General features: G+C 40.4%; 1 protein-coding gene across 1 annotated transcript; it reads right to left on the bottom strand.

The window, feature by feature from the left end:
- Positions 1-19,754: 19,754 nt before the first annotated feature.
- tsc22d3 (TSC22 domain family, member 3) lies at positions 19,755-53,495 on the bottom strand. The gene is given in 4 exon segments (XM_029441657.1): positions 19,755-21,452; positions 22,028-22,079; positions 52,703-52,830; positions 52,832-53,495. Coding segments are annotated over 4 exon segments (642 nt in total). The 5' UTR covers positions 53,027-53,495; the 3' UTR covers positions 19,755-21,185.
- Between the last annotated feature and the right edge of the window lie 18,594 nt (positions 53,496-72,089).

Genomic DNA, 72,089 nt, shown 5'->3' with positions numbered 1-72,089 from the left:
CTGAAATTATAATAATTACAATCATATCATAATGTTCCACCAGTTCCACCTTTACTGCCAATACATATCAATGTAAAAATGTATGTTAATGTAGAACTACGACGCTTCAATGCAGCATCAGCTCCTTGAGCAACAGGCCATCCAGGCTGCTTAATACGGTTTGTTTTTCTCTCACTTTCTCTGACCTTTTTAACATGCCCGCAGCGTTTCTGCAACAAAATCGTATTTGTTTATGTCTCCAAAGCTAACCCTTTACTTATTCAATGCGTTGCCTTTTTGTTTGTTTATTTGTCTGCTTAGACAAAGCTACATTTCACGCATACTTAGCCGGTGACTCATCCTGACTGACGCAATGGGACATTATCAGACGACTCCCAGTGCCTTGCAGTGATGCGGTCGTACCCACTACGAACAAGAGCCTCCACTGTGGTGTTATCAAGGCACTCCTACATCGGTATAGAGCCCATTTCTGTCAACAAGGATGACATTCTCTGTATGTGCACACTGTGAACACATTTGGTCTGTAGCGTGACAAGTTTGCATCAAATCCCATCAGCGTCTTCGATGGAGGTCACGGCAGAGGGGTTTTCATGAGGATTTTTTCAAACCACGGCAGAGTTGGATGCTGCATCTCAATTATTTTTGACAATTAGTTATATGGTGGATAGTAAAAGAGCTGTAAAGTTGATGAGAAATAACACTTTCACCACAGCTCAGACGAACCCTTTACTGTGCACGTGTTGTACCCAAGATCCATTAAAATGCTTTCTGCCAGTTCAGCAGCTGTTTTCATTGACTAGCTTTATAGGTATATAAGTGGGATGCATGTCAATGTGTTTAGGGCTTTGAAACTTTGAAGTTGTTTGAGTTAAATCCAAAAGGCATGGCGTCATCTTTTAACGTCTGTTGTGTTTCTCTTCCCAACCAACAAAATAAGTTAAATGGAGGTATAAAACTCCCCATGCATTATATGCCATATAAAACCAGAATGTTTCCCCCTTTCATAGTGACATTAGTTATGCATATAAAAAGAGTCCATTAACTGGAGAAGTCTCCCGGACATGCTTTGAAATATGCTGCCATCAAGGTGTTTGTTTAAAAACAATCCTGCTTTCAGTGAAACCAACAGAATACAAATGAGCGTAGAGTTATCAGCATTCATGTACACATGTACACATTTATGCTGCATATGTTCGTGTGTGTACTTGCTTGTGAAGGTTAGGCTGTCTGAGAAAATGAAGTGCTGCACAGGACTCTTAGGCACCATGGGAAAGGTTCACAGTTATTTACAAATGAACTTATTAGCAGTGATAAGCACATGTTGAGCGCCTTACACCGGGGTCTTAGAAAGAGGCAAACTTCGCTCTGATCCATTTTAAAGTTTTTGGATCAGATTATGCACAGAAGGACAGAATATTGGGAAGGAACTCCAATGTGCCAGCGTGTTGGTAGTGTTCCCCAACAACAGTGAAGCTCAAATCCATAACATCTGCTTAACTTAACTATCAAATGAAATAGTCAACATTTGTAATTTACTAAAGATGTACTTGATTCGAAAGTAAAAGTCTCTGGATCACTGAAAGACAACATAGAACATCATTTGTATAATTTGTAGCAACAATATTCAGTATCCATACCCCTTATGTAAGCAATTATTGACAAAGAAAAAAGTTGGCTGCAGAGTAGAAATGTATAAATGAAGGAATACCCAGTGAGTTGGATGATACATAGACATGATATGTTAAACTTTCTGTCATCAGTTAAGAGTCAAGAATAAATAATTGATGCTCTTGGTGGATTATTACAATCGTGGGGGCAATACTGGGCAAGCACCGATTCTTAACCAAACTACAAACACATGTGACCAGAGCAATGTGGTGAAGAACTAATGCAGTGGCAATGGAGGAAAACAAAAAAGAGCAAGTTCTGGAAATATGACGTGAATCCGTTTAATGTATTTGTGCTTTACTGAAGACGTACACTCACCCAGTCCACTCTGCATCGACGCCCTGCATACACATTTAACCTAACGATGGTCAGCAGGAATGTTCCAATGCTCTAAATCTGTGATCCACATGACCTGAAAACAAACCAGTTGAGCCAGAGATTAGTGTAAAGTTAACATGCAACATGTGAATGAATGCAGGTCAGTTCATCCAATTCTCCAGAATGTCACGTGACATAACTTTAAGTGGAAGGGTACATGTTTATCTTGGAATCCTGTTCAGATTCATGCTTTTAAGATGTAACACGTTTACAGCGGCGGTATGTACAGTATGTAACTCACGTGTAACAAATTCTCAGTATCTAAACTCCTGGAAGTCACTGCTTCCAAGCTATGAAATAGGCACATCAAATCACAACGTGTCATTTTTTACACTTGATCTGACAAACAAGGTATAAACCTTCTAATATTTATTCTGTTACCTTTGGGCAGAGCCAGCTGTTTGCCCCTGCTGCCAGAGTGAGAGTGGTGTTAATCTTCTCATCTAACTCTCCCAAAATGTCCAACTATATTATTTAATGGTACTAAAGAATTTCAAATAATCAGTGGAGGGAGAATAAAAGAGATATCACAAAACCCACCATCCCATAGTGCAGAATCTTTTTTCAAATTGTATATGAAGCTGGTCAGAAATAATAACATTGTTGACATATAAGCTACAACCCACATGTAAAAGGGAATTTCGATTTCTTTTCATGTCTTTGAATGTCAGAACTGCCTTCACAAAGAATCCCTGTATCTTCTGAGGAGAGCCGGTATCGCACTCAGAGGCTCCGTCTTCAACAGATGCAGGAAACACCCTGAGCTCTCACTCCTCTGCCTCCGCATTATAAGGGAATTGACCCACTGTTCAGGGGACGACCGGTGCTTTGACAGCTGAGAGGAAATTATTATGAAGAAGGCCGGTGATCTTTCCTGTCCAACTTACAGACCCACATGTCCCTGCGGCAGCAGTAGAGAAAGAGAGAGCATGTTTGTCTTGTCCGTCAGCCAGAATAGCTTTCCCTCAGGAAACTCCTTGAAAACGCACAGTCAGACCTGAATAGTGCTTTGTGAGTCCCACACCGCAGCTCAGACAGCACCAGGAAAAGCCAGAAGGATTTCAAATCTTTCCTCGGTTTATTCTTATCTGAGTGACACTGTGAGAACCTATTGTTAATAGATATCTCAGAGAGCAAGAAATAACAGGAATATCGAGCAATTGAAACATAATCATCTGGCACTGAAGTCTCAGCCATGGGCTTAGTATTCGCCAGAAAGCATCCTGGTTAAAATGTATATATATGTATCACAACACCCACAGTTTCCTCACACTGCAACTGATTTAGAGCACGGGTATTGACTATTGGATTTGCGCTGAGCACATGCACCTCTGAAATCAATTAATCAATTGCATCCGCATACATTTTTTATGTTTGCTCCTGTTTATGACCGCCACTACGAGCAATCCATGCAAAATAAATATTTCCCCAGACATATGGGCCACCAAGACAGAGCGGTGGAACCATTACCATTTTCCTGACCTTGTTTGACTCTGGAGCAGAAAAAAAGCCCTGTCCCTTGGGGAATATTATCAGCCATTGTATTTTTCCATATGTTGTTTTTACTGCACAGCCAGTCATTTCCTCTGCTCCTCTTGACTTTCCTTCGTTCTATTTCTTTCTTCGGCTCAGACCCACAGAAAGTAGAAAGGACTGGACTCTTGCCATATGACGCTTCATACTGTAGTCTGGATTCCATCTGGCGGCTTACCAGTGTTTTCACTGACACTGACACCACCTGTAAATGATAAATAAAAGATCTCACGCACTCAAATGACCCAATGAAAACGTCCTCACTGGTCACTAAATGAATGTGAATGTTTATTTATTTACCTTTTTAAACAACTTTAAATAAGAACCCACACAGATGTCACACAACCTTTAAATGTTCTGGAAAGTTCCCTATACAGCTTTACCTTTGATTTTAACTCATGAAGTCCCTAAGTGACACATACTGAACATCCTGGTGGATCATGGGCCAGGTCATGTGATTTTCTGTTGCCATAACAACATTTCCAAGATGGCCATGTGTCATGAACATGTGACATCATTTAAAAAGATTGCTTTTTGTTGCTAAAGGTAAGATTCAAGCCATTTAAGAATTATAATTCTTATATGAAATTGATATGAAACAAATAAGATCAATATCGTTGTGACATCAATGTCACATCGGGACTTTAACCTTAAACTTTCTCAGAAAATCTAATGTGACACATTAGTCACAATAAGAAATATGATTATGATCTGCTCAGTTCATTTAGCTGATTCAAAGATATTTAGTTAATACATTTTATATTGTTCAATTCAAAGAATATTAAAACAGACAAAGAAGATGTTCTACACTATAACGGTCATATTTCAATGTCATTTCATTTATTTTCTGTAGTATGCATAAGAAGAAGCAATACAGTGTTCAGGATGCACACTGTATGACGCACAAGGTGTGCCATAGTTGATAACACTGATTTGTCAAACAGGCAAGAAAAGGATAAGTGCTGGAAGATCCGTCCATGACTTGATATGTTTCGCAAACAATGCCTAGAGATTACCCCAGAGGAGCACAACTCCATTGATGAGCAAATGGTGTCTTTCAGACGGACTTACAGCCCAATAAGGCTGTATGTCAAGGGCAAGCCCCACCCTTGGGGGATTGAAAATGTGGGGTCGCTGCACTTCCTCTAGAATCCTCTGTGATTTTGTGGTCTATGAAGGTGCCACTGGGAAAAAAAACCTCACTTGGCATGGGAAGTGGCATAGTCAAGCTGTGTGAAACTCTACCATCAAACCAAAACTACAAAGTGTTCGCAGGCAACTTCTTTTCTTCAGCCCCACTGGTGCTCGAGCTTCTTCTGCGACAGATCTCACTGTGTTATGTTCTCCATAATCTTCCCTAAAGGAGAAATGGGTCCGGGTTCTTAAGGGTTAAAAGTTGATTGACTGTTTTAGGGCTGTCAACAAATATTTAAAACGATTTATTTATATTTATTTATTATAAAAGATTTATATATAGTATAAAATCATTTGAATATGAAAATAATATTCGATAGTGGAATCTTCTTTGCACGCATTTAATGCATCACATGATGGGAGTCATTGAAAATTGAAAACCGTTATGATGGCAGAGAACTCGGCCTCAGAGAGACTGACACCCTCGCACTGGGAACAGCATACACCACTAAGACATTAGTTTGAAAATATGGTAACAACTTTGTTCCCCAAAACAATCTTGCTTTACAGTGTGGTTGTGTCTTTAAAGCTGTGTAAGTGTCTGGCGTGGATCAGTCACCTGCAAAAGGTCCTTGATTGACACTCTTTGCTCTTTAGCTGTGAGGTTAGACCAGCAGAACAGTGGAGCGCAGTCTGTGTACATGTGATTGATTACCTCAGCTACATTTGTTGCTACTCTTAGGCTCTATCTATATCATTATGTATTAAGCTGAAAGAATCCGTCAGACATACATTCTGCATGGTTAACAGGGTCTATTACTAGAACTGGGTCCAGTTCATTTATAGAGCACATTCTAAAACAAACATTGACCAAAGTACTTTACAAAGAAATTAAATGAAACACAGGAATCAAATAAACAAATAGACATAAATAACAGAATAAAAGTTAAAGTAATAAAACCATAGAATCTCATAGCACAACAGCATTAATAAGAATAAACGCCATGAAGCACTTTTTCTATTTTATGTAACTATTTCAATATATTTTCTATATGTTCCATCCCTTCATTTAGTTACTGTGAAAGCCGATTAAACTCTGCTGTCAGAATGTTATGAAGGAAAAAAACAACCTGCCCTAAATATAAAATGGCCACTGTCAATGTGGGTTCTTATTTCCTGTCTCGTACTTGGTATAAGAAATGTTCATATTATCACTGTCACTTAAAAAAGATTTTCCTGCAGCACTTAATAAGAAAAACATCTTAATGTACCGCAAAGGATGCCAGAACATTACCGGTATATATCGATCGATGGCTTACAAAACATGATAATCGAAGAAATATTAAGTTAGAGCCATTTATATTGCACTGACCTAAATAATGGTGTCATAAAAGACATTATCGCAGTTATACGTTGTGGATTCAAACAAAGCAAAACACGCAAGACTTAAACATACACATCTAAGCACAGATATATTGTATTTACTGTATGTCCATTGTATGTACACACAAACCCTCTATTTGGGGACTGTTGCGTGTGAAGCTTGTTGAGTCTGCAGGCTAGACAGTCTCTGTCTGCCTTTGAGGTTATGCAACACAGGCTTGGCCTCACCACACGCTAGCTTCTCATTGGCTTCAGGGAACTCATTGATTTGAATTCCCTTCCCCCGAAACGGTTTTCTGTCTGGCCTGCTTTGAATGAATGCCTGCACTGAAAAACAAAACATCTTTCTTAAAGCCTACTTTTTATTATTTTTTTGGCAACTGGACACAAACGCGATCTTAAGCAAAGAAATACTTGCTGTTCCGGGAGGAAGTTAACCTAGTGAACTGGAAGAAGGAAAAAGCTAAAACAACAGATATAACCTCCTCATCGTTTTGTTTTCCGTTGTGTAATAGAATATGGGAGCGTACTGCACTACCAAATATCATGACATATCAAAAATGAAAAAGATGCCCTACATAAGACTCTGAATTCCACTTGTGTCTGCTATGCATACATGGGAAATATATTATTTTTATGTTTGACCACCTTATCCAAGACCAAATATAGAGTGACCAAAGCTAGGCCCTATGAAAATAACATCTCATTATGGTTACAGCTTATAAACAACATGGACCACCAGAGATGAAAAGATCCACACGGGCTATGTCATGGTGCATTTCCCTTGACAAGGCTTCAGGCAAGACTAACACTCTTAGAAAATGTTGTTTTGTGATGCAGACATGATGTCTCCCAGAATCTGTGCAATGGATCCTGAAAGGCATTTAAAATCAGTGCTTTACAGTACGGTTGTACATTTCATCTTCACTTCTATTTCTATTTCTATTTTGCATGGTAAGAAATAGTTGCTGTTCATTAGTGGGGAGGGGAGCCATAGCATTCTCTTTATTGAAAAAATGATATATTTCCAGTTTAAAATGCTTGGACTCTGACACATGTTGCACAAACTCCACACAGTATTTGTTGTGCATTTAGAAGTGTGAGAAAAGCTTTTGTGCCTGCTTGTACTTTGACACCTGCACGCACACTTAGTACATGTTGTATCATGTAATGTTGATTAGTTTTTTTCTCTTTCTACTCAATTCAAAAGCGCAGGTGTTGGATAAGCAAACAGGAACTGCGTGTAGCAGATCACCTCACATGCACTGTGTTTTTATCATTGTGACATATTAGACAAAAACCCCGACAAATCAGTTCTGCTGACGCGTCTTCTTGCAGCCTGTCTGACCTTCTGTCCTTCTGATGTTCAACATGTCAGGATCAATCCATGGCAGTAAACGGCCTAGCCTTGCCCCACATCAGAAAAAAGGTAGCCCAATGAATCAGATAAAAACCTCATCACCTTCCGTGTCTCTCTCGTCCAGGTGAGTCCCCGTCCAAAACAAATGTACTTGATGCCAAACGAAGCTGATAATCTCTGAGGGCAGCGACCTGCCTGGCACCTCCCCCTGTTCAGCTTGCATTTCTTAGAAAAGTTAAAAAAGTACATCATATATTGATTTTGGATAAAGAGTTAGGGTCATCCAATAGATTCTGCTCCATGTTTTTCTCTGTGTGGATCTATTTTCTGATAACTTTGACATCAATTATGTTTCGTGATTTGTCAAAGTTTCTTTAGCTGCATGTTTTTGGTATTAATGTGATGCATATTATTTTTATTACACACATTACGGTCCTTTGTTTTTATTTTAATGTGCAGTATTATAATGGACATATAGGTCAAACATTTGAATTCAACAATAAAAAGCCCAACTAAAGAGGGGTAAATAAATAAAGGAAACATGCGGTGATAGTGCTACCTATCTAAAGGAAGCATCTGTATCCAACATGTTCAGTACATCGAGTTCTGGAACACCGCTGCTGCTAACACACAGGCGGTAGATATCATATATCATATTCTAATACTCAGCTGTCACTTTTATGCCCCCTGGCTAGAATGGTACAATTCATTAGTCTGGCCAAAGGTTTCCACTGTGGGTTTATTTAAGAGGTGACAAGACAAATTAATTATACTTCACACCATGTTATTAAACACTGCATGAGGAGGAGAGAAAGCAAGCGGCTAGAAGGGTTAGGAGGGAGTATGAATGTGCCTGTGTGCGCAGGTTTTTTTTCCTTTTTGTCTGAATGTCTTCGCTCTGCGTGCAGCGTGTGTTGGCTCACGAACCTGTGTTTGTGCATGACTGGCTGTGTGTGTTTACATAATGCTTAGTGTTGGCTCTAAACAGCACATGTCTTCCTTTGGGTATATACAACCTATATATAGAAAGCCAGGTCTGACCAGCCAATGTCCTTTACATTACAACAACTAAGGTCAGCCATATGTCAAACGGTAATCGGTCACAATTACAGCGACTGTGTGTGCAAGGAATAATGATAATTCACGATCAAAGACTTTCAAGTTTTCTCAGAAACACTTTAGAATGGGGAACATATTCTGAGTTAGTTAAAACTTAATTAAGAGTATATGTGAGTATGCCGGCAAGTCGTACTGTTGTTCCTTCAAGGTCAACAGAAATGTACCACATACATTAGTTTAACTTTGTAGTCTGTGAATATCTTCTATATAATTGGACATTATCAGTAGCTACGAATGCTCTGATACATTGCCTTGGATAATTGTTGTGCAATTCCCCATGTGTATCGTATTTGTTTATAGCTTTTTAGGCGATATAAACTATATTTTATACATCAACTTGACTTGAATTTACACTACTTTACATAATCTAATCATTAAAAGTGAGTCTTTTGAAGCTAGATCAAATGCAAACCAAAATAACAGTAGCATATACATCTAAACAGATGATTAGAGCGGAGCAAATCAATTAAAACAGTTTGTTTTTAGAGAGCAAGGCAAACACATTGTGATAAAACTCACAAGAAAAAAACAGTAGCAAACTATTTTAAGTAAAGCATTGCAATAAAATGAGTAAACATGCTGATACTGACACAGTACTTGGTAAACATGCCTGTCTGTGCAAAGAGTTACTGTTAACCTCTGTGCACAATGACTTGACATGGCATCTGAAAAGCACTTGAAACAGGTTGTTCTGAAAGAAGGCTTGTTGTGACAGACAGCCCTGGAGGTATAATTTAACTTGACACAGGAAAGAAAATATTTATGTGTTCTAAAGGTGTGAAAAATGTGCTGTAGGGGATCATGTTACACATTGATGTAACCCTTGCACAAAGCCTGAAAGCATTCATATACATCATGGTCGTGTGTGTCATGTATTCTTCAACAAACACACCTTTTTGTTTTGTTCTCTTTTTCTGCAGACAGTCGTTCCACTTTCATAAGCAGAGTCCTTCATCCTGCCGCAGCTCACATATAGTGGCTGATTATTTCATGCAGTTAGGTTATCAATTACGCATTTTCTTTGTTTTAATTGAACAGGTCTATCAAGCTAACGTCTCGAAGAGGCAGAGCACCTTTGCACCTGCTGGTCTCCCAAGTCCAGGGGGCAAAGGTGCTTGAACGAGTTCCTTTCTCACAATCAAAACTAATGCTCACAGGTGAAGGTCAACTGTTGGTACCATATAGAAAATGAGCTGCATGTTTGTGACCTTTTCTGTATAAACAAGCATTGCATAAGCCTCAGTGTGAGTGCACAAGAGAATGTGCTCCAGCAGAGTTTTGTTCTATGTGTGTGTGTTTGGCTGTGTTTTCTTGGTTGCATGTGTTTGGTTTACATGTGGTTTTGTGTTTGAGTTGAATGCATGTGTAGAAAAGAATGTGCAGTTTATTTTTTAATGTGTGCATCTGTGTGTGAGCGTCGTCCCCCCCCCTCACCCTTTTTCCATACCATAGCAAGGGTGCCGCCTCCCACACAGCGGGGCAGCACGCCTTGAATCGCGGCCAAGTTACTTTTAACCTTTTAATCCGCAACTGTGGCTCCACTGATGCCAAGAATTAGATTACAATGTTCAGCACCTTTTCAAATGCAGTTTGGGAGGGTCAGGGATGACTACTACACCGCCTAAACAGGCAATGATACTAAATGAAGCGAGGTAAATGATGTCATCGGATGAAACACATTGACATTATTGCAGATAACAGAAACATCGTTGCCGATTCTGTGCGTACAAAACACATTCTCCATTCGGTATCCTTTTGCAAAGAATGTGTTTTTTTCCTACAAATGACGCATTGCACTGAAGCTTTAGTGATAGCGAGTCTTCTCCCTCATTGTCGACCCAGTGGCAGGTTTATATGTTGCAAGCGGGGCTGTGTGTATTTAAATTGTCGCAGTATGTACGGTATGTGCTTCTCGCTTGAGGATGAACGTTTGCTCCATATAAACCTGTCAAACCCATCATAGCTATTAGGGCCTCACACTCCCTTCTAGTAACGATTTGTTATCTGTCTGGCTGTCTTTCTATCAAACTGTCAGTCACCTGGAACCGAGCAGCTGGGAATGCTGTTTGCTGATATGCCTCCTCTGCAAATCGACACCTCGTAGCTTCAAAGCTCACTGACACCACTCGATGACAAATGATTTTGAGATTAAAGAGGCTGTGGACATGCACGATTATGAGTGATAAACTACACCGGTAGCATTAGCATGATGCGCATTTATATAAAAGCTCTGAAGCTATTTAATAAATCATTTAGACAGACAGGTATATACATGTTTTTTGTCCATTCCTCATTAACAGTGTGTCTAGTAACTGTGCTACTGTGCTGCATTGTGTACGTGAGCATAAAAAACGTGTGTATATTTGATACCGTTGCACTCGCAAACATTCAAAATGCAGAGGTTGGCACCTTATCAGCTGATATTAATAATGCAATTTGCCTTTGAGCACTCAGGAGGTCGTGCTTAGCAGTAAAATGCCAGTGTAATCGCTCTGAAGTGTTACGTGACACACAGAGTCAAAGAGTGTAATGTGTGTTTTACATGTTCTTTTGCACTCGGGGCTTATAGGTTCAGAATGTGTATTCATGTTTGTGGCTGGCAATAAAACCTATGATGTAGCTAATAAACGCAAAGTGTAAACTGCTCTGCGGAAACACATTCACTTCACATGTTAGAACTCCAATTAGTTCATTGTATTGTGCACATATGTTTTAATCAACTGTGCATTAATACCTCTGCAGAGGAGGTAATGTTTTCAGCTCTGTTTGTTTGTGTGTCAGTGTGATTACGGAAAAAACTACAGGCCCGATTTTCATGAAACTTGGTGGAAGGGTAAAGCATGGGCCAAGGGAGAACCCATTAAATGTTGGAGGGGATCCGAATCACAGGTCGGGTATATGCATTATTTATCTCTTTTGTTAACGTTGCGAGAGAGGGCATTTGTGCTTCATTCATGTGGCGTCGGCATATTCGAGAAAAACGAGTTCCCAACCGGGAAAATTCCCTCGGAAACAGATATCAACGCGGTGTTTAGATGCTCTGAGCAATGAAATACATCTTTATTGTATGTTAGCATGTTGTTTCCGCTTTACGATTTAAAGCTCAAAAATCATAAATCTTAAAGTGAAGTAATCCAGAAAAGATTATTAATTTTCCACTGACACATTTTCCGAAAATACGTATTATCTATAATAATAATAATAATAATAATAATAATAATAATAATAATAATAATCATTTTTATTTGTATAGCACCTTTCATACAAGAATTGCAGCCCAAAGTGCTTCACAGCAAAAACACAGTACAAGATTTATTAAGATCTATATTGAGTTTTATTTTTATATGCAGACTCAACTACTAACACAGCCAGCATTCATTCATTTCATGTTATATCACTGACAGTTCAGTTCAGTCTTTGTCATTTTTTCTCCCCGCAGGAAGGAGCCGCGCTCATGGGACTGAATGCTTAAAATGACATTCAGCAGTGAAAAGCACACGTCTCTGTTCAGGGTAGCTCAAAGGCAAAACAATAAAGGGTAGACATAGACGGGTGTCAAAATGTTCTGCTTCCATGATTGATTATCAATAATAAATGTGAGAGAATGTTTGAAATGTGAATACAAAGGCTAGGCAAGAATTAAAAAAATGTAATTACATCATGCATGTGCGATGTTTTGTTTGTATTAATGAAGAAGAAGAAGAAGAACAGATCAGGCCTACTCTGTATTTAGCAACTGCAATTGCTTTTTTTAAATGTATAAATTGTTCTTGCATGTGTATTCATATATGAATTAGATAAATATGCATGTTTATTGTATTTTAATTTCTTCATATGTAAATTCTGAAGTGTGAAGTGTAAAAAAAAAAGATCATGAATCGCCTGGTCCTTTAAAATAAAGAAAAACTTTAGTTTGAATCGTTAAAGGCATCTGTGGGGAATAACTGTTGCTAGGCAAAAGCAGTATAAATCTAGCTAAAGAAAAACTGGGGTGGGCTGATAAAAATAAAATAAACATTATAATGTAACTGCCAATATGGGAACATAAAGATTTGGCTCACTAGCAAACAATCCTTTCTGGTCCACAATAGCTGCACACAGCTGGGGACAGGTTAAACGGCTGTAAAGTAATCCCTCATAAAGTTCACAACCCTGGAAAACCACAGGAAGGCAATAAAGCATCAGAGAACACGCTGTTCTGCCATCCAAAAGTAGCTCGAAGGAGGCGGTCTTCCAACGTAGAAGCAGGACAGGACAGGTGTAAACTTTGAGAAGGCCTCAGACTCACTATGTTCTGTCAGTTACTCATTGTGCGGTTATATGATTTAATTATACGTGTTCAATTATAGACCCAGTGTTATCTTTGTAGAACGGGGTAAACAGATAGTAATGTAATCTTCTGTGAACTCTATTGTATGAAACTGTATAGCTTTGAGACAATTTTAGTGAATACAAATTAAATTAAATGTGTATAGATATTATGCAGGTAGATATTATTTTAAAACATAATTTTAAAAATATGAAATAAAACTAAAAATGCTTTTTATAATATAATAATTCTCCACTGTTTTACATTGGATAATAATACTAGTAACGACAACAGCAATATTAAAGATAATACAATGGTGAGCATGGATCTGCTTCTGGGTCATTATATAAAGTCCAATGTTGTTTCTGAAGGTGTGTGAGGAGACTCATTGTCGGGCGAGGTTTCGGCATCAGCTGTTTGAAATGCACGTTGCATCGCGTTCACTTTTTGGGTCGTCAACCCGTCCGACAGACAAGCCTGAGTAAAGACAGGAAGTTAGAAAGAGAAATGTTGCTCCATGCTGTGCGTCCTCTGCCATTTTTTTGGAGACTTATTTGCGCAAGATGAGTTGAGAAATTAGTAAGCCCTGGGAAAAGGGAACTTCTTGCTGAGTCTGCCTGTTTGTCTTATCAAAACATTTCCCTATGTGACTTTTTAAGAAATCTATATGGAAACTGTAAACTGCTCACAAGACACTTTCAAACTCAATGAGACCATAAGAACGAAAGCTTACGTGACACAACAGATATTTTTATAACCAACAGGCACAATGTGTGACTGTGATGAAGTAAGTCTCAAATTGCACAATGCTTTATCAGTATTGGTAACTTCTGTCCAGCCACCCCATATACAGTTCGATTGCAAGAATCCAAGAAGAAGTTGTTAAATTGTTTTGATTCTGTATTTAATAAGCGGCTGCCATTTTGACATCTCAAACAAGCTCCTCTATCAGCCCATACGCCCTGTTCATGGCAGACATGTCATAGCAGGAAACACACAGGTGTAATTAATGACATGTTTAACTACTAAATTACATTCAGTTGAGCCAGTTCCACAGCCGCGGTAACGTGCACGGCATCACTGACACATGAACTGGAGCCCTTGTTAGCTGTGTTAGTTACGCCTCTGCTTTTCCTGATGTGAAAAGCTATGGCACGATGTCAAAAGGTCAGTGTTCACTGCTCTATTTCTTTGCCATTTCCTTTGTAGCAACTGTTTCGAGACTGTTACATATGGTTTGTGCGACCAAATGTGATTATTGTTTGATTATTCCTTTTTCACGGATGACATTTTGACTTGTGACAGTGGGAACAGCGCAGGTGTAAAAACATTTCAAATCTATAAATTCCATTTAGCTGCTCCAGTTACAGGTTTCCTGGTATTGTGCATGCAGGCTCGCTGTCACACCGTCATGGCTTACAGGGACACTTGATAAAAAAAAATGTTTTTTAAACATTGTTAATGTTATCAGTAACCCCTGTGCTTTTCCCACTATGACAAGTCAAATTGTGTTCCATGAAAAAGGCCTATTGCATTTCAAAATAACCTCCTTGGCTGAGGTAACGATGATGGACACACTCAAAAAAGCCCTATGTAAGACTTTTTTTTTTTATTAAATATTTGTATTTTATTTTGCAAACTAAAATAATAAAGAGCGAAGAAGAAGAAAAGTGGATATAACGCTTGTAACAGAGAAGCATATTAACCTACTTACATATGTAACCAAATGTTCCATTGAATACATTCATACAAGAGATTCCTCCCTCCATGTATTTTTGGGTAAATGAATATGTTACCAGAGTAAATGTTTAAAGGGCACATCACAGCAGTACTGTGCAGCTACTCTGCTACTTTTGCATGAAATTGTCCGTATGTATTTTCTTGTTTGTGTTTTTCCCCTGCCATGCATGTCACAGCAAAGGAAGGTGTTTCCCCCCTTCTAAATAATCGTAATTATGACAGTCACAGTATAATGTTGTTATCATCATCTGTTTTTCTTATTTTGATATGCGTGCCTTGTCCTGCCATGACTTGCTTCTGTGGCCACTCAGCCAACTCCACCCAACAGCACAAAGAGACTAAACCTGGGTTTGGGAACATTGTGTTGATGTGAAGAAAGCAAACTGTTTCATACTGTACACGATGGAAGCACATTGATGCTGTTATATTATACATTATAAAAGCCTGTCTACCCCAACGGTCATGATCCATGATCACGTCTTATGATCGTTTCACATGTAACATAAAATGTTTTTGTTTGTGTATGAATGGCCCATAGAGAAACCCTCTGTCAGCTGTTTATAGCACACATACATGCCCAAGGTTATCTGGAGTTCCTTTCCTAACCTGTTTACATTAAACCTTAAACTTCCTGCAGCCCACTGACAGCTCTCTTCACATAGGCCAAAACCAGTACAGAGGATGACGGATGTTTACCACACAAAGGGCACAGTCACACAAATAGACCACAATGGAGGAGGGAGAGTTACATAATCCCCCCCCCCCCCCCCCCCCCCCCTTCCTAAAAATATCTTCCAAATAACTGGTGTGGTAGAAAGTAGTATGTTGCAGTTAGCTGTTCCATAAACTCAACACTGTCTTTGTGCGTTTGCAAAGATGTACTGAAGTCTTAGCAGCTGCCCTCATCTTACAGTGTTGCCACACATGTCAACGTCTTTCATTTGTTTCTGTGTTCACTTGCATTCTCATTGCTTGTGTCACATATTAAAGATGTTAAATATAGATCAAGAGACTGTCTCTCCAGAGTTACAGCTGCACAGCGCTGCGGAAACAACATTGTTGCCCCTTCTGTGTGTTTTTAAATTAACTAGATTTCTTGCACGTCTTGGAAAATCTGTCCACACCTCCAGGAGCCATAAAATAATTCAATCTTGCTCAGTTGCTTTTCAAACTTTTTCCTAATTACACTAATCTGTATTTTTAATTTAATCATTTTTATTTACAGAAATTCTCTTTTCAGAATTTTTTGAATCATGAGGACAATCTTGTGATGGTTGACGTCTGTTATGAGGAAGCATAGATTGAGAAATGTACATTTTCAGTATTACACAAGATATTGAACCATCTCCCTTTTGACCCTGCATGTGTCACGTGTTGCTGTGGAGGTCACTCAGCGGGGGCTTTAAATTACGTGCAGGCTCTTGCTGTGCGGTGGTGCCATGAACCGGGGTATCACCGTAAATCCAAAACCAGTGGCTCGTGAACTTTCGTCCTTATGAATAAGATGTCTTGGGCTGGCTGCATTCCTGAAGATGCTTTGATCCGTTGGGATATAAACACAGCCTCCACCATCGACAAGAAAAACAAGAAGTTCTCAAAGGATCACTGACAATAGCCAAGACCCAAAGCAATAAAATTCTAACTGTGCTGTTTTAATTTTGCTGTCTTTAATATCCAGTTCCTCTGAAAACAACCACATCTGATTGGTTATGCATGGTTTTCGCATGATCATGGTAAAATGACACCACAGAATACATTTTAAATTAAGATGTTCCAGTCCAAAATGCAACATTTTATCACAGATTAGCCATCCAGAACAAAAGGATAAACTTAGGAATGCTCATGTTTTGGTTTATCACGAGACAGACGGGGACTAACTAGATCAATATAAGGAAATCAAAACCAACAGCTTGGATTAAGGTTAGGCTCTCCCTCATCCTCAGGTGTAATAAACATTTTCCTTTTAACATCTCGTCTCTAGAAGTATGCTAAACTCACACAGACTGTCTTATGTGTGCTTAAGGTTCTGGTTCAACAGGTTCATCCTCCAGATAGTATTAACAATGATACTGATGTAACATGCAGGCAAGACGTCTCAAACTGTTCAGTCATCAGTTGTGACCTTTTAAATCCAAAACAAATGTATTTTAACAGTTAAAATAAACTAAAGCAGGGAGGCTGTTGCGATCACGATTAGCTCTGCAAAGGTTTGTGCTGTATTGGTTGTTGTTTTTTTTACCAGAGAGAGACAAGACGTTTGGTAAAAACTACGCCGAGCAAGCACTTTTCTATGTCTATCTTTCCGCCAACAACCCACACGCGTCAACCTGACGTCTCTGACCTCATTTCAAATGTTGACAACTTTTGAGGATTATTGTTGGGCCCATCATGTGGACAGAAATAGAATGAAATGTGTCAGAGGACGCACAGCTACATCAGATACACACAGGCTTATGGACAGGATTTGTGTGATTATGCGTGATTCGAGGCATAACCAGCATCTTTCTGTGGTGCGACAACTGTGTCTGTGTGGTGGGACAGTTGTACATGTGAGGAAGTTACAGAGGCCAACACTGTGTCTGATAAACATCACATGGGTGAAGCAGTCATGACCAGGCAGCAATAAATAAATACATCTGGCCACCCTTCATGAACTTGTGTATTGTTGTTTCCCTCCGTCAGAGGTCAATGACTTTAAAGAGGTCACATTGCCCTGTCAGCAGATAAAATAAGTTGTGTCAAGGTATCAATGAAGTCTTGTTTTTATGTTGTAACATGTTGTGACCCTGAAGTAATGAGTAATCCGTTTTCTAATGTGAGAGAGGCAATGATGGCACATTTTTTAATGTATATAACCGTCCGTCATCAACAATTTGCATCTCTTCTGAACTGCTTCTTTTTCAGATTGACTTGGCAGTATAGCACATCGCTCAAATCTGACATTTGTTTCATTCAGCCCTGGCTTCAATGTTGACATGATGAATACGCTGACATTTAGAGGACACACAAGTTGTGTATGTCTCCATGCAAAGGGAGTCAGACCAAATTATTCCCCTGCATGCGATCCCAACCACATTAAGGCAGAGCCCGCTTATACCGGCACAACCCCTGAATTTCCATCTGAAACAGATGTTCTTTTTTTCTTTTTTTCATTGCATAACACTAGTAATCCAACACAAATTCTTCTCCCGGCTGCCTGGTTTCAAACGAGCTCCGATCTAAAGTTAAGCACCTAAGGCTCTTCCCACACTTAATATTTAACTTTACTGAATGTGAAGCGATGTGGAATCGCCGATGCTTCGACTCAGATCTTCTGTCTTTTTGCCTTTTTAGAAAATCCGGCAGAATTCAGAAATGAGTGCATGTCTTTAGTCGTTAATGAATGAATGTGAACACATCCTGCACATCAGCTAGTGAGTCTTTAACCAGGGGTGAGGTCAATGTTTGATTGATGATTTTAAAGAAAGCCGACCCTGTTGAAAATTGGCTTATGTGCCTATATTTAGAACATCTTGGTTTAAAGTGTTGCACCTCATTCATATTGTTTTTCTTCACATCTACATAGATGTGTTGTAATGTGGTAAGAATAGTACAACCAAATTCCGTAGACCTATATGACCTCAAAAACAACTCCACTCTTAGAAGTAACTGCAGGGAATAAATAAACAAAAAGGCGTTGCCAACATGGCAAAGAGACAAATGTGTCCCATTTTCCTGATGGGGCTCCAACATGACAGTTTCAAATGAAAAGCCACATGCACTTGAGTGGTTCTTGAACACACTGTTCCAAAACCACTCCCAAAATAGAATGACAGAACACGTGTGAAAGCAAAATAGTAAATCAAGCCAAAGCCCTAATTGTCTTCAGACTTTTTGTGAGCGTCTCAAGCCTGTGGCTTGTACATGCTAGTTGTGCAGCCAGATCAATTTTTCCACAGTGTTTGAGGATGCATTAGCTATTAGCACAAGCATGGTTAATCAGTACCACTTCCTGCTGTAGCCGACCCTGCAGCCTCTTTTCATTGACATGCACAAGGTGTTCGGCTATCTGGAAGAGAAGAAAGCAAATTATCTTGTGCAAAAGAGCCAATAAACGCCCGTCTCTGTCCTCTTTGCTTCATTAACCAAATGTCCTTCTCAGTCAATACGCTGAACATCCCGCGTGCCACTAATTCAATGCAGAAAGCATTAAAGAGCAGCCATATTGATCACACCCGTTGTTTTGACACAAAACACCGGGAGGGACCAATGAAAGTGAGCAATGGGGAAGACACTGTGTTTACTCTGGTGGGGATTCCAGGTCTGAGCTGAGACTGTTCTCAGCGATAGATGGCCTGGTCTACACACAAGGGGAGCCACAACATATCTAGTTACACACAGGCTGAACTGACTGGCTGCCAATCCGTCTGAAGGGAAACGCTACTCGGACAAACTGTTTTTTCACTTCGGCAGATGCCAAATCGTCTGGTAACCAGCTATTATTGCCTCACTGTCATTAGTGGTCATACTTTTTGTGTGTTTTTCTTAAAAGTCACATTGAGATGAGTCTTTCCTTAGCCTGAGGAGACAACAAGCAAAAATGAAAAGTGCTTTTGTCTGAAGTTAGAGCCTCGTGGCTGCATCAACATTGTATTATGAGAGGTTGTGACGGAATGGCTCCAACTTTAAAAGAGGTTAGTTTCTCGAACGGACAATGTGAGGTTTACTCTGAAATTCAAATGAGAGGGATTTTACGGTGGTTCTCTTATGTTAGCAGCAGATAATTAAATCATCCTGGAGGTGTTGTTGCAGCTTACTCATCAGTCTCCTGACTGGATTTCCAGTCTCTCCATGGCACACAGAATATGTAACATCAAAAATACATCCATAAGGGAAATATAAAATAAAGTATGGTCTGGTGACAGTGGTATTCCCCTAGTAATGCTCCGGGAAGAAACATGTGATTTTTTTCAATGTTAGATAGATCATGATTTTATCTTTCCTGTTAGGAGTCTGTAATGTCCTCATATCAAATCATAAAGCTGGGATCACACACACACACACACACACACACACACACACACACACACACACACTCTCTCTCACTAACTGCGTGGGCACAGTTTAAGAACAAAAGACAGTGCGTCAACATATTGTATTATGTAAACATAAGGTTTATTGCAAATGTGCAGTTGTATCCATACACCATAGTGAACAACTTTTTTGAGGATACTTTACAGCAACAATACCATTATCTTTACAAAACACATACAAACTTTAGTACTAGCTACAAACAAGACTTCTCCCTGTGAAGTTTCACACGAGGTCCTGGTTTGCTCGTCTTCTGTTGTTTGAAAAAAAAAAAAGAAATAAGAAGAAAAAAAAAAAAAAAAAAGGCTAAAAGTCTTTGGTAGCTAGAAAACAACAGAAGAGCTCAGTGTGGAAATGTGTTCCTCTCTTACTAAGGACAGGCACTGTTGTCATGCCATCGTTTTCAAGTTGGCGTCTGAGCAAGAAACTGAACAGATACTGGATGACGCTGCTAAAATCAGGAGTGCATCTGCAGCGACAAATGTTGGTTTCTGCTTGCTCACCATCTCCGCTACGTTTACCTTCGGACGTTTCAACCTTATGTACATTGTAGTTATCCCTTCCTGTGAAGAGCTAGGCGTACATGGTGGGCAGATATGCCTGTCCCCCCCAAAGATTACAAAAAAGAAATCTATACAACGCTCCTATTTTAAAAACGACTGACTTTTGTTCCGAATCACAAACAAAAAACAGAAGATGTAGCAGGATTAATTTCCCCCATAAAAAGCAGCAAACCCCAACTGCAGGCGATACATGATTACATTTTATGAATCATTACAGTATACTCATTAGTCTACTGCAGCGGCCCACCAGCTCTAACAGGCTATACTGCATTAACCTCCACCTCTGTTGCCTTAGCTTATCCTGTTGATTATTCTTGTTATGCTTAAAAGTACACGAACACATGAGCAATACATTGCAGGTACAGGAAGAGTCCCCGTTATGTGGCTGAAATGTGCGGCTGGGAGTCCTTCAAAATTGTATTTTGAGATCGGACAAATCCACATGATGGGGCTCTTCTCCTTGAGACATGGAGGACCATCTCAGATGGGTCTCCTCCCCAACACCTTCCAAGTTAGCACCTGCAGGGCCAGCCCGATCAGCACCTCCTCACACCCCCCTGTCGCTAGAGCAAAGGGTGTTTGTTGGAAAGGTTCGGCTAGGCAGGGAAAGCCCCCCGCCGTCTGAAAGCAAGAGCTCGTCGGTGCCTAGTCGGCCCTCTCTAGCACTTTTGTCAACGCAGAGAGACTACGACAGAGTTGGACGGTATCAGAGAACGGGCCTGACACCGCACAGAGCGTCTTAAGTTCTGTTTTGTGCTTAACAGTGTCAACAGTTCTTTTGTGTCCCATCGTTCGTTTACTGCCCCGATGCTTCACCTTCATTTTGACGAAGGGTTCTCGGCGGTGGCGATTTTTTCACGCCTAGGTTTAAATGGAGGTCCATTACTGTAAAGAAACAGTGGCTCTGCCCGCCCCAAGGCAGAGCCACTTATACAGCAGAGCCAGCACTGTGGTTGCAGGGCAGATGCGGCTGCTGGTCTGGGGTCATCTGGGCGCTCAGATTGTCCAGGGGTAACAGTACGTCTGTCGGGATGCGAGACTGGAACTTCTCCAGCTGCTCTGGACTGGCCAGGTTCTTCAGCAGGTAGTTCTCCCTCTCGAGCTGGTTGTTCTTCTCCGCCAGCTCTTTGATCTGCTCTTTGAGGATCTCCACCTCCTCACGCACCGCGTACATTAGGTGGTTCTTGACAAGATCCTGTCATAATAAAGAAGAAGAGATGGCTCAGTTTAGATATAAAAACAAGAGAAATGTTAAAGTTTGGCTCCACAGCTGATTTCTGCTCCAAAGCAATGATGGGGTTTGCTGTCAGAGGATATCTCATACACCATGTTGTCCATTCACTGGCATAGATCTATTGTGAGATGCAGTATATAGTAGAGTACACATGCTACTTTGAGGCTCAAGGGTGTTTTCAATAATTCTGTGCTGCAAACATGTTATCAGTCTGTTTTGTTTCTACTTTGTCACATGAATAAAGCATATGGTAGCCTGCGCTGCATTCACATACCAGGGAGTTTATAGAGCATTCCTAGAGAGCTGCTTTTGTGCAGAATGCATATGGGGGGGGGGGGGGGGGGGGACAGCATTTTGAGGAGGTCAGTGGGTTATAGCTGCTCTATAGTGTAAAGGTGATGTATGCAACAGTTTCTTTCAGGACAAAATCTAATCTATCAACTGGGATGTGAACACAAAAGGACATGCATGTATTGTGTAGAGCAACCCATTCCAAGTGTCTTTGTCTGCTGTTTGTGTTTGTTATCTTGGCTTACCATTGCCTGTTCAATCTTGTTGTCGATGGCCACAACGCTAGCACCAGAGGCACTGAGGAAGAGAAGAAAAAGAAACTATAAATGAACAGTTCAAAGCCACAAGTGCTTATAACTCATTGCCAACGTAAACGCCAAACTCTTTAAGAAAACAAATAGTGTTGCTTTCAGATTTCGTTGGTCTTTGAGAGGGAAACTGAAAGTGTGAAAAACAGAAAGGAAAACTGCCATCTAAGTTTCTTGTTTGCGAAATATAAACTGCAGGTTAATTGCTTTGAGAGTAAGATCAGGTGATAATGAGCACACAGTGTATGAGGAAGTGGCAGTAAATAGTTGTTCAGAATCTGTTCAAAGTCCAAATCAACAGCAGCAGAGAAAAACATTGCTGTGCAGACAGCATTTTGAAGTCATTCTGTAATTACTAACTACATCAGACATTGCTCTCAAGCGCATTTGTTTTGAACAGTTTTATGAAAATAAAGTAACATAACTTGCAGGTCTGAAGTGACGTTAGAAGGAGAATAGGCTCTGGTTTATAACTTATCAAACGCATTAATAACACACTATTGTACTTCAAACATGTGGCGACTGTGTCGGATATTTACCTGTTGTCAAGTTTGACCGATACTACGTCTCCTCCAAGAAACGAGGAGAAGAACGAGATGGAGAAGTTATGCAACTGGTAGACAGCCACCTCCATGGGTGTTTTACCGAACATCTCCGTGGTCATGTTGAGTACCAGACTCGTTTGGATTACGCTTCTCGCCACGTTTGCAACTGGTTGGTCACCTAACTGTATATCCGGATTTGTTTCGTCTTTAGTATCGATGCACTAACTCTGCTATCTGAGCCTAGTGCTGTGTCGGTGTATGAGCTTCGCCGGTGAAAACAAGCGACTGTCTGATGCTATTTCTGCCACCGGCTGCTATTTAAATGACTTGCCTCCTGACGTCATCTGACGCGAGCATATATTAGTCAAATGCTTTGGCGGGTCAGATTGTATGGTGCCTTTGCGTGCCATAGGAAAAGTTTTTTCTCAGGACCTGGACCGTGATAATTATCAACTTTTTACACAATATAACTCAATGGGGGGATATAAAAGTACGATTGGTCTCGTAGTAATACTCAAGTATTCACGAGGCTGTTTTGTGAGACTTTTACTGTACTACTCAGCGGGGTGTTTTTTTCCTCTGTGTTGATGCTATTATGCAGAATAAAGATTGAAATGTAACACATAAAGCCATAATATATGATGCAACCTACAACATTAGGAACATATAAAATGCATTAACTTCAGGGGAACTGCTGTATTTTGAATAATATGCCTATTATTACTTAGTGCTTACGTTTTATGATATTTTCACTTTAATTGAAATTTTAATTCAGAACATATTTGTCAATTACATTTTGATGAATGTTGACAAGTTTATTTCTATGAGAACACATACTACAGATTATAAATATATATGTAAAGTAGTTCTAGGATATGCTCCCTTAAAGTATTTCATGATCTTTTTTTTCTATTTATGGTTGCTACTCTATGATTATGACAGCCAGAATGATGGATCTCATCAACAATAAATCAAAGAGAAAACAACTCATTGTTAACAGTCAACTAAAACAACCTAACTACAATGGATTTAAGTTCACATAAAGCTTACTATTAGTAAACAAAAGCGATACTTGAAAAAACGAGTTGAATAGGAGCCTTTGAATGCAGCATCACATATGCCCTGCTTCTGAACTTTTCCTCTGCCACATTGGCTTCTGCAGTTTACCCACAGACCGAAATCCATACTCGATGCAACAAACAACATCACAACAACCGCCTGAACAAATGTAATTATATGGTCTGCATAAACACATCACTGGTATGTTGGTAAAATAAAATAAAAACTCGGATATGTCAACAGAAAGGTCGCATGTCGGGAGAATGTGTATCATTTGATGTTCATGTGATTCAATGAATTTACAAGATGTTGTTTTTTAAGTATTAATTATTGGTTCTTTATTTGCCAAGTGTAAACCTTCACAACTTAACATACGTCTGCAAACTCTGTAATGACAACAATAACAGTTTGTTCTCACCACTTTATTGCTGTTTGTTACAGTGACATGCTATGACGGACATCTGCACATGCATAGGTACTTTTCCACCCCTTCTCCCGGTAAATTTCCTCTCAGTATATGTCTGAACTCTATCGGTCTCTAGTGGTAAAGATATAGAATACACCCATAGGAGACAATATTAATAGCAAAGGCTCTGTTCCCAGACACAGTGTTTACCAAGGAATTTTCCGTAGGCCTTTTCCTGCCTCCAGAAATAAATACAAATCCAGTTTGCTTTTCCTGCTTAGACAAAACATATGGAAAATTCTCAAAGGACAATCTAAATTCATTCATTCATTCATTTATGTATTTAATACTGTTCACAAGCCATAGCCCAGCCTACTACTTGTTTGTTTTAGTTTTTATCGCACTGTAGTTCACAAGGATATGTTAGTGTAACACAGATTGTAATGCATGTGTTGTGTGCACCACCACTAATATGTATTATGAATATCCCCTCATTGACGCATCATACAGGAATCAGTCTGGCTCCAAACATGAAGCGCTGTTCTCTTGTGTATGTCCTGGTCTACTTCACACAGTCTTTTGAACTTGCCTCTCACAACATGTGATGCAATTGTACTGAGCATCCTGCAAAGTGTAATAAACAATTTGTGGTAGAAGCCGAGCACAGAGAAAAAACAAACCTGGTGTTATCTGTTATCTTTCTTTTCAGAGGATTTTCCACTGAGTACTGGCAGGTCTATTGAGCAATAGACTTTGTTTTCAGTGAGGCGTCCATTGAGGTTTTAATAGCTTTAATGTAATTGCTCAGCACCTCTCAGCTGTCACTTTTCATTCCCTTTTGCTGTTACAATTATCTGATCCAATACTGATAATAAGCCAGTTAAATTTATATTACACAGCCTCTTTTGCACAGTATTATTTCTTCCAAAGCACCAACAGCATGCATCACATTAACAGCTAGTCAAAATAGTGTTTATGGAAATTCTCTGCTGAGTGGGTCTTATGTCCAACAAAAATAGGCATTACATTTTGTTCATGCATATCCCATGAAATCCACACAATAACACTATGAAAACAGTTTTCCATGCACATTTCCTAAAACGTCACACTGCACAGGAAAATAAAACATGCATTTAAAATGATGAAATAGAGCACTCAACTTTCTGACTGGTCTGCAACGTTTTTAGGCGAAAGATGAATTCTGCTATGTAACAAAATAATTAAAGTGGAAAGGCTGACTTTTGGTAGTCCTAACAAGGCTAAGCAGAAAGCGCATTGACTCGGTATTAGGCCCCATAGTGCCTGTCGTCTCAGATTTCGTGCTGTGACAGTACAGCTGCCAGGTTTAATATCAGGCTCTGCTCTGGCAATGAGTGGCTGGTGAATTACCTTGCCCCGCTGTGATAGTCCCACTTAGGAGAAGGGAGTCACACCGATTGCCTGTGGCTCTGCTGAGATGCACAGATAAAAACTACAGACAGTGGGGCGCCTTCCTGCAAGGTTCAAGTAAAATATACCTAATGAGCCACATGCCCGTACGATGATGACAGTGTAAACTAGGATACTCATAACCTCCCGGCTTTGTCTGCTTTATTCACAGTTTAATAACTGCTCCAACAAAAATCTTAACAATTGAAAGAAATAAAGCCCTTCATATTTCTGTGGAACTCTCACTGCCTGACCATGTTTGGCACGGGCCAAATCCAGTGAGTCACTCGATGGGCCACGGTTTCCAGTCCCGGTGCAAGAGCCAACCGCGTTATATAAAACTGTGATTCATCTGCCCCATTGGCTGAAGAAGAATGAGGCTGAGACATGCCGCCAATGTCCCAGCTTTTGTTATGAGGAGAATTTGTTTGGTTTTGACGCACCCAATTCGAGATGAACACAATACAGCCCAATGAGAAGCACTGTCTGTCAAATCCACAGAGAAAGAAAACAAAAAAAAGATTAGTTTGAGATCAGTTATTGGTCAAAAGGATGCCCGTCTTTTCTTTTTTTTACCGCGTGTGTCCCATCTGCACTCTCGCAATTTGGAATGCACGGCGCGTATGAGAGCGTGGACTGAGAACACGCAGCCCTGCCATAGGCTGCAGCCAGAGGCCGTCTCAGAGGAAGCTGTCAGTGAGGGCAACATGAGTGGTTACAGCCAATGAATACTGAACACTACACATACACGAAGACACCCAGAGGCACTCGTTATTATCACATCACCTATGAGTCTCCTGAGCCGTAAATCGAGCCGCATGGCCTTGGACTTGCTCCTGAGGTTTTTCAATAAATTTTAACAGGCTGTCAATTTCTGCCCTTGGATTGCGTATAATATACCTTCACATAATAGGTGTATCAAACATGCAGTGCATGCAGAAGATGACGACAGCACTGACATTATTATCCAAAGGCTGCTACAGGTATCACTCTCTGCCTGCCTTCTACGCTGCTGTCAACAGTTATTAGAAATTCAAAAGATGCCAACAACATGCTCATCAAGGTTATTTCAGAGAAATGAATCAATTGAATTTCAAACACAGCAGAGAAGATGTTGCAGCTTCATTTCCTGCTCTGTCTTGTTCTCTATTTGGTAAGATTGAACATGATGAAAAGCACTACCATGCATGTGAATTGTAATCCAAGTCATTTCATGACAAATACTTCCTCCACAACTCTACATCATTCAGACACTGACACACTGCCGTTGCCATCCATCTTCTCCTGAACTGTGTTTAATGTGCGCATCTGTCACTGACACACATCACTGTCATGCCAGATATCCTCTCGTGCACAAGACAAACTGTCTGACTATCCTCCTCTGCCCTCCACTTACCGCCGATCTGGCCTCTTGAACAGACTCGGTGAGTAAGGTGGCGAGTAGCTCATAGCTCTCTCAGGATAGCTGAAGTGCTGGTAGTGGCAGCAGAATCTGTGCGGCGGTTCGGCCAGGCGGAGGGCGCACACCGTCCGCGGAGAGGGTGGCATAGCCCCAATGGGTGCAAATAGAGTGGGATGCGTCTGAGAGTGTCCCATCCTGGCTTCCAAATGAAGGGGCTCGAACAGCGCAGAGCCCTTTGACTGTTTGCTCACTCATCTGCTGTTGTTTGTTCTCAGCATCTGTGTTCTCGAAGCACAAAGAGACGATTGAGTACTGGCGATACCTCTGGATATGCAGCCATAACTCTGAGTGCCATGCTCTGACTGGCACTCGTGTGATGCGTCTCCAATCCAGTGGAACACAATGACCCGGAGTCACAATGAAAATGACAGTTTCCTGTAAAGGCGCCAATTGTTTCATCTCTACATTGCTGGAGTGTCTGTTTCAGGCAGATACAGCAACATATCTTTCTCAAAGTCTCCGTGAACAATCAGCATGCCTATGTCCTTACCTCATTCAATCAGCTGTAATGTGTGTATTAAAACACATAGTTGGGCCTTTGTTCCATGTTGTGAAACTAACTTGTTCTTCATACCTTATCTTACACTTACACCAGATCTTCAAGGACACTAAAGGCAGCCAAATAAGATCAAACATCATAGTGTTTCTCACTTATATGGTTACTTATATGGAATGATTGATGCCCTTCACTACAGAGCACTTGTCACACCACTGCTCTGAATATGTGTGTACAATCAAGGCAGATGAATTAGTTAAGTGGTATTTTATGTAACTCTTTTAAACTCTTGATTAAGTGGGTTTGTCAGTTTCAGTAAGCCTCCTTTGTCATGAGAGGCGTAATTAAACGTGTAATATTTAGAGAGCTATTGTTGCTGGTAAAGGTGTAACAGTGAGCGTAAGCCACCCTCGCCCTGATTCATTGCAAACTGCTTCCAAGTTTGACAGTTTTGCGTAAACGTGTCGCTTCTCGTGGAAGGTTTTAACATCTGATATTGTATACGGATTGTGATGCACATTTACAGTCGTGTAAAACCAGTTTCTGCGTGTCGTCAAAGGGTTGTAACATTTACATAGTGGCATTTATCACTAGATAGGATTTAATGTGATATCTTCTGCCATTAATGTATACATTCAGAAGACAAAATTATTATGAACTAAATGTCAAATCAACTATAAGGAGCTTCAAAAATGTGATTTTAAGTGTACCTCTAAGAATAAAAATATTAATTAAAGACAATTAGATTAATAGAAATGTATAGGTAAATAGTGTAGAATGTTTTGTCGGGTGAATATTACCACACTAAGTCAACAAAATGTCATTTATATTTTCTTTTCACCTTTTGTCATCAACTTTGTCATTCAAACTCAGGTGCATGTTTTACAAATATAATATGGAAAGACATTTATTTTTCTGTATCTTTAGATTAGCCAAATGTATACTGTATGTTTCTTTACAGATATTGCAAACTACAGGGAACTCCTTGTTTTTCTTTTTCTGCTACACAAGAGGTGACATGTCATTATGTTCTCACACATATGACCAATACTGTCTGTACAAACATGGGAAGGCACATACACACACATCCAGGAGTGACTGACAAGGCCATTAATTTCCCTGAATCTCTGAAAAAAGTAAGCACATGATGAAGGGTATGAAGAGAAAAATAACTGTCATACAATTTCATGAGGGCAGTGATGTCATACATCCTGTAAAACCAGGTAAAACCAGGCCTGATTATATACTAGGCTTGAAAAGTAAAAAAAACAATGATGTCACGATCTCAGCATTACTATTATTCTGAGCTTCCGTGTTAGACATTTTCGCTAAAAGTTGGTTACAGGTGCCTAAGGACCAATTATTTAATAGGCTGTACTTAGCTACAGAAAGGTTTCAATTATGATTTTCATTGTAAGAAAACAGAAACATTTCTTCCCCGGTACTGTATATGCCTTAAGGCAGCTGTGATAAAAACTCAGAGGACGCCACAAGCAGGTGTGTGTGTGTGTGTGTGTGTGTGTACGTGTTAGGCATTTGTGACGAACCGCATTTAACTCATTAGTCCCTTGATAGAGGATGCCCTTTGCTAGGTATTTGTATCTGCCTGGGTGACATGCCAAACGTTGTACATTACCACAAAGAAGACGAGGCAGGTACTTCTCCTCACTTGCCTTGATTGAGACAACACAAATGGCCACTTTAATATTGAATTTCTACTTAATTTCCATTCATACAAAGTGATATATATTAATTTACAGTAGCCTTCATTGATATCAATAACAGTTTACAGCAGGACAAGTACTGTAGCTAATGGTGATGTGTGCAGTGTGTTGCATTTAACAAGCTTGGGGAGCATCTGGCACCAGACTGTAATTCAGCAGAAGTCAGACAGCTTCAGGCGATAATGTAAAGATTTACCTTATAACGAGGAGAATGTCTTGGCTAAATTTACTGTGAAAATACTGAAATAGAGCCAAGACCCAGAGCAGTCTGTTAGGGGAATATCGGAGTATGGTGAACCCCTGTCAGGCCACATCCATCCCCCAACCCCACACCCCCCCTAAAAGGAAATAACAGTATGTTCCAGCCAATAGGATTCCCATCTGTGTTTCAGTGCAAACATGTGTACACATCAAAAATTGTCTGCTCTGGTTGTTAAGGGATTAGAGTCTCCGGATGTAGTTAAGTGATCTCACTAATGGCTCTGTGGATCCTCTTCAAAAGGTCAAAGGTCGTGGACGCAATTGACCATGCAGTGTTAAATAGCAGTGGATTTTTTATTAGCTATGTCAAAGCCCTTTGACTATAAGGGTCACCTAGTTTACCACAAACTTCTATGAGAAAGCTAATTTGCTAATTATTTTTTTTCTGTCTGTTGTAATTAGATACACATCACTACAATCTATTTAAGATTCTAATCTAAAATGTGTATGTGTGTGTGTGTGTGTGTGTGTGTGTATTACAGTAAAAAAAACAAAAAAAAAACAGGGTAAAGCTTGCTGTGTTTACTTACATACAAAGCATGAGTAGTGATACTCAAAAGACTGGATCCAGAACACACTGTGTGGCAATGGCTGCCACTTTGCATGGCACCGGTGATAAATACACTGTTGGCTGCATCATGTCCCAGAACAAAAGGTTACAGAGTTCAGTGCCATCTGTCCATATTCATCTGCCTATGTTCCTTTAGTGTACTGTATACTTCAGCTGTCGTACATGGTGTGGTTGTGTGTATCTATGTCCAATCTGAGTTCTCTCAGCCACAGAATGCTGACATCCTTCTGGGGTACATACTGCCACAAAATCCATCACAAGACTGTCATTGCACTGAGAAATGGAAATCTACCGTATGTGCTATGAAGCTGACTGATACATGAATCAAAGCAGTGGGTTCACGGGTTTAACTTTTATAGCAAACTGTGGCAACTGTTGACATACAATGTGCTATAATTTTCAAAGCAATTACCAGAAATATGTTTTTTTTTCAACTGTACGTTCATCATGAGCAAAAAAAGGATGTCACTGAGAAGGTTGGCAGTATATGTGCTGTACGTAAATATATCTGCCAAGTGAATGCTTAGCATCGTTATATGGCAGCATCTGTGCTATAAGTGAAGTGATAGCTGGGCACCTTTATAGCCCTAACACTTAATGGCTTTACAGGAAGAAAAAAAAACAGTGAACAGATTGCATGACTTTTTTTCAAGTGGGCAAATGACAGAGAAAATATATGAAGACGTATGAAAAAAAAGACTTTTAGTGGGAAACAACAGGATGAGGGATGACAAGAAGTAACAGTATCTTCATGGCAAGTAATAATAATACATTTTAGTGCTTTATTCATCGTGAAAAAGACGAATAAAATCACCTGCAGATGAAAGAAGCAGGTGTTACATTTTTCTTCTTCTGGAAAGTATCCTTCACTGTAATGTTACCACCTTCTTCTGGCTTTCAATCCTTTCCTCCCTCTCAACCTCTCCCCCTTTTCTGCCTCCCCACTTCCCCACTTTTTTGCAGTCATGTGCCGGGTTGTGCTTGCAGCTGTGTGACCTGAGTCACCAGCAACTGGGACAACAGTGGAGGGAGATGGGCCCTCAATGAGCCGTGTCCTGATGTGTGTTTGTTTGCTTGCTTGTGTTTTTGTTTGCCCGTGTGTATGTCGATGCGTGCGGTTTGCAACACACTCGCATACGTGCTCATGCACGTCTGGCCTTGTCAGCACAATCTGGATTTAACTGGATGACAGGCACCCTGCTAACTATCGCTGTCAGTGTCATCTAAACACCGAATCGTTCCCACAGACTCCAGCAGGCTCCTCCGCTGAGCATTAAAGCTAATCCTTTGTCACCTGCGAGCTGACGATGGAGCAACGACTAATTTCCCACGGATAATTTGAGACAAGTCATTGGCGGTCATTGCTGAAGGAAAGTGAATTAGCAGCTTATACGGCTAGACCAATGAACATTAAATATTCTAATGTGACAAGATATTAAAAATAAAGAAATACTGTACAGATATGTCAACTAAATTATACTAGTAGAAGTACAAATTATACATTCCAAAAATAATAAATGAAATAGAAAAAAAACCCAAGAATTAACTTTATTTATTTAATATTTTTTGTTTTGTCGTACATTTCCGAAAACATTTTGTTACTTATTTTCATTTTGTGCCATCTGTGCTTCAGAATCACTCCAAGTCTTTTAATGAATCATGCTAATGTAACATTGTCAACTACCATTTGAAGTAGTTCTAAAAGAAAACATCAAATACTGTGATTGTTATGATTTTAAAGCTACGTATGTCTGCGTTTCAACCAAGTTACTCATATTAGCCCGAGGAAGTTTCATCAGCCTGCTTTCCACTGATCTCTGCACGCCAAAGAAATGGTATTATTCTCCTTCAACAAGACCAAAGGAATGACTCCGATCACAATTCAATCAGCTTTCCTATTGCCACACAGCATGCTGTGTCTCAAGCAAGAGCGCTGTATATCTAAACTGCGATGATGGAATAACAATTGATCTACAGGTGAGATGTATGGCAACTTCAATTATAAAAACCAGACTGTAGTGTACAGAAACTTGGGAGGTTGAGACCTCATAATGCCCTAACATTTATATGATATCTTAATTAAATAATAGACTGTACGCAGGAATAGGAAAATGAATAGAAACAGGACATGGGCCGCTTCTCACTGGTACTGAATGTACTTTCCAGGCCTCGGACGTTCACTCCAGGGATCATCCCCTCCCCGTGTTGATTGCCACAGACACAGTATCTGTGCAGTCGGACATCAAGCTATGCTGCGTTCATATGTAAATGTGCACATAAATTCAGCTAAGCTATACTGTTGTAGTAAAATCAATCACAGGCCACTTTTTTACTTTCTCTCAAAGGGAGAACCTGATATATATTAAAGTGCAGCTGTGAAGTTGTGAAACAGGGAGCTCATGTATATTCAGCATCTCATATAATTCTCCCTTCCAAATAGCATCACAAATTAAAAGCATTCAACTGGAGTCTGAGAAACCACAGGGGGGGGAGATAGGTCTGTGCTGTCCCACAGAGGTACAGTTTGGTTCACATGCAAACAGAGAGGAGGGCTGAAGATCGAGAGAACACGGTGTACGCAATGTTTCCTCAGCCTGCCTGCGTGGTGAAGATCCCCTACCGTCAGAGGACAGGCCGAGGAAGACGAGGACGGGGCCAGATGTGCCGGCCCCATTCTACTGCGTCTTAAAAGGAAATATGTTGGAGTTTATTAGAAGAAAGCTTCAAGAAACGTTAATGAGAAAGTGAAATTAAGGCAGCCACATCTCCTTCAGGAGAGAAACTCAAATGTAAACCCAGATGTCGGCCACCCGCGTGAAGGCTGTAAAACAAATATGTTCGCGCTGTAAACACACATATTACATCATCATTCTCAATGCTCAGTTCTGGAACGTTAATGAGGACATATTAGTGTTAATCACAATGCACTTTAAAAAGAAAAGGTAATAAGCCTTGAAAATGTGAGAGTCTGTTTTGTTAGAACCCTGATGAAGTCATAATCAAGTATTTAAAGTATTAAACTGTTGAATAATGTAATAACATCACATTACATTATATTATATCACCAGGTGTATATGTTAAACAATGTTTTGTGTTATTAATGTTCAAGTATTGTTACATTATGTTTCTTATGAAGCAGTAATAACTGGTTAATGTAATAACATTACATTTACATGTATGTATGCATGTATGTATTTATGTATGTATGTATGTATATATTTATGTATGTATGTATGCATGTATTGTATGTATGTATGTTTGTATATATGCATGTACTGCATGTATGTATGTATGTATGTATGTATGTATGTATGTATGTATGTATGTATGTATGTTTGTAAATATGTATGTATGTATGTATGTATGTATGTATGTATGTATGTATGTTTGTAAATATGTATGTATGTATGTATGTATGTATGTATGTATGTATGTATGTATGTTTGTAAATATGTATGTATGCATGTATGTATGTATGCATGTATGCATGTTTGTATGTATGTTTGTAAATATGTATGTATGCATGTATGTATGTATGCATTTATGTATGTATGTATGTATGTATGTATGTATGTATGTATGCATGTACTGTATGTACTGTATGTACTGTATGCATGTATGTGCATGTATGAATGTATGTGCGTGTATGTGTACTCATGTGTATGTATGTATGTATGTATGTATGTATGTATGTATGTATGTATGTATGTATGTATGTATGTATGTATGTATGTATGTATGTATGCATGTATGTACACATACTAATTTATAAAGGATTAATCCAAGTGATCAAAGTAGATCTTTTTTTTCTACCTCCAGCTGCCAGATTGAGTCTTTTCATGTATAATATTAAGTGAAATAATTCAATCTTCTCGTTCTTGACATGTGGACATCAGTATCATTTATCTTCAGTGATGTATTATACTGCATGGTTGTCCTTTCCTCACACTGATCTTTAATGGTTTGTTCCCACATCTGCCCTGCATCAACAGTGTATAGGCTACTATATGCGTGCCTGAAAAAAACATCTGTAATTGATGATATGCAGTTACAAAACAAACTATAGCGCCAAATGGTATGTACCAGTACATGTGTCACTGCATGGACAGTTTATTTCCCGTCACTCCTTTCTGATGTGCAGTTGAACTGTGTAGAGTGCATTATAATTAAGTTTTATAGCGTGTACTAAATATACACATACATTTTAATTGATTTGGTTAATGTGGCTGTAGCTATTTAAAAAGCAGAAAGCTAACATGGGTCAACAGTCACAGTTATGTCTGATCACCATTCAAGTTCTCCCCGCATTTTGAAGCCGATTAAAAATTCTCCAGACCTCAAATATCCAACTCTTGTTTTGCTTATGGCTGACATCAGTTCAAGCAGGAATAATAGTGTAACACAAGGGTCCTATTTAAGGGTGTGACTCAGCCAGGGGAAGGATCAGCATCAAACGCTGTTGCGTGATCCAAATAAACTGGGAACATAGTGACAACCAGCACTATGCTGTGCTGAGCTGGGAGGTTGTTTGGGAGTTTACAGGAACCCCAGCCTATCCTGCCTTCAAAAAGCCAAACAGCCTGCCCCTCACACAAAGACGCAAGTCTTATGAGCTTCACTGATTGGTCATTTGAGTTTTTCTTTTGTTTTTTTTGGTCACACTCCATTTGTTGACGTGCAGCAGGATCAAGGAGAATGGGGGGGGGGGGGGGGGAGAAATGGGAACCTAAGACATTGTCAGAAGTCAGAAAATCTGACAAATGCATTTTTGAAGTGACATCTTACCTCGCATAGAAAACAAAATGAATATGAATAAAATACATATATAAGCTTCCACAGTATCAGAACACATTGCATTCACTGAGATTGGAGATGTCACTTCTATCAGTGTGGTTTTCAGGTTGCTTTGAGAGTTACTGTGACAAAACAGCTTGTCTGTTTCTAATGGGATTCTCCTTGAAAACACTTCTCAGCAGCAGCAGCTCATTGAGCATGCTGTTTTATAATGAATGCACATTTTTTAACTAAGCAAGTACGTTATGCTGTAGCTGCTGAATGTGCATGTGTGCACTAACACTAATGCTGTCACTTCTTTGCAATTTGTGTAAACAGAGCAGTTTTAAATAATTTGCTAAATTGCTGTGAGATTTGCTTGTGTAACTGGGAGGGATTGCCATTGAGAATACATTTAAATCCAGCATTAAATCTCCTAAATTTGATTTCCACAATATTTGAGGATTGTGCAGCAGATGATTGGCTGACGACAAAGTTAAGGTTCAAGCTCTCCTCCGAGAAACAAACAGGAAATACTTCGACTTGAATTGACTCTTGAACTTGGAGTCGGTCAGAGTACACAAGACAAATTGTCTTTTTTAGATGTCATTTTCCCTGGTCTCGAAGCTGCACAGAAGAGTGAGTAAACACTATCCGCCATCCCAGTCATTGTATAAAGGCTTGGGTAAACAATGTCGGCTAAATTGGCCTCCATCCAACGTGTACCCAAGAGGTCCAAAGTTCACTTATGAAACCACAGAACACTGTTTTGCACGCACACAGATACACAGTCACTCTCCCATGCAAGTAAAGGTGTGCATTCAAGCATGGACGCTATCAACACTGAGATTCATATCCAAATATGCTTGCAAAAAAGACAAACATGCACCAAGACACGTAGATACATACACAGAAATGGACATTTGATATGCACACTAATTTGAGGTCACTGAGGTGTGAAGACAAAGCAACCACACACAAATGCATACAAACAAAGCACGCACAAATACTACACACTGTGTTTTTCTGTCTCTGTCTGGACGTGTAGATTTACAGCGTTTGGCAGGCGGACGCATTCTTAAGGCAGTGAAATAGAGAGATTCTTTACCAGCTTGACACTTTAGAAAGAAACATTCTTGGAGGTGTAAGGATTTACACTGCTAGAAGCTGAGATTGAGGAAAAATGGCAAAATCAATTCTGAAAATGTCGTTTTCTGGGATCAATCAAAACAGCCCTTTTCAAAAAGTGCACATTAAATGAACAGGAAGAACATAATGGCTATGCTTGAGATTGTTTTGGAATGGAAGATGAGGGTGACGTAAAAGCTCTAATCAGATCTGGCTTAATGGCAAGGAGAAGTGCGCAAGAGCCCTTTTTTTTTTTTTTTCTTTTGGAGATGGACAGATTTGCCCTCGTAAGCAGTGTTTGGGCGCCGGTAAGATGTCACCTCATCTCCATACTCAAATCACAGAGTTCAGGCATTGAGGGAGAAACGAGTACAAAGCATTCAAATGTTTTTGCTTGGAAAGCAATTAAAACTACCCAGTGAATATATTAAAAAGAGGAAGAGACCGGGAGAGGTCATTGAGGTCGTGCACTCAGGCACTGAACTCTGGAGCAGTGTACTGTTACAGGTTATTCTGGCTTCAACCCTGCAATAACACGAGAGCTCGCTGCAGCGCATTATATAACTGGAGAAATGTGCCAGTCTTTGTTGTTTCAGACATATTACACACAAGAGCAGGTATGTGCCAGTGTGTCTGTCAGAGACAGTTACAGCTAGATGTTAATAAATTATCTGCCTGCAATTAAACCGTCATGAAGGAATCCAGCATTCAGTCAATCCAACTGTGTTGTAACAATGTATTCAAAGTATGTGGCATAATTAAATTTATATTGTCCCATTTCTGATGAGCCCCGTCATATAAACAAGGCACAGTTCTTCAAACTTACAGTGTATCGACACTCTATAGATTCTCATAAAGATAACTTTAAAGTAATTCAAAGTAAGCTTCTGGCCTTCTTTGTTATAACAAGTACACACCTGTGTATCCTAAATGAAACAAATGTCCGTTAAGCTATACGAGCTATTTTGAGGAACTATTTCAGGATTTGCAGAACTGAAACAAAATCGGGTATTTCACAGACTCCCACAAACAACTCCTGACCTACACACACACACACACACACACACACACACACACACACACACACACACACACACACACACACACACACACACACACACTGAGTTCATGCACACAGTCATTATCTTCCTTTTCCAGCCTATGTGACTGATTGTCTTCTTTACACCAGTTTAATGACTGTGGTTGTTTCTTAGTGAGACTGTAATTATAGCCCAACCGCAAAAGGAAGTAGCACGGTGTGGCGCCTGCAAGGTAACTGCCAACCTTCACAACATAGACAACCCTAAACAAATCATAATAGTAATAGCAACAGTATGTGCGCCTTGAGTTTTTAAAGATTGTTTATTGGAATGGAAAACTATCTGAGTGTATCTTGCTAATGAGTGGATGATTTGGCCGTGTCACTTTTGTATCTTGCCTGCCACCTTGTGCACAGTCGTTTGTCCTGCTGTCTGCGTCATCAGACTCGGTTGTTTGGGTTCTCTCCCTCCTTCGTTCTTCTTCTCTGTCAGCGCTGCACGCCTCCTCCTCTAACAGTTATTGTTATTCTTGTCTTTTCACATAATCTCTGAGTAGTAAATACTATCTGACTGCCATGCTTCAGGACAGGCAATTATCCCGTCTCTGACCTGTCTCATCATAAAGTTGTTGTCTGGTACATGCTTCGCTATTTTTGGCCCAGATGTTGTTGTTGTCCCATGCCTGTTCACCTGACAGGGGCAAGTGTGTGCCAATATGTAACTGAGAACCGCATTTGGATGCAAGGTTGGATGGGGTCTCGGTGAAACAACAGCAGCCTTATGCACGATGAATTTAGATTCTTGTGTGTACTCTGCTAGCGAACCCTGCCTGAGCTCCAGAGAGAGAGAGAGAGAGAGAGAGAGAGAGAGAGAGAGAGAGAGAGAGAGAGAGAGAGAGAGAGAGCACACATCGGAGCTGTCTGATCATGCCCTTCCATCCTGTTATTTAAAAAATAAAACAAAACATTTAAGAACGGAACATCGTCTGTCAGATAATAGGCAGTCACACACACCAACTTGTAGGTGTTTTGTTATCTAGACTGCTTAGAAGAAACTGCAGAAGATGGGATTTTGGGTGACAGAACCAATGTATAATCACATATACATATATGTGTGTGAATGTCCCTTTATTATATGTAATGTACATCACATAAATGACCTGTCTTCAGACAGATTAAACACTTCTTGACACGCCCAAGGCAGTCAAGGAAGTGCTGCAAGATATGCATATTTCATGAAGACACAACACACCACATTTCAAGGGAATATTTCCTCCATTTGGCTAAACGGACACTGTAGGTATGATTGTGCGACTGCAGAATATTACCGAAAAGGTGTCTTGTTATTTTGCTTTATGCAATCTCTCAGCTCATCTATCAAAGCTGTCTGGCTGAAATGAAAAACAACAGTCAGACACGGAAATTAGTACAATAACAAGAATCCGCCGTATCGCATTTCCTCAGTTCACCAGATACTGTGTGTCTGCGCCCTGCAGCCTTAGGACAGCCCCTTGCTTTGTATCAAAGACTGAGCAGAGAGCTACCAAACACCAAAACAGGAAAATGCAAAAATGAGGAAGAGAAAAGGAGAGGAGGAGAAAAGGGGAGGGAGGATAAGGCTTTCACAGCTGCTGTGAGGCAGTGTTTCCTCTGATAGGAGGATTTGGCTGTACTCCCAGTTCTTTAGGTAAACTGTCAAAAACATGGTTACCTTGAGATATGAAAGGGGGGGGGGGGAGCATGCTGGTGTATTGCAAAAGAGAAAGAGCGATGGAGTGTTGATATGGCATATACATAAATGCTAAGATTACTCACTTTGGGCTTTAAAAGTTTTACCCAACAGTGTATTTGACCTGCTGCTCTGGTGGGTTAGGAAAATGCTGCCGCACAACACATGATGTGGTGAAACCTCAGAGATACACCGTTAAACTGTTAAAACACTCATTTTGAAGGTACAACATTTTGTTTGAGAGCAGCAATGCAAAGGATACCAAGGAAACTATTATTATATTGCACTGTAACCACAGTAAATATGAGTAATAGTGAGGTATCCAACACCTGTGTTTAAAAGATGACACATCTTAGAGCTTGCTCAGTGGGATGTGGTGCAGGAGTAACGTGTTAGCCTCTTATCATGTGGTCGAGATGATAAACTCAAAGTCTTCAATCTGTCCCAGTGCACGTCTCATTGTGTTTGTGACAGCAGGTGCCGTTGACTGTTTTAGACTATAACTACGGGGCGTTTTAACAATGACTTTATGCTATTGTTGTGAACATTACAGCCTTGGTGGAAACCTGTTTTAAACATGAATCCGTATTTTTAACAAACAAGGAAAAAGAAATGTGAAGATGTGATTTAACCAAGATGCTCAGGCCTCGACTTAAGAACGGACGAGTTTGGAACCTCATCCACAGGAAGACTTTTAAAAAGGAAAATATAACAATCATGGCAGCTACAAAATGAACAATTCAAGATACCTCCAATAGCATTTTGCAAATCTAAAAATGTGGATTCCCAAAAGAAACTACACAACCTTCTCGCTGTGTGTCTCCCATCCAAGTTGAACCATTGCTTTTGTTTCCATCTGTTTCAATACAATGCAAATGCCAGTTAAGATGCCAACATTAGAGGGCAAATGAGAGACTCACCAACAGACAAGCCCCAGGAGAAGCTCTAAGCAATGCTGTTATCAATGGCCTAGATATTACTGCACTCCCGGGGACAAGCACTGCCTTGTCTGAATCTGATATCTAATTCTAGAAAGCACATTTGAATATCAATAGGAGGAAGTATTCTGCTTGTCTTCCAGTTTATTGTATTCTTTTATATCCGCCCCTTGCTGGCTGCCATAGAAAAACCGCTGGGGACTTTGTTTCTTTTATCAGGGTGTTTCTCTGAATTTCCCACTGATATGAGCTACAATAGCATCCTTTCCCTCTGGAGGGAAATGGGCCTATGAACAAATGGAGCCAGAAATACAGCAAAACACTCACTCAGACCACTAAATGGATCAGATAACGACACGTTCTTTCCGATTCAAAGTGATGATTCTACTGATAAAATCCTGGAAAAAGCAATGGAAGGATTGCCTGTGTTTCGCCAACATTTCCACACTGTTGTGTCTGTCTGTTTGTTATGTAACCTCTGGTGAGAACAGGACTCTGCCTTGGAATCAGGAGGAGCTCTCAGCCATGACAGTAGACATGGATTAGTCATGGTTGGAGTGTCGGAACATTTACCTATTGACCGCTACAACCCAAACACGCCCCTCACCACCCATATGTTAACTGGATTTACCCTCAGGCACTTGCGTGCAAGACGGCATGGGAATTCTGATCCATCCATGTGGCATCATATACTATGATACCGGTGTCTTAGTCACTGTTTGTTTTATAAATGTAAGAACGTGTTTTTTAAATTGAAAACTAAGCCGTAAACCAGCCCATAAACTGGCTTTATGTAGATTGTTATGTGATTCTTGACTTCCTTGCGTGCAGTTCAGCCAGTTTCATCAGATGCATACAATGAATCACCAAATCCACCTTGTGCTAAATAAGCTACAGCAGTTGTTTTAACTTAGCATTCTGGCCCAACAATACTTGGACAACATTGAAAGGTAAAATACAAGTTATGTAACAACATTATCCTGTTTTCCTCCAACGCATCGTGACCGGGCATCTGGGAGAATCCTATTGTAGAGCAACGCTTAAATTATGCTAAACAAGCCCGAGGGTGATGCATCGGTTGAAGCATTAGGGTCAAGTAGAGAGTGTAGAACTGACAGTTGGAAAGAAGGAGAGAAAAGAGTCATGCACCTCGCATATGAATTGGATTTCCTGCAGATAAGAGTTCAAACGTAAACCGCTCCTTAAAGCATTAAAAAGAAAAACACTTCTTAAAGGTAGTATCCTTTTGCCTGCTAGGAATTCTTTGCTCTTGACTTGTTGAGGGTGACCTGAGCACTGAGCTGTAACATTTTAGGTAAAGAACACTGTCAGATTTTCTTACTTAAATCAAGCTATTCCACTGTAAAAGACACCCCTATGCAAGAAAACCTCTTGACCCCAGCTGATCGTCGGCTCACAAGTACTGAAAGGTTGTGACCTCGAGTGTTATATAAATTCCCCTATTTTCTCTCTTTCTGCCAGTGCAGGCTCCACTTTCCCTTATATGACACCTTCTATGCACGCTAGGAATAAATAGGCCTTTGTGTGCATTGCAGGCCCCTGAAAGACTTGTGTCAGGGATGTGGATGGCAGCCTGGATGGAATTTGTGTGTGTGTGTGTGTGGGTGTGTGTGTGTGTGTGTGTGTGTGTGTGTGTGTGTGTGTGTGTGTGTGTGTGTGTGTGTGTGTGTGTGTGAGGGAGAGACAGTTGGGAGGAATACATGAAAAAAGGGAGGGAAAGAGAGTTTCAGAGTTCGTCAACATTCCTCCCAGAGCCCCACACTTTCTTGGCATTGGCCTCGCCGGTTCCTGAGCACCAGCATCTATTACTTTACTGCAGAAGCATCTACATGCTTTCAGAGAGCCGCTGTTTAGCCTAATCGCCCGAAAGTGTAAACACCACAGCATGCAAACATAATGATGATCTGTGACTCATTCCTCTCCATGACACCATACTGGAAGGAATGCACAACGAGGTCATTTAATGTCACCGGGGCTAATTGCTCCTCATGACGGCACAGTAAGATGGCAGGGGATTGAGGCATAATGCCCCATCAGATACGACCGACCCGGGCCGCTCCATGGTACGACTGCCTCTTTTCAAAACACAGTGACACAGAGACAGAAGGGAGCTCTTGGACAGGATGCATCTTGTTATTTTCACTCATTTGACTTTGCTAGTCCCTCTCTCTTTTTCTCTCTGCTGGGGAACGGGAAGAAAAAAAAATCACTGAAACTTGGCACATGCGTTTATTATTCTCCTTTCTCTCTCGCGGTCTCATGTCTGCCAGAAAGGCATCCACAGAGGGAAAAGGAGATTGGCAGAACAGCTCCACCTTTTTAGTCTGCCACTGGGAGCAAACCGGTCCTCAGTCCGGCTAGCCTCTCCCTGTTTTCTGTTGAAGTCATAGGGAGAAGAACTGATATGATTTTAAGAACCAACATTGTGCGCAATACACTGTTGATATAAACGTCTCTATTTTCTTTTGCATGGTCTGTGACTCACCGTGATAACTGCATTGTCATCACAGAAAGTCGGTACTTTTTGGAGGTTTGCACTGAATCATGTTTCTTTCTTTTCCTCTTTTTCTTTCTTGGTTTATTTTGTTCTCTTTCACGGAGTACCTCTCCAGTCGAGCAGGGACACTTGAAGCCAATGAGAGTTTGGAAATTTGGACGCAGCAGTAACAAACAGGAAACCATAGTTATTACTCTAAAGTCAGAGTTTGATTATGGTTCGTGGGGATTTGCCAGTCATCTGGCCTTTTCTGGAGCAAGTATACTGCAAACTGTAATTCATAGTGGCAGTTATATTACCTTTAATGTCTGCCAAGGTCTGCCTCTGCACCCAGAGAAAAACAAATGTTTTCTTGATTTTGCAAGTTGATTGCATACTTGGGTTCATCTGATGAAGCAAACTCATTGCACCAAGGCGTGAGCAGGTTGCCTAAGCTGTTCTCCACTCAGTTTCCCAGCTAGACAGCTGTGTTCCACTTGTTTATTTCTTCTGAAATGTCTAATGTTGTGCAAAAGTCATATTTTAATTATGCAATTATAGATGACAGTACAGCGCAGGAGTTCCCAGGCATGGAAGAGGAAGGGGGTGTTGAGGTGACACATCTTACAAAATGAGGTTAACACTTTAATTGAACTAAATGTTGAAGCACCACTCAGGTACTGTACGTTAAATTAAGGATATGATTGTGTGATGGGAATCAGATGTCAGACACTCCAGTAGGAATCCAATTACAAATTAGATAATTGTTTAATGGGCTTTTTAATGTTCCTTAATACCAAACTCATCATGCCCATTGTATGACGGGAGAGTCGTGTTTGGGAAACTTAAATTACACTTACTCTCTGTGTTCTTTAATGAACACAGAAGTAAAATCAGAAAAGAAAAACACAGTATGTTGGCAAACCGCAGATTTCCAATCACTTCAAAAATAGAACATGTGGTTGGTCCTAGTGCTGTAACCTTTTCTGTTTTCTGAAACAGAAGCGCTGAGAAATAATTGTTTTTTCTTTCCAAAAGACTCTAGGAGCACTTCTCAGTAATGGGCTGTGGCAGCACTGTTGCTAAAGTATGTCTATAGCTGTGTGCCCTGCAGGGGGACAGACATTGTAAGAGTGTTTGTGTATGTTTGTGTGTGTGTATTCATGGATATTTGATAAGGCTCTACACATGTGTGTGTGCTCTGAGCTGAGAAAAGATGAGGTTTTATGTCCATTTATGTTTTTATGTGTGTGTGTGTTTGTGTGTGTGTGTGTGTGTGTGTGTGTGTGTGTGTGTGTGTGTGTGTGTGTGTGTGTGTGTGTGTGTGTGTGTGCACGGACCCAGGGTACATATTGTACGCAACCTGCGTGTGAATAGTGCCAGGGGAGAATAAGATAGGCTAATGATAGGCCTGGCTCAGGCTCGCTCCACAAAAGCACTGTCTGGCTGCATTGTGTAGCAGACTATTGTGGGAAGAAAAGAAGAAAAAAACATACTCAGTGTAGGACAACAGCACTTGGGATTATGAAACAGGCATCCAGAGAGAAACAGATGGAATAAGCATCAGAATGAATCTGAAATGAAGTCCCGGTATGCCAGTCCTTTTAAGGGAAGTTGCAAAGAAGTGAAATTTGTCGTTGAGTTTTTATACCCAAATCTTTCAAAGTCAGTCAAGCTTTTAGATATTCCGCCGGCTGAATGATTTCTTTCCCATGGATCTGGAGAAGGACACAGTAAACTCATGAAAAACTTATTTATTTTACTGTACCTCACCTCAGCCAAACTTTTACTTGGCCCTTAGTAGCAGGGTGGGTTACCGCATTCTCACTCATCATGCAGAGTAAGGAAAAGTCAGAGTGGGAATCCCAAACCTTCCCCAATGAAAATAGCACAGAATGAACATTTTACTGCCAGCAGCTTGTACCGCTCAGCCTGGGTGGTATGAAGAGTGCCAGTCTAATAACTCTATCTCTTCTCATTCCCTGCATCTAGTCCATGAACTCCTGCATACTGGAGACAAAACACACAGTTTCCTGACTATAGGCGGAGGTTGTCGTGTGCGAGCTGCAGTCTGATGAAAAGACGAACCAGAGCGCACTAACCCCTGGTGTTATGCAAGCTGTGTTACTGTCTAATGCCAATTTAATGAGTGTAATTATAACATATTGACTGTTTGACACTATTACTCACTGTCAAATACAGGGCTGTGTTTGCGTGAGAGTGTGTGATGGCAAGTGTTGACAGGCTGCCTTATTATCTAAGTAGGCGCCATAGCCATGGTCCAAACAGATAAGGCCACTAGCACAAGCCACGGACACTCCAACCCGCCCTCTTCTCTCAGACTTCTAATAGTCCAACGGCTCTCAACTACAAGAAGTGAGATGGAGAGATGGATAAAGAAAGAAGAAGAAACGGAGAGACAGGGAGGAACAGACGAGGATAAGAAGAGAGGTAGAGATATGCAGCAAATAAAAAAAGAGGGAAGAACAAAGAGCGTTGCACAAACACGAAACAGGAAAGAAGAAAGGGTTCCTATGTATGGGTGGTACTGCTTCTTTCTTTTGATGTATTTTTGGAATCAGTTTTTGAAGAATGCTTCTTTCTTTTCGTTTTTCTGAAATGTTGCCCTATTCCATTTATTTGGTCTTCTCACTTATGTTTCAGGAATTCTCCACCACTTGTTTCCGTCATGGATATGTGGCGAAGCTGAGACTAAAGGGCTTCAGTACAAATCACACACACATTATTTTGGTAGCACAAATAACCCAGTATTTCACACTTGGATGTTGGATATATATGATTTAGAACAGCAACATGATAACAACATTAAGCAATCGTAAAATGACTCTTTCATTTCACTTTCATTTATTTAGTTAGTTTGACTGCCAAATAAAGTAGTTTTTCAAGAACCATTAGATGTCTTTATTTAGTGTACTTTATGAAAGCAGATACATAAGTAGATTCTTTGTCTTATGTCTCTTTTTCATGAATGTATTGACTTTTTTCAAAATCTTGTGAGCTTGTGACAAATACGTTTAGAAGATTCGTGGGAGTGAATCCCCTCTGAAAGACAGTCTGTTTGTGATGATTTGACACGGATGGCAAACTTGATGTGTTACTTATAGATTTGTAATCCACCTCTGGTACATACTGTATCTCCACGCTCTGTCGCACAGGACAAAGGAGCTTAGCTGGATTCTGCTGTGGTGACGTGTCAACAGCAGCATAATACTGTGGGTCACCCTTATGTACTGTATACTGTAGGTGTGTGTGTGTGTGTGTGTGTGTGTGTGTGTGTGTGTGTGTGTGTGTGTGTGTGTGTGTGTGTGCGTTTGCGTTTGCGTTGCCAAGGAGTGTGTTTTATGTCTTCCAGACAGACGGATGGATGAGTCATTCCTGACCCTTGCAGCTGTCACTGAGGACAGGATAGGATCATTAAAAAGATTACAGGGCTTATTTATACATTTAAAAAAGGTATTTGTTATCAAGGTCATCATCATGTCTTTCAAAACAATCCTTAAAGAATAATGCCGACAATATTTGTTATTGTCAACAACTCCGAATCCAACGATCCATTTGTCCAGTTTTTAATATGTTCAAACTTCCACAACTTGTCTTTGCTGTCAGCCTCACGCACATTTGTTTCAAATCAGAACACACATTTATAAAAAACAGGTCATGTATATACAGTTATATTTTTTTAGAAAGGCTAAATCATTTCTTAAAAGAGATGGGCACTATCGTTTTTAGCAATAATGTTCTCAAACAAGAGTAAACTGTGTATTTTTAGCATTAGGAATGTGTGTGTGATCAAAATAAACCACAGTGCCCATGTTCATTGTAATGAAGGAACATATCACCCAAGAGTTGTTGGACAAAAATGGCACACAGGACAAGCTCTGTCAGGTAAGTAGGATCCGCTCATTATTGCTTTAGTGTTTTTCATGGGATTTGTTGACTAGAAGAAACATATTGAATATTGCGTGACCTTTAAGTTAAGGGCATACAGTACGACATACGTATACAACATTATTTAGATGGAGAGAAACTTTTGCAGGGATCATTAACATAAAGGTGCACAGAAAGAGATACTGCAATCTGATTAGCATGTTATGTTTATCGTGCTGCTAGGGGCAACTGAACAAGGAACCACGGTGGTGTTGGTAAAGACGGGGCCGGCACAGGGGAGGTTACGTCAACTTATGGTCGGCTACAGGGTGTGTCGCTGGAGTTCTGAGTTGACGCACACTGATCTCTGTCTGCTGAAGTGGAGGGCGTGTGTTTGGGAGGAAAATCTAATCATGACCAACTGTGGGCATTCACCAACAACATAATCATCCACTTTATAGACAGAAGACAGTGTCTAGTTCAGCAGTGGAGCACTGGATAGTACTCACAAACACAAATACATACATACACAAACGATTCAACAGTGGTTCCAGGCATCTACTGGCACGGCACCAAGGGCAGCCTATTCACACAGTCGCAACACAACAAGGCAGTAACTCAAGAGGTCCATTAAAAAGCCATTATTGTACATCCCTCTTTAAATTGCTCTCTCAGTGATAAAAATCAAGCATGGGGCTAATGCGTGGTGCAAACACACTAAATACATACCAACGCGTGTTACAAAATCTAATAGTTTCCAATATTGTGAATCAATCTCGTCCTCCATGAATGTCTCTTCTCAACACAGACATGGTCAAAGCCTGTGTTTGAGGAAAGCCATTAAAAACAACTGTAAAGCAAACACTTCTTATGGCTTTTTACTTCCTGCCACCAGTAAAGAATCACTTCCTTTAGCTATAGAAACAAAAAAAGGTTGTGACTTTTACCGCAGTCGTCTGCAGTCCACCTATATATTAGAGTTCCACCTACTGTCAACAGCACACTATTTTTAGCAAGTCCTGTCTGTGTTTTGTCTTTGCACCGGCCTCCTGTTTGTCTACCCCTGACTCTCTCTCTCTCTCTCTCTCTCTCTCTCTCTCTAGCTATCTCTCCCTGTAGCTCTCCCTTTCTCTCGCCTGACATTGCTCAGATTTCTCCTGTGTGGCCTTTGTTTGTTAGGGATTGCCTCCTAAGACTTCCAGGAGGCCATGAATCTGTTTTTCCAACCCGACATCCTTCCCTTTGCCTTCTTGCGACTAATCCCTGTTTTTTGTTTACATCCGTGCCTCATGCAACCCCATGAAGTTAGGTAACTCTTTTCAAACTTCTTGTGGACACTTTGTTTTTCCTTCTTACCAAGTTACACTGTTTGGTTTTGTTACAAAAAAAGAAGAAGCTCGGATCAAAAACAGTGTAATTGGATTGAGATTCTGTCATCAGAAAGGATGTTTTTTGAAACTCAGCACATTCATCCTCCCTCATAATGTATTGTGTTCTATCTATGCAGGACATTACGCCACACTGCTCTTGCTTTGTAGCAGTAGGAGGGATGTGAAATTAGAATTTCAACTCTGGTGCAGTTTTACTCTCGTCCCTACGCCTTTTACAGCTGGTAGCGTCTTATGATAATTCATAAGCAACGGTGCTGTAATTGTACTGAATGTATGCTCTGGAGATGTTTTTCATTATATAGCATTTGTCTGCCAAATGGGGCCGATTTATATCTGCAGAACTGGCCTAAAAACACTGGAAGGGGGTGTAAGCAGATGCCATTTACTTATAATAATAAGTTGTTTGTTCTGGCACCGGTTTCTCCACTCTGATACTGGGTGCACTATGATCCTTGCGACTTCCCCAAAAGTGTTTATCACTTTTGTAACGAGTCTTCTATGCAAATGGTTTGCCCTTAAAGACTGAGCTGGCAGAACTGCCTACATCCAGCTCTACTTTGACTGACGGTAGATCGTTTTGCAGGTGTTACCTGCATGTAAATGAATTCAACAGGTCATATCCAAGATAAAGAAGGTATTCACTTCTTACCCAATTGTATTCTAGAGGATTGAGGCACTGTCATGTACCATAACTAAAATATGAAACCGACTTATAGCACAATGATGCAGACGGAGATGGAACTTTTTCTGGGTTACAAAAGTTTATCCAGTAGTTTCCAGTAGTTATGTGTTTTTCCTTTGGGGATCGTTCATAAGACATATTTATGGATTCCTGGATACACATGGCAAAGTAGCTTTCCATAACCTACACAGTGGATCACTAAATGTAGGTTGTGGACTTCTTGCAAAGCTATTTCGTGGTTTATATTTTGATCACAGAGTGGAGCTCTAAAGCGCAGCTGGACCTCGTCTCCACTGAGTGTTTGGTCATGTTCAGTAGTCAACTGGACCGAAGCCAGAGTCCTAAGTGAGAGCCTGTAAAAAGGCCTCGGCTAGTAGGGCAACAAAGTGTTAGAAGGTTAAATATTTGTGTCATAGCAGCAAATCAAACTCAGTCACATGTTGTAACTTCTCTGTCAGAATCCTTTTACTGCCATTTTGTGTACAACTTATCCTACAGAGCACAACCTTGGAGTCTGTGAACATAAAGTGAACCTCACCCTCCATCCTGAAAGTCATTTGATCCCTACACGTCTTGCCTTCACTTGCCTCGCAGCTTCTTGTCATTTTAAACACTTTACCGTCAAACTTTTTTAACTGGTTTTCAAAGCTTTTTCTTTTTTTTGCAGCTATGGGCTACAGCCTGGGACATAGAAGTATGAATCAGTGCACTACTAAAAACAACAGCTTCTGTCTTCAAAGATGCAATAGATAGATCATTGTTGTCTTGTGTATAAACATGGAGGGGATCTCTGGGTGGTGTCATGTGGTCACGTTAGTTGCTGCTGCAGAAAACAACTCTTCCATGAAGTCTTTGACACTTAATGAGATCTTTTGTGCTACCGCAAAGTTTTTTACTATCTTTATTTTGACTTAATGTACTGACTGACTGACTGGTCACAGTCCTGTGGTAAACATTGGTATCATCGCTCTAGGCTCTTCACCCCTCTTCACCCTGAAGATGGTGTAATGGTGTTTAGTGGCTGCTAAGTACTGACTGACTGGCTCGGGTGAAGGAGTGCCATTCTCATTTCATCCAAGTGTAGCTATAGCTAAGCCTCAAATTAAATCAACACACACACACACACATACACACACACACACACACACACACACACACACACACACACACACACACACACACACTCAGGGCTCCATGGCTCTGCCTCAAACATCAAACAAGACTTATGAGTTCAAATTCTCCTCTCAGCACATTTATGTAACCCTTGAATCATTTACATGACAAGTATAATGGCTGCTGCATCTTACTGATATTCAAAATTCAAAAAGATGTCCTTGTATGCTTCCTTCAGGCTACGCGGAACATTTCATTCTGTTAACATGTTGTAATCGAGAAGGATGGCCGCTCGGAAGATTGACCACCCAGGCTGAGGTCGCATGTATAAACCTCAGCCAGGCTCAAGCCGGGGCCTTCCCGAAGCGAGTTCTTGAAAAATGTATGAACTTCTGCAAAACCTCCAGCTTAGCAAGGCAGCTTTTTTCTTTTTTTTTAAACTGACGGGATTAGACTGTGAGTACATGTGTGAATGAATGAGTGCGTTTGTGTTTCGCCGTGAATAACTGTAAAGGGTACACATTTGAAATCAATGGTTAATCCTGCGTGGAAGCCTATCCACCAAAGCCACATGATCCGTGTCTGCGATTCCCTTCTGAGAAGAGAAGGTTCAGGAACAAAGTGTTCTGGTCTAAAGGCTGTTTGTCAGACAAACAGTTATTAAGCTGGCACAGACAGATGCACCATCACACTGGCCAATAGCGCAAGTAAACACATTGCCTCTGGGCCAAAAATGTTGGAAAATATTGGCACTTATAACCCGTTTTTTCTGTCCTGTATACAATTCTGCACTTCAACTGTAAAAAAAAATGAATGTTCTAATAAGCTGCACAACCGTGAAAGTGTAAACTCTTTGGTTAGTGAATAAATGCATGAAGTCGCAATAGTATAGCTGTGTCATTATGACCGAGTAGCAGAGCAGGAAAAAAAACTCTTGTGTAACACTTCTATTAACAAAGCCCGGCCAGCAGGCCTGATTCGAGCTAAGGCACTGTAAACACTGAAATGCAGCAAACAATAACTCAACGGAGCATATCTGAGTATAAATTCACGTCTTGAGAACATGTTCAAAGTATTGTCCCGAAATAAAAAAACTTTTTGTTTGAGAAGCCGTATTTGTTCACTGATATCGTTAGAAAAAGGAGTACCGGCTGGAGCTAGAGCTGCAGTCCCAATCCAAAGTTTCTTCACCCCTTGTTTTTCATCCTCAGTATCCTAATGACACACCCTCGCTATCCTAAACACAACAAGAACAGACTGTTCCTTGGTGATTCAGTATTTAAACAGCTGTTATATAATGTATTGAACATTTAAGTTAGTGGCCTATTTATAGCCTATGCAGTATGTGATGTCTTTTTCAGGCAGAGGTATACTGTATACTGTAGTCAGGTATTAAAAACAATTACTTTTTTTAATCTGCCTGAGAGTTTGGAACTGATAAGCCTTTACAGCCAAAAGCTACAAAATGAAGTTAAATCTAGTTAAGGTCTAATCATCGCTGCCATCAGCCCCATCGATGCTGTGCACAGTAAATGCTTTTACCTCCATTGTACGGTCTGTACACATGCAGTATCAATCATCACCTCACGAGATAAGAACATTCTGTATCACATAGAAAAGTTAAGCCAGGTTAAAATTTAACTTTTGGGATATTCTGTGGAAGCTTGGCTGCTGGAGAAATTAGATAACGTACTGATAATGCTTCTCAGCCAGAGAACATTGCTGATATGATAACATCTGAAAATAAACTGAATCCATGATTATAAATATCATTGCCATGTTCATTACAGGCACATCTTATCAGGATACACATTATCACAGATATTTTATCCGACTAAATATGGAAATAAATCTGGTTTTTCCTGATATGGTGTAATTAATGGCACTCAATAAAAGGATTATATTTTTTAGAAGGATTCACAGAAGTTGAATAGTTGTATATATGCTGCCTTTTTAAATTAAAAAACTTGAATTAATGCAATTCAATGTGCACTTTTTTTTTTTTTACATGAAGCTTTTTCCACTAACATTTGGTTCTAAAACCAAAACAGATATAAAATGTTTCAAATGAAATGTTAATGACTTGGAACAGCAGCATCAAGAGTCAGATATAAAAGTCTGTCTGTACATTTGAATACACAGTGACTTTAAGATAACAGCCTTTAGACAAACGTGGTAAGAGTGAGGGCAAAGGTTCATTTTGAAATCTAGATTCCTTCTGTACACCGTCATAAACAAAAAAGAAAACCCCTCTTTTATTGCTTGCTTATCAGAATAACGTGATCACACAACATACATGTGTGACATAATGTCCTTTAACACATATCTCTGTTTTACTGGCACAAACGACAACAACTTCAGAGTATATGACATTCAAAGGTGGCTCTTACGATCTTACGAACAGGTTTGTATGTACGGTAGTATTTGCTGCTGTACGTACAGTAACTTCTGGCTCGGGGGTCACAAGTTCAGAACTAGAAAGACGGTAAGTGTTAGTTTGAGGCTGAAGTCATCGAACAGAAGCTGTCGTGAACTTTGTAGCAGAACATACTCTTCCTCACAAACGGTGTGAGGTGACCTGCCAAACACTGTTTTATAAACACTGCTTGGCAGCAACAGAGAAGGTCTCAAGTCAGTTTTAATTAACCTCAAGCAATAAAAGATTATTTTTTAATTGAATCAATATGACAGCAGATTGCTTAATGATAACCTTGTTTTTTGTTTTTGAATTTTAAAGATTGTGTTTATCTAAGTTCTCTGGATGTTTCTTCTCTTTAGTAGAAGAACATTTATTTCTCAGAGTTCAAATATATCTTACAAATATTAACGATTGTAAAATTGAATTTGAGTGTTATTACTGTACAGCTCATGCTCATATCTTTGTCAGTGTCTTGTTGTGTAACATATCAAGTGTGCTGCATGAAAGACATGGACTGTGTTCATGTAAACAGACACTGTGAGCTGCATAAATATTTGGACTTTCTTGTATGTTTTGAATCCATCTTCCGCTTGCTTTCGAAAACTTTTGAGAAAGACAATCACTTGCAACCTGATAATCTACATTTAAATCTCAATTGTTGGCTCTACAAGTTCCTGTAAAGTAATAAATAATGTTCTGTCACAGAGTCTTATCTGAAACTCATATCTGCAACACATTTAAACTGAACGCCCTCGTCCTGTCCTGCTACTTAATCCATGACTGTAAACACTTATGTCAGCATTTTTAGAAGAAGTGATGATCCAAGAATCCTGATTAGCCGCCGTTAGCCATCTGCTACACGATTCTTAAGCATCACTCATATTGTGATTTGATACATGCAGATCCAGACGTAAAAAAATGTGGACATTGTACTGGGTGTCCCGAAGAGGGGTGAAGAAAAACTTTCAGTTCAAGTTTAAATTTGATGTCCTAAAGCCTTTATATTCAGTCGTAACCCCTTATCAGATAAGTGTGTGCCTGTCACATAATCAAACAAACATACCTGTGAAAGAAGAGCAGTATAGACAGCATGGTCTGGTCAATGTTGCTGTTGCAGATTCCCTCATTGAGCAGGAAGCAGGGATCCCTGACCACAGATTCCAAGGAGTCCTGCCTCATGATGTTGTTCAGCCTTGTCCGTGTTCAGGTTCTGGTACATGAGCTGGTTGCGGAGCTGGCGAAAGTGACTGACACTGGGGCTGGTGGGGCTTGCTGGCAGGCCCTGATTCGAAGTGTTGGCCATAGATTCATCGTAACCATTGGCCAGGTCCAGGCAGCAACTGCAACAGTCCAGGCCGATGGGCGAACGGTAGTCATCCTCTGACATCTCGGATGACAGGTAGAGGAAAAGGAGGCCCAGGCGAAGAACGGCAGGTGCAGGAATCTCAGTAAGAGGATAACAGAGACTGATGTGTATGAATGAAAGACAAAGTAAAAGAAAAACGATCAGCTCAGAGAGACGGACAGGCAGCCTAAACTGGTCTAGTGTAGTCTTCACTCCAGGACCAGGAGGGGTAAATGGCAGGTTGGGTTCTTCTCTGAGAAATGCAGTCAAGCTGGGCCACTCTGCCTGATTTTATCCCTGAGTTTCTCCTCCTGTGGCTCTGCTGCGTTTAGCCTTTTGTTCGGGGCCGACGCTGCTGCAATGTGTTGCTACTGTGGCAGGCAAAAAAAGTGAACGCCCCACACACACACACACACACATACACACTCACGCCGATTCAGCAGGAGTGCGCTTGAAAGCAAAACCCAGAAGCTGCTTATCACTTTTTTTCCCTGCACTTTTTTTTTTCTTTGGTTGCTGTGCCTAGAGACAGAGGGAGGGAGCGAATAGAGAGGGAGGGAAGGGAGGGAGGCAGAGAGGGTGGGGAAACCCCTGTGATTGGTAAAAAAGTATTGCTGGTTACACACACTGGGCCCTCCTCTTTTCTTTTTCAGCTTAGCCGTGCACAAAATACACAGAGAGGGAGGGAAGCTTCAGAGCATGCTTGAAACATGTGCCGCTTGCTCCACCCTGCCATGCTGACAGCACAAGGAGTGGCTGAGGGAGGGAGGATGCAGGAACACACAGAGAGACACAATAACATAACATAACTGTCTCGATTATTTGTGAAAATGTGTGATGGGAGTTGCCAGCATGGCATTTTCAATGCTTCTGAAGTTAAGGGAAATGAATTATTGGTAGAGCTTGTGTGCTCTTATCTACTTTACCTGCTTCTCTTTTGAATTAGTTTTTCGTATATTACTAACATATTTAATTATGCGATTAAATATAGTTCAAGATTGCTCAGGAATGGACTGTGAGCAAGTCCGAATATTTATAAAAGATTATCCTTTAAATAACCCAATTTTTAGTGGCACATTGGGTGGCACTACCACCTTACGGCAAGAAGGTCATGGGTTCAACTCCACCAACCGGCAGGGGCCTTTCTGTGTATGTGGCCTTGCATCTTCTCGCTGTGTCTGCTTGGGTTTCCTCCCGGTGCTCTGGTTAGGTCAATTGTAAACCCTAAATTGTAGGAGTTGATGTGGTTGTTATGTGTTAGCCCTGTGATGGACTGTTGACCTGTCCTGGGTGTACCTTTCTCTCTCTCTCTCCTAATGTGAGCAAGAATGAGCTCCAGTCCCCTGCAACCCCGCACATGTTTAGATCCTAAGTTAATGGATGTCAATCAGTATTAAACGGCAATGCTTGTTGTTTAATGCTTTTTGTTTTACAATAATGTGTTTTTTTTAACCAAGTAAAGTTTATGTAATAATAAATATGTTATTTATAATGCATTAGTGTCACATTTGTTTCAGTGTGTGTGTGTGTGTGTGTGTGTGTGTGTGTGTGTGTGTGTGTGTGTGTGTGTGTGTGTGTGTGTGTGTGTGTGTGTGTGTGTGTGAGGGAGAGGGAGAGAGAGACTGACTGTTTGCTCTCTACTTGCATGGTAAACATAAACATTATCTTATCAGGCCTGTGTTTGTTTACGATTTTGTCAATTTCCATATCTGTTCCCAAACGGTTTTGGATTGGCTAAGAGCGTGCTGTGCTCTTGTCCTACAGACGAGTGTTTCACAAGCCCTGGTAAATATCAGGACAATGTCATTACAGCCCTACAGACGGCTCCGGGAGGAATGCACTGCTGAGCCCCTGACCTCGGCCGCTGACCAACAAGTGCATTGCCTGCTGTCTACAGATGGCCAGTCATGCACGAACTAAACAACAAGATAATTACAAATACCATGTCTTACACTGAGGCATGCTGCTGTTTCTGCTGCAGTAAAAAATGTCACACCGCACATTGTTGGGTAGCAGTGGGATCAATTAAGCAGAGAAAATGACTGACTATTGCTTTATTGAGTGTGTAATGATGTCCTCGGGCAGCGGGGCTGCTACAGTTTGGTTGGTAGAAGGACGGGAGTGAGGTTTGTCTTGGGTAGAGGCTGCCCTCTAGTGGGGATTTAGTAGTATAGTCATTGCTGTAGAAGTTGAGAGGAACCCCATTCTGAGAGCATTATAAGGCAAACACTACTAAAAGAACATTAGAAATGAAAACTAACTATTGGTCCAGCTCACAATCTAAACATTTTTCTACAAAAACACATGTTATCCTAACTGACCTTGGTCCTATACATCCTTGAATTCATAACATAACTGTTAGAATGTCGTATTAGCAACACATCAGTTTCCGACAGCTTGCTAGACAACTCTCAACAACTCTCAAATCAATAATGACAAAAATAATAAAAAAGAAAACCTATAATGGTCCAACAAGAGCATTTGGGTCATAAATAAAAGTTTCTTGACAAAAGACTAAATGCAACCATGTTAAATGGCAACTGCTGTGGAACTGTGCCAGTTGCTGGTAGCAACAGAACACTTAACCGAAACCGACTGCCAGTGGCAGGACAGTCGCGGTAGTGGCTGAGGGATCTGAGGACACGTCAACATTACTAGGACGGAGTCCAGTGCTGCAGCACAAGTGAGACAGCTTATCACACAGGCTGTAAATACATTCTTAATTTAAACATATTATCTCGGCACCAGTTATATGATATTGAAACCAAAGGTCAGTGCTCCTGCGAGAAAAGACTGTGTGAGTGCAAAACTGTGGCAAGTTGAATTTGAATAAATTAATAGGTGTTTTCAAAATACATTGCAGAAAATAACTCAATTGTTTGCCTTAATTTTGTCTTTGAAATAAGTATGGTAACATGTGAAATTCTTCCTGGAAACACAATCACCTCTGAGTGCTGGGTTGCTTTCACAGTGACAATGTCGCTGTTTTTACTATTTCTTTGCAATTAAATGTGTGAGTAGAATAATAGAATTGCATATATGAATGATGAATAAAGCTACCCTGATTGTGAACAAAAATAACTCTTTAAAGGGCAACTTGCACTGCCCTCTATTTGAGCTGTAACTCTGTTGGCAGACCCAATCAGTACAATGTCACTACAGGTGTTTGGACTCAAACACCTATAGTGACATTACTGATATTTAATATATAACGGTGAACATATACACCAGAATTTCAATTCATTTATACTCTGGTATCATAAATATGAACAGCTGTAACGTTACACATGCACTTGTTATGATTACATTACTTATGATCAAAAACTAGAGAGTCAACAACTTTGCTAATACAGCCAAACATCAAGCAAGGGCAACAACACAAGACATAGAAATCCAGCTAATATTGCTAACCCTGTTCCGTTAACCTACCCGTCCGCCCACCGGCTCCGGCGCTGGCACTGTTTGCCGCTCTCTGCCAGCATTCCCCCCCTGCTAGCTGACGGCAGCTACAGTTAGCAGCAGTTAGCAGCAGTTAGCAGCAGTTAGCAGCAGTTAGCAGCAGTTAGCAGCAGTTAGCAGCAGTTAGCAGCAGTTAGCAGCAGTTAGCAGCAGTTAGCAGCAGTTAGCAGCAGTTAGCAGCAGTTAGCGGTTAGCATTACATTAGAAAAAAGAAGGCACAGAGGCACCATTCTCCCTATTAAAAGTCAGTGTAGCATCAAAATGATTTTGAGGGTGGCATTTTAAGGTAGCATATTTACATAATGTGGCTTTAAATAAATGATTTGTTATGTTTTTGTTCAGGGCTGAACGTGCCCCTGCTTTAACATCACTGTTTGGGGTCAGTGTTGCCAACTCCTCAGTCAGGAAAGTAGCTATTCAAATACAATAATATACTTGTGCTGAGTGGCAGTCTCTGCCTTACAAAAGGGGCACACATCCCCAGACAACCAAAAAGAAACATTACATACATAATACATTACAGGTGCACATGTGTGCGGTGCATATGGATGCGTCAACTATTTAGCAACCTGACTGCCTGTGGACAGAAGCTGTTACTGAGACGGTTGGTGTGTGATTTGATGCTCAAGGTGCAAAATGCTTGAAAATGTCACACTATAGAGAACTGTGTTACAGCATCATTTCAACCCTGTGTGGATTTTAATTTAAAAATGGATTTCATAAACACATATTCAGATTCAAACCTATTGGCGGCTGTAAATGTGTAATACATATTGATGTTGTGAGATGTTTTTGGTCTCCAGAAATACAGACTGCACTGAGCTAAATGATGTGGACAGTCTTTATAAATTATTAATTTGAGGAGAATTGCGTTTAACTCACAGACTCCCACAGCTGTCTAAACTAGGTCAGTGAAACTAGGATAGTGGAAGCTCATTGCTATCAGTAGCACATTCATAACATCTGTGCAAATAACACTGATAAGTCAGGGCACGAGACTCATGACCACATTTTGCTCTTGTAGTAGCTCTTGAAATTTGCAGGCAAACAAGTAATAAGGGCCATGTGTTGTTGATGCTGTAATAATAATAAGTTATTCATACAATTGAATGATAATTCTGAGCAAAAATATAATAATAATATATATAATATAATATATATAATGCTATTTATTTTTTTCAATAGCATGAATGCAGTCACAAATGTATTCTTACTGAAGCTTAAAGATCCAATGTGTAAGATATGGCAGAATTTAACAATTAAAACAATGAACTAACATTATCAACAGAATGTAAAGAGGTAACAGTGTTGACGTTTACGTCCAAGATGTCTATGTATTGTGTCGCAGAGATATCTACTGAAATTAGCAGTCTAACTGACCTGCTCCGTCCAGCATGTAATACCATTTGTTCCTCTAGAGGCGATAGTGAGTCAGGGCTTGTCAATATTACAGCCATGATCCCTGCACATTTTGATCCACCATGTGCTGTCCTCATACAGGAGCACCTTCAGCAACAGACTTATACCACCAAGATGCACTACAGGACGCCACAGGAAGTCCTTTCTCCCTGTGGCTATAAGACTTTGCAACGCATCCAACTCAGGTTGTGAGAGGGACAGAGGAGACGCAGTGACCTGAGGTCCCCTCTCTCTCTCTCTCTCTCTCTCTCTCTCTCTCTCTCTCCTTCCCTCTTCATGCTTAGTTTGATTTGGTATGTTTTATGTTGTCATTTTGCCAAATAGGCTACTACACGTTAACCTTCTTAATTTTAACTGTTGCACAACAATCTCCCTCTGGATAAATAAAGTTATATCTATCCATCCACCAGTGGCGGGCCGTGCATTTCCCACCTAGGCCTTCAGTGATGTCCTACACAGTCCTACCTGAATTATTCCACCTCTTAATACCATCATTATGACGCCATGGCTATAGAAACTATACATTTAGACAGAAACACAGTATAACCATCACCCTAACAACAGAGTTATATTAATATTCCCGAAACATTTAGTTGTAAATAGCAGGCATTCCCAGCAGTACAATGTGCAGTGCCTCTCGGAGGCTGTGAGCCGAGGGTATCGCTCGTAGTTAGTGATTTGAAAGTGGCGGACAAACCCTTTTCCCAGCTGTGATAGGCTCGCTAGCGTCGGGGTTGGCCGTTCTCTTCTCACGATGTCTAGCTTTTCTTGAAAAGTTCGTCTTGAAAATGGCGTTGTAATTATATCTGCGACCAAATCGATCTCTTCTCCTCCTTCAGCCATTGTGGGTTGAAAAAAAACAGCTTGTAGAAATCTACACAAACTAGCTTGTTCAAGGTTGCTAGCTCTGCATAGCTCTGCCTCTCAATAGTGCGTATCCAATCAAAAGATGTGCACGTGCTGACGTTATCGTACGCCTGCTAGCTGGCCCTGGTGTCGCCAACTCGAAATCTGATTGGTTAACGCCACAGTTTTGTCTCCGTTCATTTTAAGCGACAGGCGCCCGCACTGTTGATTCTGAAGGCCTAAGGGCAGATCTCTTGGACCATGGCAACACATTATGGCTGAAATATGATTGGATAAAAGCTCTAACATAAAGGCCAGCCCTCCAAATCTCGATCTGAGGCTGGAAGCAGCGCAACCAAGAGGAAAGCTATGAAATGAAGAGAATAGACTATGGGGAATAATTTAATACATATTTGTGGAAAAAATGTATCAAAATTACATTTATATTTAGGCCAGCAGAGAAGGCCTTGCTGGCCCTGACGGCCCACCACTGCCATCCACCCACTTATCTATCTATCTATATTTCGTTTTGGTCTAATCCAAAGTGGCAGAAACGAGACTCGAACCCCCGCCTCTTCCTCAACGTACGCAGGAGGCTGCTTCGCCGGGAGTAGAGTGTGTGAGTGTGTTCCCTGGATCGTCAAACTTTCTGTTGCTGCCAGTACACAGGTTAGACCCAGCGCTCCTTATCAGCCCGCTGTTACTCGCCGGCCGTCTCCGAGCCCCCTGAGCAGCTGCACGCTCCCCTCCCGGGAAGCAGTACTGTGTTGGCGCCGAGGACAAAACAAAAACACGATTTGTCGCCCGGACCCAAGCCAACATACAAACTATCCAAATGTTACACGGACCGTACAGCCCCCAGTGCCACAGTAAACACAGATATCTAAACCCCACGTGCAGATTATAAAATAGCAGAGATATTCTGGTCTAATGCAGGAGTGAAGAAATACACAGTAAATATATCAACACTAGAAGAGAGAGATGTATAGCTGTAGAATACAAGACACAATATAAAGAATACACTATCATACTCTAAAACTTAGAATACAACAAATATGACAAACTACTACAACTAAAATATAAACAGGTTAACATACTCTAGTTGTTTTTAATAACTGATGGTTTTAATGATTGTATTGACCCAGTAGTAGAGGTGAAATACTGTCCCCTATTTATTAGAAGCAGGTGGCTCAGAAATACGCATTGCACCTTTAACTAAAGCACAATGAAGGATAACATGGAAATAGAGTCAGTAGAGAGTTTGTTATCAGACTTGCATTCTTTAAACCAGGGGTCACCAACCTTTTTGATACTGAGAGCTACTTCAAGGGTACTGAATAATACTTGTTTGACACAAACTTCCTGAATAACATAGTTGCACGGTTCACCTTTAATGATAATATTATCATTAATACTAATAATCATAATAAATATTAATATACAGTATGTGAAGAGACTGTCTGATCACATGTTAATGTTAATTATTCCTCACATTGATTATTAACAATGATTTATGGTAGGAAACATTATTTATTTATGTTCTCAATCTATTTCAACATTTGAAAGTAAGAGTTATCACATCTCTGATATTTTTGTAAATATCTTTATTGACAGTTTTGTATGAATGAGCACATTTGTAGCATTTTGTTCAAAATCACACCAGTTATATTTTAATACAAAGTATCACTTCTGTAAAAACATTTAGGAAATCATTAACTGTCACATCTTCAAATCATATCCTGTTTGTACAAACACTAACTTTGTAAGGAGAGAGTGGAAGCTTTCTTCTCTTTGAACAGTGTTTTCAATAACATCATTGCACCTTTCAAGACCTCTCCGTCCGAAAAGGCTTTCTTGTACTTTATTTAAAAAATGTGCTGCCTTTAACTCTCGGCTGGTTCTGCCCGCAGTGCTGCAGCTGGGGAGTTAGCATGGTAGCTTTGTGACACGTACCGAAGTGTCTCCACATTGTGCCGCTTTGCCGTCGCCCCGCATATGAGACATACACACTTTTCTTTCACTGTTGTAAAAAAGACTTCTTCCTCCCAATCATTGTTTGTTTTCTTTCGCTTTTCTGCCATGTTTAGCGTAAAAAAACGCACCTAGGGCCCCACCGTAGCTGCTCCCGCTAGCTTGTCTCAGCGAGAAGGGAAATGGAGATTTAACTTGCGTCCTACAGGGTCAGAGTTCATATATACATAAAACATTTTTGTTTTTAAAATTCTATATTCAATATTGTCAAATATTCAAATAGTCAAGTGTTTTAAAATAAAGAATAATTTCAAGTGTTAATGATTTTTTTTTAAACAGCAAAAAATTAAATATTTTTTCGACGGAGCTCTGTGGTGACTAGTGCTATTTTTAGAACATGCTCTGCGGGCGACTCACTAGTCCCTGCGGGCGACCAAGTGCCCGCGGGCACCGCGTTGGCTACCCCTGCTTTAAATCAATCAATCAAGATGAATTACTTTGCTAAATTATTTTAGTTTCAGTGCATATTCACCTATATATTAAAAATATACCTATATATTTATTCTTGAAAATATTTCTGTGCGTTCCTTTGAGCCTTTAAACATTGAAAAAAGGCTAATATGACATTTAATCACAAGGTTTTTATTAAAAATGGTACTCTTAAGAAAAACAACAGCATTATTTGTACAAACAACATTTGGAAACCTAACTCATATCCTGTAGTTCATTTTGGAGTGCACTGAAAATGACTTATTTGGGTATTTACTGTAAGTCTGAGTATTTGTTATGCTAAAGTCGTTTTACACTGCCATGCCAAACTTCAGGATGTTGTTTCCTCTGCTTAAAGTAGTTACAGGAACCTTATTGAGCTGTGCCAGAGTGCTTAGTTTGAAAACACAACCTGAGTCTGTATGGGTTGGCTCAGGTTGTCTCAGGTCTCAGCCTGCAGCAATGGGACAAAGTTGTTTTTGGTTAAATTCCCCGTGCCTGGTAACTTATGAGAAGTGGAATTATCGATGGCTTGTTTATTGTAATTAGTTTGATAGGCTGCCAGTTATAAAGTCTGGCATCAGTTTGAGTCAAAGCAAATCTGATCCATCCCTATAACCTAAGCTGAATATGATGGATTTCTCTTTATTCTTTGCTTCTAATTATTTGTTTCTGCTTGTGCTCCTGTAGGTGCTGTAAGAACATTTTAAGGAATATTAATGTGGGCATTTGTACAGACTTGTTTTTAAAACCCTTCCCAGGCATTAGAACTGCTGTCTTTCAGATGACAAGACATATAACATTCTCATTTCTAAGTAAGGAACGGAAGTTTCAGGGTACACAAGCGTTCTAGTTTAGGTGATAGGAATGTAAGGGACGACATGAAGGCGATTCTCATTATAGTGAGATTTGCAAAGAAAGTAACGGTATTGTCTGCTGACTTGGGGCAGAAAATAGCTGCAATGTGTAAGGCCCATTATGTCGTGCTGAGAGAAACCTGCTCCTTTACATTATATGACAGCGGGGATTGAAATTCTCACACATTGTTGTGAGGCATACCCAACATGGCTGTGTGAACCAATCACATCCATCTGTCACTGAGAGAAAGGTTAAAAAGAGAAGTTGTGTGAGAGAAACAGGTGGGAATCTCTTGCCAGTGCTAACTGGGTCATCTGCCCCAGAGTCTATCTAAAAAAACACCTCTATATCCTGGACTAGGTCGTTCACTTTCCTCATCCAAACTCATGCAGTACTGCAAAATAGAAAGAAGATGTTTCCAAACATATTCATAAAAAAATGTCTTATATAGCGGGATATAAGATATTTTAGTTGTCTGTGCAAGATACAGGTATCAAGACAATGTTCCAAAACAAGTGCACTTCAAACAAAGAATATTTACATTTCTACGTTTACTTTGGTGGCCCAGTCAGGTGTACAGAACAGAGTATCCAGAAAATACATACAGTATGTCAGTGGTTCCCAAACTGTTTATGCAGGGCCCCCCTTTTGTAGATGAGAATATGGTTGAGCCCCCCCTGGGAGCCCTGTCACAAACTTGTCCATGTTATGCTAGCAGGGCTCATGCTTGCAATAGCTCTGCGCTCCCCCTAGGCGGCCCGCCACCCACTTTGGGAACCACTGCAGTATATAATGAACTTTGATTTGGCTGTATTAGTGTTATCTTATCACATTCACATAAGAAATAAACTGATGTGATCACCTTTATCAATTCAGCTGTAAATTAAATATGACTGTACATCACTCTCCAACGTGTCTAACATGACTCTTATACTGCCCCTCGTTGGCAAGCCATTGAAACAACATTAATGATCTCTGTGGGGAGAAATGAATGCACTGTCTGTGAGTTATGTAAGTCAGACTGTCACACTTTAAAAACGTTTGTTTTGTTGAAACTGTGGACATAAACATAAATACATATAGGTCCGTCCTGTGAAGAATAGGGGCATGGCAACACGGGCATCGTTGTACAAATGGACAGAGCAGATTATGCAATATCTGTCAGTACGTATATCAGTACATGCATGCACACTGCAAGAAAAATATACACAGTCAAACCTTCTGTTGCTGGGTCTGTATATGGCATTCAGGAAGATAATAATGGGATAAAGATCCAGTTTCAGTGGATTTTGAGTAATGCCAATGTACTGCCACTAGAGGTCAGTGTAAGCATACAGAAGATCCTTACACCTCGACATCACTTGCGGAGCTACACACAGAGCTACAGCTTCATGAGAGGCTGCAGAGGCTGCCTACTAATCTGTATGTGTATGTGTGTGAACACAGTGTTAGGGTGAAAGCCCCCTTTCGTATTGTCTATAACGCATGCTGTTGTGTTTGCGTGTGTCGGTGTAAGGGTTGTTTGCGGTGCTGCAGCTTGATATACAGCTAATGTTGCTACTACATGTCCCATTGTCAGGGCAGAAAACAATGTGTGCCCCTCATCATGCTCAACTAACCTTAGCATTTATTTTTTGCAACAACAATTTTGTTATTTCTTTGTGCAATTTAAGGATTGTAAATGATGAAGATGCACTGCAAAATAAGAACAGAAAAGAAAGGCTTTCATAGCACTCTGAAATATGTCATTTATGTAATTATTTTACAATTGTCTTCAAACAAGCCTAACAGATGAAAGCCATTATGCATTCATGGCCAGCATTGATTTGACAGACGCTGTCATGCTGATGAAATGAATCCAAACAAGCGCAAAATGTTCTCAACATGATATAAATATTTGATATACATTTCTATTAGCAGCTTTAAAAACTGTTTGTAGTATAAACATCTACATCAAAATAATTTCTGGGTGTTTCAATAAAACAAAAGTACTTATTATTATTATTATCAACACAGTTAACATTCGTTTTTCTTCAGGTACATGTTGGTGTTCTGCAGATGAGTATAAAGCCATTCCTTCACACCCTGGCTATCATAGTGCATCACTTCTTCACTGCTGCTTTCTCCCATGTGCATTTGAGCCTCTTCCTCAGGCTGTGATTGGCCCAGAAATCGGGGCCAGACAGGCTCAAATCCTCCAATTGGTTGCCGAGATATGGCACATAATCTTAAGCTTCTCTCGCCCTTCTGAGGATTAAATTTGCAGTCCATCTTTAAGAAGTGTTCCCCACTGGTTAGGCTTGGATTGTGGAAAAGTAAAAGCACATACTCTCTACAGGCAATCTCTCATCACAGGAACATACAGCGCCAAACCCAAGTGGTGAGCATTAGTTGGCTGTGAAGGAGATTCAGGCCATGAGTTAAACCAGGGAAGTAATTACCGTTGTCAGGAAACTGCGGTCTGAACTCTCTTCCCGCTGACTGTCAAAGGCTCGCTCTCACGCACTCCCATACCATCTCTCTCGCTATTCAACCTTAATTCCATGCTTTCACTCTCTCCCATTAACATATCTTCCGCTCTGTCTCAGTCTGTCTTCCTGACTAAGGAAACCTGTATTTACTCAGAGTCAGTACGTACCATTATCAGCCCTGAGCTTTGTTTCAGCTTGCTTTCTATCAGAACATAGCCTTTTATTCATCAGCGGTAAGACCTCCAAACATTTAGGACAGTGATTTGTTACTAAATTCAGAGGAACTTCCTCAGAGGACGTTAAGCTTTATCTGCTGCTGCTTCCTAATAAGACCTAAAGTGATTAAAGTTATACTGCACATCCTTTCGATGATGCTTCTTCACAGATTTAGAAAAAAGCCTTTCTGCTTCTCTCAGTCACAGATGCTGGAGGATATGCTCAGGTTAAATATAGCCTTTGGACCAAATATGTGCAGGAGGTATGTATTGAAAGTGATTTATTGCAGTGAATGAAGCATGATCTCCATTAATCCATAATGTAGATGTGGAAAGAATTTATATTTTCAGACCCAAGCATCATTAAAATATGCAAAAACACGATCTTTGAGAAGCCAAAAGAATACATAACCTGATCGCAATTCTGGCACAGAAAAGAAGATACGGAAATATTTAAGTGTTTCCACTTACGATTAACTCGTCCCTGCAGCCAGTGTTTGAAGTGCTGCTACTTTGATTTTTCTCTGCTTGATCTCTTCTCTACGTTTGTCTCCAGCTTGTTTGAAGTTCAAAGAAATTTGTGCTGATGTATTCTTAACTGAAGCATTTAGATATTGCTTCTAACAATCTTTGAGAGAAGGCATTTCTTTCATGAGAAACATTCAAACTAAGTAGGATTTTGGGTTGCAGCCTACGTAATGGTAATTGCTAATGTGCTTGACAAAAAAAGGATGTTTTTCTAACGCGGATATTTTTGTTTGGAAACTATAAAAAGGCTCGAAAATATTCAAAACATTGCAACATATGTGGGATGAGAGAAATTAACGTAGATTAATCATGCTGCTGATACTGAATTTATAATGCCGTGAGCTGTACACAATCCAAGCTGCTCTCACCTTATCCCTATAAATAGCATTCCTTTAAACTGCCTGTAATTCCAATTATGAAAGTTTCATTAATATGCATGATTGTACGGCTTTAGGCATTTCTGAAAATAAAATCGGAGGAGTTGATTAATGTGAAAACGGTTTAACCACATTCAAAATCGACATGTGCACATCATCACGCAGCTGTGCCTCTGCTGCCACAATGGTCATGTGCAGGAACATAGCATGAAATGGAACATAATGTGAATAGCCATCAATAGAGTATTGATTATCTTTAATAGAGGCAAAATAAATGAAACAGCCACAGCTAAAAGCATGCAACGAACGATCTGCCGCATTTGAAATTTGTCTGATCATGCAGCGTTTAGAGCAGGGGTGTCAAACATGCGGCCCGGTGGCCAAAGCCAGCCCGCCAGAGGGTCCAATCCGGCCCGCGACTTTGCAAAGTGTAAAAATGAGTTGTTTTGATCATAAAGTAAAATACTGTTCCAGATACCTGTGACAAAATGTTTTGTGCCTTTGTAGATACACTGATCAGTAAGTTGTAATGCACATATGTAAATGATAAACTGAGACATACTATTGTAAGACATTTCAGGTTGTTCATAATGTTTTGTAAAAAGATAAAAATTTGAACATTTTCAGAATGTACTTGTACTTTTTTGCACTAAAACGAAGGGAAACATTTGGAGTTGTCGTTATTTATAGGTTATTATGCTCTGATTTTACTGGTCTGGCCCACTTGAGATCAAAGTGTGCTGTTTGTGGCCCCTGAACTAAAATGAGTTTGACACCGCTGCTTTAGAGAGTTCAGCTCTAAAGCACAGGTCAGGTATTTCAGACCTCGCATCTAATCTACTTTAGCGTCTCCTGCTTACCCATGCATCCGCACGCACCAGACATACAGCCACAGACACGCACAGATAACATTCAAATTCAAAGCATCCTCTGAAACATAGTCGTGGACATGCATTATGTATACTTGTATTATTCTTGCCTATGAATTGAATCATGTGACAATAGCAAACATTAGGCCCTGATGTTTTGTGTGCTGGCAGAAAAACACCCACTCACAGCAAACAATATCTATGAGTTAAGCACAAATCCACTCACACTCACTTATGTATGACTGCGTTTAAAGTGGCAACGACAGGAGCACTCTCCCTGATTGACCAGCCTTATTGGCCTGTGTTTTAAAGAGGAGGCTTCCACTGCTCACTGTCCTCCATGTGGATCAGCATTGATTGGCCTTCTCTGGCTTTTAAAGTCCACCTCCTCTCGGTTGATTACGGCCCTTTACTAGAGCATTTAGAAACAATGGATATGTTTATTTACAACTTTCCAAATTTCATTTGTTTTCCACGCGAGTGTTGAAGGAGATGTGACTAAAAACATATTTTAAAAACAGTCTGGACGGGGTGACACGGCCCCTGAAAGCTACGGTGCGCTGACAGTTTCCTGACTGATTGATGCAGCTGATGAATGCTTTCTGTTTGCTCCTGAGGCTAGTTGTAGCACTCAGCACTTGTTTGGCCAGTCAGAGAGGATGTGTGTCCTCAGTGGCAGGTTGAGGGCAAACACGCCAGCAATTCCATGTCAGCTGCACAGTCGAAAACCAAGTTCACTCTTACTTTTTAGGTCATTAAGATGCTGACACATGTACATTTAATAGTAGCCTAATTAAGTCATGAAGTATTTGGTGCAACTACAAAGCCCCCCCCACCTCCCCAGTTGAAATACTAGGGTTAGCAGCTATATGTACTTGGCCACATTCTCTGACATAGTAATACTCGAGCAATTAAGACGAGGTTGTTTCCATTCTTACAGAAAGATTTCGCCTCTGGAGTAAATCCCACAAGCCCACAACTAAAATGAAACAATCTGCACTAGGCAGCAGAGTTGTATCCTGCGTGACAGGATTTGAAAAAATAATGCCGGGAGAGCAGAGCGCCGCAGCTACCGTGCCCTGTCACTCACTGTTAATGAATTCCCATCGGTTGTTCGGTAGAGAGGTTCTTATCTTCTTTGTACAAACACCATTAGACCAAGCACACAGCCAACAGCAGGTGGCCTGAGGTCCATCCACTTGTACTCTCACACTGCATTTTCAAAGGGAGTCTTCGCACAAGCAGGTTTTCACATACAAGGTGTGTAATGGTGCAAACATTACACACAGTAGGAGAAATAGAAAATAAGAGCAAATACAGAAATATTACTAAAAAGAAAACTTCTATAAAATACAAATTAATATAAATATAGAAGAAACAAATGTACAGAATGTAATAAAAATGGTGTAATAATAATTAAAGGTGAAGGAGCTGTGCAATAGTGGTCATAGCAGAAATGTGCAAAATTAATTGTCAGGTCATCGAAAACGAAGCTGCCTGCCTGGGGCTGTTTTCTAATAGAGACTATGTTTGGTATAATTTCCCTGCATTTTAAACGGTATTAGGAGGACAGAATTTATTGTACGTTGTACTTTGAATACTCCTGTTTCCTTGGGTCTCCCTTGAGTCTGATTGCCAAAATGATTGGCTTATCTAATCAAATCCTTCCCCGGATGATTCACATCAATTTGTAATTCAGTAAGTGAATTTGGAGAAGAAATATTGTGCAGGAAAGACCAGCCGAGCTGCTGCTCTTTGGAGTGATCTGTTTTGCGCAGTTGGTTTCAGTGTCTCAAGTGAAAGAAACACACTTTGATTTATGTCTTCATGCATCAAAGGTTGCGATAAAAATATCTTCTGAAGTCACATAAGAGTACGATATGCATCCTGATAGATGTCAGAAACAAATGATACAATTCTCTGGGATGAAGGTTAGAATCGAAGTGCATTATTTAGTAGGTTTTTCTAAACTCTTTCATCTTCAAGTTGACACAGAGACAGCTGACATTTGTACGTATGACTTGACAGTTTTAAATAAACAACCCTGTTTTAGTTTATATTTTATCCCTCAAGTAATATAGAATATTTTGTTATTTCCATATACTTTGAGGTCAAATGTTACACTTCCTTAGAAGAACCAAAGGCCCTTTGAAAGACAGAGCACAACATGCCAACAACGTGTTAAAACATCCTGACCTCTCACCTCTCTCCCTGTGTGGTTCGACTTCTATCATGCTAACTTTAGTAACAAAACAGACCGGTGGGCATTTCCCCTAAATGCCACATGAGGAGGGCCTGTACGGGGTTGCCGACACCGGTGGGATAGGGTGACTTGGAGATCACAGGTCAAGACAACTGTGACAGGTTCCCAACTGTGATACTGTGTATGATTGCTGGGTTAGTCGACTGTGTGGAAGAAAATAAAATGGCACTTCTTAGAGAACAGGAGAATATTAGGTGGTGAAAGATTAGTGCATAAGAGTGTGGTGTGTGTGTGTGTGTGTGTGTGTGTGTCTGAGTGCGAGTGCAGTATTTTGTGAATATGGGCTTGTTTGTGTGCATATGGAGGAAGCGAAGTGCTGCTGGGTCACTCAGTGTGACAGAGAAACTATTTGAGGCATTTGCCTTTGATGTCTGTCCAACAACACAGCAGGATCTTCTTCTGTGTGCTGTTGGGTTTCTGGTTTGTGTGGAGGCAAACAACATTTACTCGAGTGCAGCCCTTCTCATTTCCCGTCGCATTCGAAAACTGAAGCTCGCTACACATTTCTGCTCTCTTTGTTTCATCGTCTCTGCCAGTAACTCGCTGGTACTCAGGAAGAATGTTCCTTTATGTCTCACTTTTCATTTACTGTAAATGGTTTTGTTTTTAAACCCACAAAAGCTGAACATCTTTTCATAAATTTAAGCCCAGCGATCTTTGAAAAGGTTTAAAGGCCTTTTTTGTTTGTTTTAAGGCTGCAGAGGAATGCCATGAAAATGTTTCCGTTATATCTGCTTGCATGATTGTGGATTCTGTTATTTGCTAATAACACAATAAGTTATTACTTATGATAAAGATATACTTTGATGCTATTAGAATATTAGCTAATTAGGAGGACTAGATGGTGTAGTGCACTGGTTCTCAACCTTTCTTGTGTCAAGGACCCCTAAATTAATACACATGGACCCCCATTTAATAAGATTCAACTTAAGGGGACCACCATCTGCTCCAGCTGAGGAGATAACCGTGCAGGAAGTGAAACCCTTGATCAGAATAGTTTCTTTTCCGCCTCTTACTCACATTGGGCCCACTTCTCTAGTGAAAGAAATAGTGAAAATAAACTCTTCCTGGTCCAGACCCCTGGTTGAGAACCACTGGTGCAGTCAAAGTGAAATGTGTGTGGCTGCAGGAGTCAATTCTTTAGAAACACTTTCTAAGAGATCTCATTTATTTGCCAAAATCAATTTAGGCTTATCAAAGATACGGTTTAGTACTACACACAACCAATCCCAGCTGTGGAGACATTGGAATAATTGCCTCTTTGTAGGACACTGATTTATATATATATATATATATATATATATACATATATATATATATATATATATATATATATCACATTTCCTTAATGTTCTTTTCGATGTAATTTAGTCAATGTAATGTCTTTATTTTGGACCCTGAGTCTGTAATAAAGTTTTGATTAAACTTGATTTGGTCCTTCTTTTTCCTCATGCTTCCCTCTCTCTCTCTCTCTGAGACATGTCCTCTTGTCAGGCTCCAGAACTGCTGATTCTGCTGCCAGCTGGACGCAGGCAGTCCCTCCCGGAGGACTGACAGTCTGGGAGATTGTTTGGGAGCCATGACGACGAGTGGCCATGACCCTCAGGTTTGGGCAGTGAGAGCTGGTCTCCTCTCCTCATTAGGAGCCAATGGGTCTGCACAGGGGGAACGGCGTAGCAAAGAAAGGGGGACAGTCCAGAGCAGAGGAGGCAAGACGCCAGGGAGTTGGAGTTAATGTGCTGTCACGTTGTACCTACCTCTCCGGGGTCTCTCAACCAAACCACTAACACGCAGGACTCTTTCCCAGTCCTGAGCGTCGTTTTCAGTCCACACACACTTGTTCCTTTCACAAGCCCCTTATCACAGCCCTATCTGGATATATTGATATTCTATATAAACTCTATGCTTCACTGGAAATTAGTGTGCAGCACGATTGCGTACATTTTGCCTCTTCCATTTCCTCCCCCACATTCGGCTCGATGGCGTGATGCACAAAACCACAGATGACACTTTGGCCAGTGTTCTTCTCTCCATTGATGACCACATTAATGGTCAATGCCTGCGGAGCTGTCGTGCATGTAGAATACTGACACGGGTATAAGATTGATTTTGTTTTGTTGTCCTAAATCAAAAGCTATATTTTATTTTGAGCTTTTTCCTCAGATGTTTTTAAGAGAGGAGACTCGGTTTGTTTGGGAACAAAGAGCACAATCAAAGAGACACATCCTGTACAGTAGATGTCAAAGTTGATCATGAATCGAGCTGCACAATACTGCTGCACATGCTTTTCTTTGCAGATTAGGTTTCAGGAAGTGGGCATCTAAAATTTCAGACACAATTTGAAGTCAGTATTATATAGTCACATGGAACTTGATGTGACATGTCTCTTCTTTTTTCTGCTGTCTCGCTCTCCCACCTGAACTGATGCAATATATTTCTGAGGCTGAGATTTATTTTTCCACTTATTTTGAAGACATCGGTCACACTTTCTCTTAAAGTCTTTTTTTTTTACACAAGCACCATCATCATTTCACAAATTTGCAATGACTCATTTTCCTTTTACCTGTAGGGCGCAGGTTTGCGTGTATTAACAATTATATTTCTCTCAGTCAAAAGTGTACAAAAACACTTATTCAGTGGTTAAAATGATTCATGTTGATTCAATTCCTCGCAGGAGAATACATCCAGGAGTTTCATTGCATTTAAAAATGTGTTTTAATAATAGTTGGCCTTCATGTTGAAATTAAGCATTAAAACGTGAATTCCATACACATGGTAACAGAACGACTGGATAGAAATGAACTGCGTCAGTGGAGCTCCTTACAGTCTCATTGTCAGTAATAATGGAAACAGCATGAATAGCTTCAGGCTCTTCTATCTGTTGTGTAACAGCATGCCCTATCAACAGTATGGCTGATATTTTATAATCAGTTTATTTGGTTCATGAATGGAATCATTGTTTACAGAACCTTTACTTAATCAGGAAAATCACCTTCTTCCCATTTGCTCTTAAACTGTGTTTAATTCCTTCTCTCTATCTCTCTCACTTTGTGCTCTGCTGCCGAGCCTTCTGCCTGTCACAACTTCCTGGTGTTTCCACCCCTATCTGATTCCATCACACTGAGAGCCAAAGCCTTTAAACCCATTAAATCCTTCCCAATTCAATTTCAGGATGGCGACACTGCCTTGTGGGCCGCTGCCAACCAGGACTCTTGTCGTAGACAGGGCCCCCGAGATAATCACAGAGCCCTCCAGGTTTCCTAATCTGGCGAAGCTTCTTGGGCAGGCAGGAGCAGATGCTTGGATATTCTGTTCAACTCCACTGTGACATGAGACCACT

The sequence above is a fragment of the Cottoperca gobio genome, chromosome 10, assembly GCF_900634415.1.
Source record: "Cottoperca gobio chromosome 10, fCotGob3.1, whole genome shotgun sequence".
NCBI classification, from domain to species: domain Eukaryota; kingdom Metazoa; phylum Chordata; class Actinopteri; order Perciformes; family Bovichtidae; genus Cottoperca; species Cottoperca gobio.
This window is presented reverse-complemented; position numbering and strand designations above follow the sequence as displayed.